Source organism: Anopheles stephensi, unplaced genomic scaffold (assembly GCF_013141755.1).
Source record: "Anopheles stephensi strain Indian unplaced genomic scaffold, UCI_ANSTEP_V1.0 ucontig58, whole genome shotgun sequence".
NCBI lineage: Eukaryota > Metazoa > Arthropoda > Insecta > Diptera > Culicidae > Anopheles > Anopheles stephensi.
The window spans coordinates 1-59,334 of record NW_023405425.1 but is presented as its reverse complement, the minus strand read 5'-3'; the positions used below and the strand labels follow the sequence as shown (position 1 = coordinate 59,334).

General features: G+C 45.9%; 1 protein-coding gene across 9 annotated transcripts; it reads right to left on the bottom strand.

Annotated features, from left to right (window-relative positions):
* Positions 1–1,286: 1,286 nt before the first annotated feature.
* On the bottom strand, positions 1,287–58,967 carry LOC118517164 (FH1/FH2 domain-containing protein 3). Of its 9 annotated transcripts, XR_004908266.1 has the most exons (14): positions 55,478–55,680; positions 38,000–38,720; positions 28,708–28,817; positions 27,664–27,722; positions 11,283–11,691; positions 10,286–11,046; positions 9,475–10,089; positions 8,744–9,315; positions 8,533–8,680; positions 4,697–5,513; positions 4,392–4,631; positions 4,017–4,321; positions 3,286–3,571; positions 1,287–2,289 (listed from the first exon to the last, which is right to left on the bottom strand). XR_004908266.1 is itself a non-coding variant. In XM_036063051.1 (13 exons), the coding sequence occupies exons 2-13, from the start codon at positions 38,174–38,176 to the stop codon at positions 2,216–2,218; spliced, it is 4,287 nt and encodes a 1,428-aa protein (XP_035918944.1). In that variant the 5' UTR covers positions 38,177–38,720; positions 56,200–56,972; the 3' UTR covers positions 1,287–2,215. The 9 variants fall into 9 exon arrangements, 8 of the variants coding, with proteins under 8 accessions (XP_035918944.1, XP_035918942.1, XP_035918945.1 ...); XM_036063051.1 differs by lacking the exons at positions 3,286–3,571; positions 55,478–55,680 and adding an exon at positions 56,200–56,972; XM_036063049.1 differs by lacking the exon at positions 3,286–3,571 and having other exon boundaries at positions 55,471–55,680.
* Between the last annotated feature and the right edge of the window lie 367 nt (positions 58,968–59,334).

Sequence of the window (59,334 nt, the reverse complement as noted above, 5' to 3'; positions counted from 1 at the left end):
GCGTAACAAAAAGGAGTGAATTTTTATAAGCTGTTATTGCTGTTCTTCCCTGGTGTTCACAATAATGTGGTGTTCTATTGTTTTAATGGTTTGTTATAAAATCTTCAACAAATACGTGCAGTTAACTTTCTTGTGTTTGTGAAAAACTGGGTCGCATACTAGCTGTATGGTAATCTCACCATTGGTCAGCGAATTGGACTCGCTAGGTTCCGGTGGACTGGTCATGTCATAAGAATGCCACCAGACGATCCACCCCGAAAAGTCCTTTTAGGTAGTTCACATGTGTAGAAGAAGCATAGCAGACCCCAACTAAGATAGAGTGAAGGAGTTGATGTGGTATGGCTGGGATAATGGTTTGGCCGACAACGGCGCTAGTTTTTTTTTAAATCGTTTGTTGATAGAGGCTTTGGGTCTTTGTCTCTGTGTGTGTCCTCTTTCACCTCTATATTTTTTATTCCCCCAAATTAGTCGGCCTCCAAAGCTTTCCCGTCTTACTTTTTGGTATTAACTCCTTGAGAGGTCTTGCCCTGTCATTTCTAGCTTTCTGTGTCTTTCTGTATGGTGCAGCGGTCTGGGTGGGATTTGAACCCAGTTGAGATACTATCGTACAGTCATCGGACGATTCAGCCACTTAAGTCTTATTAGTACATCCTCTTCGTTAGAACGTTGATTCGTTCGAAAGACAACTGCGCTAGATAGCGGGTTCAAAAGATTTCGGCAGCTGATCAAGACCTTCAAAAAGCGACTGATAGTTAAGTAAGATAGGTTGAGAATAAAATTAGGCTAGATTCTGAGGCCCATTATATTAACCCATTATATTAAATTGATCGGATACAGAGTGTACTCGTCATTTTCAAGCAACGGTTACCATCTTTGGCGATGTCATATGAGGAAACGACTGTGGCCAAGGAGAGTGAACCACATGAACCACGACATGAATGAGCTATTTAGCGATGTAGATATACTGACGATAGTCAAAGTCGGAAAGCTACGACACCTGGGGCATGGGTCGAGGACTCAGTCCCGACAGGAAAGAGATCGTCAAAAACCCGCTCTTCACGAGGCATAAAGGAGCACAGCAAGCTGGGGAAGATCGGATGCAGCCTTGGTTGAAAGGAATCCGGCCTTAGACCGAGCTTATTGGAAACGGATAGGCGATCGAGCCATTTATTAAGGCGTGCCCAACCCTCAGCCGACCAAGAAGGAGAAAACCATGAAGAAATCGAGCATTAAACTTACCATTTCACATTCAATCCAAGCAATTGAACACACTTATTCACAAAATATCAAAACGCATCTTGAATGGTCTATAATTTATTAATATTGCTTACATGTGTAGTTCCACGGTGCAGAAAATGATCTTGCCCGTGAAAGCACACGTTTGCGTATTGTATAAGCGTCCAGTACATTTGCCCGACGTATCGAACCTGTCGTTGTCGTATTCCGAATTGAATAATTGTTATATCTGTTTTTCTAAGTGAATTAAGTAAAAAAAACTCTTTTTTTTCTGTACACTGTACTCTCGCTCCCTATAGCTCTCTCTATCGCTCTCTGCCATCAATGCTAGTTGGTCTGCTGTAGTTTCGACGCATGGGGCTTTTCTCCGATTATTCTTTGATTTTCTTAAGGATTGAGTCTTTTGTTCGTTAAAAGTATCGTTCGTACCTTTGTTTTTCGTATCACATTGGCGATGTAACAGCAGTAGGTGTGTTTTTTTTTTAATTTCTTTTAATACGGTCACTGCTATTAAGGCGGTCTTTAGGAGGCCTAACGTTTCTTTCCCCTATTCTATCTTTGATCGGCCGAAGCTTTTTGTCCCGGCGCCTTGAAGCAATATAGTGCAATGCTGCTCGTTTTCCTATTTAGCCTAGCTAATGTTTGCTTCGGATGCAGATTTTGGTAGTGACATAAAGTGATCCGTTTCACGCGCCGTGGTGAACACGGCGAGCTGCCCGAACTGATCCCATCCCATTGGAATTTTTTCATGCGGAACAGAATGTTGAATGAGGCGTATCGATCGTGGCGTAACATCATTTACTTGGCCGGGCTGGCACTTTTCTCACTGGTATCGCTATCAAAACTTCACTGTCCTTGTCTAGCCACACGGACTATAGCCGCAAAGCACAAATGTCCTTCGCGTTGGTTTCGTCCGTCCGCCGTTTGCCCTTCCATACCAGGACCTCCCCCAGCGAGCGGGTGATGATGCGGCCCGAATTCAATATCCTTTTATTAACGAGGCCACATGTTGCTTTTCCTCCTCCGATAATCCGTTCTTCAACGTGCGTCGTACTGTGTGTGCGAGTGAGCGCCGAAGGAAGTTATGTTTTTTTTTCGCCGTTGTCGTTGTTGGCGATGACGATGATTGGCAGCCGCAGGATTGGAGAGGCGTTTAAGAGATAAAAAAACAAGAGAATTCAAGAAATGTGATAAAAGCGAAAAAAGAAACACGTTTAATGCTTGATAAAGTTTCTCTGTCCATGCTTCAAGCGTAGTTGGGCTGGGGAATGAGTGCGCGTAACTGTGGCACTTTTCTTTGTCATGCAAACGGTGGACAGAAAGGGGTTGGGGAGGAGTAGGGGAAATACGTGGAACGATGGCATTGTCAGTCACTGATGCATGCGCTTATCCATGTGTCCAAGGTAGGGTAAGGATTAGTGATGGGCTGGTCGACCCGAACCTATCGAACCTGGTTCGAGTCGCATTCCTAGTTCCAACAAGTCGACCCGTAGGTGCAACGAGCTCGAGTCGATCCGTGAGTTCGGTGGATCCTTGGGTGCAAATAGTTCGATAGGATTCGTTGCATCAGAAAATCGACTTGAACTCCTCGAACTTACGGGTCGACCTGAACATGTAGCGCTTACTGGTCAAGCTCAATTCCTATAGGGACGAGCTCACACGAGCTTCACACCCCTTCTGAATGGTTGTTGAGGTCCTTTCATGCATTTACAAATGCCATTGATTGTAATGTTTCGAACAGGTTGAAGGTACCTACTAACATGCTGAGTATTAAAAAATATAACAAAAGTCGTACGATATAAAACTATCCTGGATGCAATAATATCATGCTGAAGGAATCGACTACTAAATTAGTTAAAACAAAAACGATTCATCCTAACGGGAAGATAGCAAGTGTTGGAAGGCATAAAACATGATTGACAAACACAATTAATAAAAAAGTGAACCAAAAGAACGAAACATAAAACACACACACACACGCGCAATATCAGAACACACTCTGGAGAAGCGAAAAAAAAACCATGAGCAAAACATTGAGGCAATATTCACCGGTATGTATAATGGCGAACCGATACGAATGGAAAAGTTTTGGAAAGTCGGTCCAAAGTTGGAAGTCGGTGGGCGCACTTAAGGCTAACGCACAACATGGTACACTGCTAGTGGCCATTCGAGACGCTAGGCGGGGAGGTTTGGGGAAAACAACCGGAGAGGGGTCGGTCTAAACCCTAACACGATACACGGGAAGGAAGATGTTTGGCGAGTGGCGCTCGCTAAAGGGGAGGTGACCTTCCCGTTCGTTCCATTGTGAATCCTTCGCGCGTTCTAGATCGTTTGACTGTATCGTCGAATGGGTGGAAAAAAGAAGAAGAAAAAAAGATGGAGGGAAAGAATGGGAAACAATACTGCGTCAAACTGGGTGGACAGTCTTCGACTATTTCGGTTGTTTTTTGTTTGTTGCTGTATGGCACAATAGCAAAACGGTTCAAGCAATGTACAATAAACCCGCTCTAAACGGTGGATTTACTTAATTGTTATTGTGCTTTGTTTCTGCTCGGTACTCGAGCTCAGTAGGAATGCCTTGCCGTGTTTCGTTGTACAAGAGTGTGCGTGTGTGTGTACGAGAGTGCGAGAGACCTCACGCGAACGGATTGCCCCAATGGGTGGTTGTGGTGAGATTAAAACAACCAGGAAAAAAATAAGATAAAACATTCTTCATCCTGGGAAGTAAAGGTTGGACTGGGACGGAATCCATCGTCCGTTTCTGGCCAACGTCAACTTACATGATTTCCGATCTGCCTGGCGTGTTCGCTTCCGCTCCCTTTGCGTCGGACGTGGGGTGGCCGTTTTGGTGGCTGTTTTCACCAACGACTCCAGTATCTCGTCATCTCCGTCGGTGAAGCTTTCGTCCCGGCCACCGATCACCGAGATGGAGTTGTGACCGGGGCTAGGTACGGTTGGGTGTGCCGAGTTCATGAGCGTTACCGGAGATGCAGTCGCATCACCGCGACGCCGGCGCCAGGTTAAGGTACCACTCATCTCTACCTCCTCGCCACCGGGGCCCTTGGTAGGCGTGCCAAGCAGAGTGCTTTGGAATCATCAAGAAGAAAGAACGTTAAAATCGGTGTTTTATTAGAGGGTCCTGTGGCAAAGCTTACCGCAGTTCGTCATCAGCTCGATCTTCCTGGGTTTTGAATTTGGCAACGTCCACTATCAGCTTGCCTCTAGTCTTGTTTCTCTCTCGATGGTTGGCCTTCTTCTCGATCTGCTGCTGGACACGTTCGCGCGTCGTCCGGTACTCGAGCGCAAACTCGGACACGATCCGGCAGAACTCATTGGGACGTGATTCGGCGATGCGCAGCTGGGGCACACCGAGCCAGAGCAGGAACTTCCGATACCTAGCAACGAGAGTGCAAGCGATTAATGCAAGTCCACCTGGACTTCTTCTCCATTCCTTCCTTACCTGTTGAGTACCCGTCGGTGCACAATGTCCAGGATGATAATGCGTTCGGCACAGTCGGCCAGGAAATCGATCAGCTTCTGCTTCAGATGCGGCGCCGTGTCGTGTTTGCCGATTAGCTTCAACCGGTCCCAGGACGCCTTGCACTCCGTCTCCAGGTAGACAATGTTGTGGGCCAGCTCGTTAAAGTCGGCCTTGGAGGCGCGCGTGATCGGCCCAATCTCGGAGTACAGATCCGTCGTGTTGGCCTGCGATTCCATCACCATGTGGCAGAGGTGGTGCAGCAGCGAGTGCTTGTGCACGGTGTCCTTCACCTCCGGCACCTTGGCCAGATAATCGATCTGGAACCCCTTTACCGGCGCGCCGTTCAGAAAGATGCCAATGTTCAGCAGCGTCGAGAGGATGCACTTGAACGTGAGATTAGACTTGAGCAGCTCGATGCCCTGCTTCAGATCGTTCAGCGGTTCCGCTATTTCCTTCTCGATGTTCTCAAAGTCCAGCTTGAACGCCCACAGCTTTAACCGGGCGCCCAGCTCCGAGATGGAGGACAGCGTCAGCAGAAACTGTTCGGCCGTACCGAGCGGCAGCTCGGGGTTCAGCATCTGAGCCTCCTGAATTTTGCATCGCTCCTCGTCCGACGGCAGCATGTTCAGCAGCTTGTCGATGCCTTCGCGTGTCACGACCGTCGAGTCCATCTTCAGAATGGCCGCCTTAATGGCTCTCGGGGGAGGCAGCTTCGTCATGGCGATGTTGATCGCGTTCGAGCGCTTATGGTCCAGGACGATGATTTCCTTGTTCTTGTTCAGCTCCTGTTGCTTCTGCACGGGCGGACAATTTGATAATCACGTTGTTGAACGTTGGAACGTGGCAGGACCGGGCCACAAAAAAGGGGAGGGACGAAAAAGAAGAGCAAGAGAACGGAAAAGAGAAAAAAAACGAAACACAGAGATAACAACAGTTTACTAAATGGTCTCCCCGAAGGTGGTGGTACAAGGACAGTACGGTTTTATTAAATTTCCTCGTCCTGTCCGCTAGAAAGAAGGAGACGGACGCCATAAAAAATACAGCACGGTGAACGAACGCGTCGTGGCAGTACTGCCTTCGAACACGTGGCAACAAAAGATGGCACAAGGGTAAAAGGATAAGTTCCAGCGAAACTAAATAAGATGTAAAATAGGTTCATGCATATTTATGAGTGCAAACAGGGCGGTACGGAACAGGCAACGAGCTAGCCAAGAAGCAGTGGGTTGACGAGTTTGGAGGGTTTTAGTGACGAGATAGTTCACGTGATAAAAACGGGGGCCGACGGATAGTTTAATATTATGATTAAGCTTCTAATAGCTCAATGTTCAATTTTTGTGCAGGTTTTTGTTGAAGCCTTTTCGTTTTGGAGTTAATTTTAATTGATTATATTTTAAAAAAATGAAGAAAAACCACCTTTAATGCTTATTTATTTTCATACCCAAGAGAGTCGTTTCTCAGGAGAGGATCTATTAATACAAACAAAAGTGTACTCCCTGTTGAATATAAATGTTCCAGGTTTGCTGGAATGCTGGAATCAACCTCTTCCATTGTTTGGCACGATGGAGTAACAAGAATGCAAAATCATACATCTAAAATAAAGTTTCCCGAGCTTTTTCCTTGGCTGGTATGGATGGAGCAAACGCTTGGTTGGGGAAATATTGAAAAGTCATCAGAAAAGGGTGTTGAAGACAATGACGAAAGCATCCACAAGGTAAGTTTAAACTGCATCAGGTCTAGACGGATATCCCTCGAAGGAATTTCTTTGTGAAAACGAATGAGCTGGAATAAAAGTTGATCCAGTCTTTGTTTCACAGGAATGTTGAAACGGGACCGAACGCTTCCAGTGAACGTTAAATCTCAATTGAGGGCCCGAGCTTTGTAGGAATTGCAGGAGGAAACTTTCCCGATCTCGTCTCGTTAGTAACTTAATCAATACAGCACCACCCTCAAGAAAATACCCAGGGGGGGAGTATAAGAAGCGAGAGACAGACAAATATGGGGAAAAATTGGTTGGATAAGAGTATCGCATTCATCTTTTAGTCCGTGTGTCGGTGTGTGGTGTAGTTGGCATCGGCAGCTCAGGTTAAGTATATTGGTTACCCAATCAAACGATGATTTCTGGTGCGATAAATCAACCCAGTCTGCTCCAAATTTCCTGTGGGGCCGGCTCCTTAACAAATGATGCCTTTGCCACTAACCTTTGCTCTCCTGCAACGCTTTCATCATGCCATCTATCTGCTTATTTTCATCTATTTTTAACAAATACTATATCCTGCTCCATATTTTTCCTTCATCCTTTTACTCGACCCGGCTCATGAGGAATTGAAGGAAATTTTATGTAACTTTGGGACAGGGGTTTGGGTGAGGTTTTCGTCACGCGACTCCCCCCACCAGTGACGGTGTGAGTTTTGGAATGCACAATGTAAGAGCCAGGAACACTTTTACCAGGAAATGAAGTAAAAAGACCTCGTACCGTTTCGTATCAACGAAGCAAGGGAAAGAAAGATAGAAAGTGCTACATTAAACAGATCGATTTCGTTTAGACGTACAAACACACACACACAGACACAGACACAGAACCGAAGTGAGGCCACCAGGAGCAAATTGGAGCTTCGGATGGGGAAATCAAATGGAATCATTGCAACAACAGAAAGGATGCAGCAAAGAGGATTAGGAACACGAGCCACACCGTACAAAACAACGCTCTGAAAGCAAACAAGGAGTTGCAAAAAAGGGATCCCCAATCGTGCTCCATGCGGGTTACAGGCTAACAATTTTACTAAGGGATAGGAAATGGAAATCCATGCAAAACATACACACACACACTCACACACACAACACACATAGTGAACGCATATTAGGCAGCCCTTGGCGTATGGTTTGTAGCCAACCGAAGCACCCGAAACGGTCAAAAATTAAATGTGGCGGTAAGATGGGATTTAGCTCAATTGATGTCTATGGTCGTAAAGTTAAATAAGGCGGGATTAAGCGTGGATTGAAATGTTCCTTTCCTTATCGGTTTTCCGCTTTTGTGTTATGCGATCCATTTTGAGTGAAACATTTGTACGATTTAATAAAAAGGCAAAAGGATCCCGGATAGCCTTTACATACTAAAAGCTTCGTTTTGCTCTAGTAAAGCTTAACGGATGAGGAGCTTTGAGTTGTACCAGGTGGTAAGTTAATGCATCTAGTGAAGCAGCTGGTAACTAAGCAAACACATCAGCACGCGTGACACAGAAACATCCAAAACGGGGGAAACAGAAAGAACTACGGAACCACTCACCTCCTGGTTAGGTCGTGTACACAGTTTAGTCATGATGGTTGTGATACAAACAGACACACGAGTATGACGGTGAACGAGGAATTTTGATCGAGATTTGGTGTTGATTTGCACGACGAAAAGTAGGTGATATGTGATACACAGTGATGGAATGGTGGTCCCCGAGAAAAATCGGAAAACGAGTGGCACATGTATGCAGTATGATAGCAAGTGGCCGCAAATGGTTTCGTTCACAGTTTTCGTCCGCGCGTGCATGAATTCGAATCGAATGATGTTTGCATAGCAAAGAGTAGTGCGATGTGCGATCGATTGTTTTGTTTTTTTTTTGTGGCCATGAACGAACGACGGATGGATAGAGAGAAAGAGAAGGTAAAGAGAAACAGATGAGTTATGACAACCTGACCCCGGGGTATAACATTAGTACTGTAAGTAGTGACCGATGCTGCTCCATCATCCACGATGGTGATGACATGACACGAAACTCGGACTCGACTCTTCCACAGCAGTGATCCTGCAAGGCACTGATCGTCCCTTACCTTGGTCATCAAATCTTTGGCTCGGGACTCGAACAGATGCTCCAGCTTCTGGGTGTCGACTATCGCTTCCGGCAGCTCATCCCAGATGGTGCGTTGAATCATCGCCGGAATCATGTCGTCGCGCACCTCCTTCCAGAACAGTTTCACCTGCAAAGGAACGCAAGATCAATTAATCTCCAAATCCACCGCTACACGACCTTTTACACGTACAGTCTTTTTGTTTTTCTTAATAGTGGCCGAACCGTCCAAGCTGTTCAGTTGGCCCATGCCGTTTCCGTTGAGCATGTTACCCGGCAGTGGCACAAGGTTAGTTGGTGGCGGACGCATCATGCTCGGTGGAGGTGGCATTCCGTTCATCAGCATACCGCCCGGAGGTGGTGGTGGTGGCACCGCACCACCAAAGCCACGCGGAGCCAGCAAATCCTTATCGTCGTCCGACGTGAGATCCGTAAAGTCGAGATCGCAGAGGCTTAGCTTGCGCGTCATGTTCTTGACAATCTCTTCCCAGTGAAGCTCGTTTTCCGATTTCTTCGGCTCGCCGTTGGCCAACTTCTTGATGTCATTGTCCACGCTGGGCGATCGCGAGATGTCCTTGTTGCTTTTGCTCTTGGCCAAACCTTCCTTGGCCTTGGAAATCAGACCCGACATGTCACCGATACGGTTCTGAGGCTTTTCCTCCTGCGGGCTTAGCGGCAGACAGCTGAGCTTCTGGGTCAGATCCTTCACCGTGTGGTCCTTCTTCAGCTGGAGGATCAGTTTCTTATCTTCGTTGTCCGATTCTGCTAAAATGTAAAGTAAACGTTTTAGATTGAGGGCTGCAGATGAGTAAATCTGTTAAATAAAATGTTTAGTATCGCTCGCATACAATGGAAAGGTTAAACTGTTTCAGTCTGGATAGAAACAGTAATCTGATGGTGGTCAGCCTAGTTACAGAGCCTTACCTTGAACCGGCGGGAGATCTTGACTCTTCGTCTCGGCATGCGTTCCGTTCACGGTGCCATTCGTCCGTTCGTAGCCCGCGTTTGTAGCGGATCGCCGTTGATAGCTCGAGTCTGAGGAATCCTTACCGTTTGTTAGCTGCTTCCCGTACGCCGAGAGACTCATCTGTGTCTTAATGTTGGGACTCTTGTTCTCGGCGTCCGGTTCCGCCAGTATGCTGGCTCCACCGCGCGCACTTCTTACGCTATTGCCATTGAGATCTACCTTGTAGCGATCGGTGGCCGTACCGTTAGTTCCACTGATGCCGTGCTTGTTGAGCAGCAGATTGCGACTGTTGCGATACTCCACACTGTCCAGTGGAGATGCGCCATTGGTCGTGCCGTTCCCATTAGTCTGAACGATACCGTTTGTGTGCTCGGAATGATTAGGGGGTTGTTGCTTGTGCAAAATCACAGACGAGGTTAGGCCGCCGTTCAGCCGCAGCTGAAGTTTGTCTTCTTCGTGGATGGTTGGCGGTGTTAGCAGCAAGGAGTTGGTAGACGTTCCAGTGCCATTGCCGTTAGTAAGTCCACTGGATCTGCGGTAGAATCCTCCGTTCCAGTGTGCCGTAGAGTATCCTAGTTGACATTGACCACATCGAGCACACCACAAACAAACGACACACACACACACGTAAAGGCAAAGTAAGCATGCGCAGAAGGAATACATGAACACAAGTTAGTAACAATGAGCTTCATAATGTTTCACACAGCATGAAGTATTAACAGGATAAGCTTGCTCAAAGGAACAGAATCCCTCAAGAGTCGTACGTACCATTGGTGACATTGTTCGCGTCTTCTGCCGTAGGAATACATCCGTTCTGGAACTGGCCAAGCTCTTGCTGTTCACGTAGAAGGTTCTTCTGTCGCTCGGCACGTTCCCGTCGTCGACGCAATCCCGGCGTTACACCTGTAGTATCGCGAGACGGATCGTGATAACCGGCTCCCGGCAGATGATCACCGCTGTGCGCCGAGCTAGAACTGTCCTCGTCCTGTTGACGCTGCTGTCCGGGCAGCTGCAGCCCACCGTACAGCTGTACCGGTGCTATTGGTGGGGGTAGCGGTGGCGGAGGTGGTGGTGGAGGACCACTGGGTGGTGCCGCATACATGGGGAAGGCGGGCAAAGGAGGTGGTGGCGGTGGGGGAGGTGGGGGCGGAGGAGCAACTGAGGGAGGTGGAGGTGGAGCAGTACCCGTGCTGTGTCGACGCGATTTTCGTCGATCAGTCGTATCGTTGCCGGTGGAACGATACCGAAGCGTCTTGCGGACAGTATTGTCCGGTATGCGTATACCATCACACTCACCGTCCTCGAAACGTAGGACGTTTTCGTACAGCTGCAGCTGATCGAGTAGATCAAGATCCGTGCCCGGGCGGGACATGTACCGCTGGATGATGCCCTCCATGCCTTGCTGCTCCAGGAAGTCACTCTCGTCGTAGAAACTGTCCTGATCGCTTAATCCCGACAGGGTTTTGTTGATAAGGGATGTAGCGTAGATCAACAGTTCGGTGTCAGCATTCTCATAGTCTTTGAGTAACCTGGAAAGGATGAAAGTTGTAAATAGTTAGGCATTGGAATTTTTAAACAAAACTTGCATTATTCCCGTTAGCTGTGCCTGTGTGCGGCAATCATCAAATTTATCGCTGATTATGGCATAAGTAGAACCAATTCAAAAAAGGGTCTTGATTAAGATTGATGTGTTGTGTGTTTTTTTTAGATAAAAATTATGATTCTAATTATTAGAGTTGATCCTCCTAGCAACTTCATTACTTACCGCATGATGTTGTTCCATGGGACCACTGCCCGTGCCGTATCCATGAACCGGATGGCACTAACGAGCAGATAGCAGTTGCCCTCGCAGTACTCCACAAACACCAGCAACAGCTTCAGGGCCGTCTTCACCACCAACCGATAGCGGGAAGCGATCAACGAGTACAGCCACTGGATTGTCGGCGAATGCTTCATCACACCGTTCATACCGTCCACGTACAGCATCACCTGTCCGAGAGCGCGCAGGATGTAGTTCTGGTAGTTCTGGTCCGCCTCGCTACCGATCTGCACCAGACAGTTAAGGCCACCGTGTGCCACGAACCCGTGCACCAGATCCTTGTCCTCCTGGAAGATCTGTTTCAGCGAAAACAGCACCCGTCGCAGTTCGCGGCCTTCGGAGGAAAGAAGCTTTTCTGCAATTGGGAAAGAAATCGCACAAAGAATAGCATTAGATAGTGGTAGCGGTTGGTTTAGGAGCATAAATCCCTGTCCTGTCCAATCGGAAACGAGTGAAAGAAATCAATACATTCTACGGTGGCGTACTGGCGCTATTGTGAGCGCGGTACGTGAATCGGTATATCGGAATTGACCGATCAGTGCCGCTTTGAACGTAAGCCACTAAAGACATCAATCATCCGTACCGGCGGTGTCTATGGCGACAGCCACCCGTTTCAAGCAGAACCGGCCGCAAAACCGGCCCACCGAACCGGCAAGATGAATGCGCGCGGATGGCGCCAGCCACGAGATTAGGAAGAGAAAGGATTGCTTCGGGCAGTTGCAAAATTTGCCAAGCGCTTGTAGTTTGTTTGTCGTGCGACGGTGGAAAATGTGCTACGACAACAAGGGCTCCCAAGTGGTGCTAAGGTGACGATCAGCAGGAGAACGTACCCAGCAAGACGATGACGGTGGCATCTTGCAGCAAAGGTGTCTGACGAACGAAAGTCGAATGGTCCATTCAGTTTCAGCAAACGGCAAAAACGGAAACACGCCACGGATGCTACATGCAGTCAGCAGCAGGAACTCTGGCAAACGCTAGACCGATGCGCTATGCCCGCAGGCCGTTCGTTGTTGAGGAAAGCATAAACACATTTATGCTCTTGATTGAAAGGGCATTTATGATGAGCATGAAGCGAGCAGTGAGTGGAGAAGAAGCCGCGGGTGTGTGTCTTCGCGCATTGTGTTGATGTCGTGTCGTGGGCACGACCGGTGCACGTGGTTGGTTGGCTGACGACCGGGCATTGCGGTGCTTTTATTTTACGCAACATAAACAGCGTACGTGCACCGGAGCTTTGCGTACGCATCAATCGCGTTTTGATGCATTATTAAATTATACACGTTATTAGATAAGAGAAAATTGGACAGCCTGACGCTATCGGGGCAGAATAATGGTGGTTTCAACAACGACGTCATGGCCTCACCGAGCCGGGCGAGTGTTATGCGATAGGTGATAGGTTTAGTGTTCCGCGTAGTGAGAACCGCACCAGCGAGTGATTTATTTCCTGCTCTCAAGCACAAGAAAAGAGGAAGTATTTAAAGCCATCCAGCCATCCAGCTGTACAGTACTTTTCGTCAAAAGCGAAGTAAATGAGCTCATTAAGCGTCAGTTAACGTCAAGAGGCCTCCCGGTCTGCCTAGTCCAGTCGTAACATTTTTGCAGCCCGTTGTTCCATCGATTCCTTCTGCTTCCAATAAAACAATCGTAAACTTTAAATGAGTCGTTCTAAATTGGGCTCCTAGTAATAGGAACATTTGTGTTATGATGTTCTTTTAATTACCGAATCCGTCCGTCGGTTCGCCCAGGCCGTTTTCATCGTCGTTTGTGTGTTTGTTTTTCTTTTTTTTCATACAGCCGAACATATTTTAGGCCTCGTTTCCCACACTGACACTGCCTTGCAATAACTCATGCTGTCTCACCGAGGCGAGCAGTAAGTGAGGATCGGTTTTCGTCGTCCGAAACCGAAAGCTCGAAAACGCTCGATTCGATTTCCCTATCCTGCCAGCGAGAAACAAAACCAGACCAGATTCGTTAGACCTTGATCGTGAACTTAACAGCCGTGCATCAATTTCATCGTTTGGCATCATCAAATCAGGCTACACGCTACAAAAAGCCCAGCGTCAGATTTCGGTTTCGATCGTGAGGGTCAGCCCAGTAAATCAGCTCAACACACTTCAACCGGCTCCCGTAGCACTGCTAATCGACAATGACCTCCTGGAAGAAAGCGGAAAACCATGTATCACCAATCACGACTGTTGGTGGTACATTGGCGTTGGAGTTGACGAAGATGCCAACGGATGCAGTGCTACACGGAGGAGTATCTTGGCCCTTCCTGATGAAGGTTTTGGAGGGAGCGAGAGGGAATTTAACTCCTGCCGGGATGGTGTGACAAGCAACCCTTTCGAGTTGGTTTGTGGATGGAAGTTTTATGCGCGTACACGATGTGGCTGTTGTTGCTGCTGCTGGTGGCCCGGGTGGCTCGGAGTGCTGAAGGTTATAAACTTTTATGGCATCTTCTACAGAAGTTTTGTAAGATGGTTTTGAGCCACGGCGCTGTTGTTCCGAGCTCCCCCATTGCTCTCCCCCATTAACCCTAACATCCTAACAAAATCGTTCGTTCGTTCCGTCGCTTCCATCGCTTTTATGTATGTGTGTTTATGGTTTTGTGGCGATCTGTGGTTTCCATATCATTCATTGAGCTTTTTAGAGAGCTTTTTAGAGGCTGGGGGATGGTTTTGCTTTTCATTTCTTCTGACATTTGCAAGAGCTTCCTGTCAGGGGACGAAGCCTCTTTTGCATCTTTTTCGTGAGATTGGCGGATTCGTGGCCATAGCAATTCCACAGTAACCGATTCGCACATAAAACCTCCTGCCAAAATGACAACGACAAAGTCCTACCTGTCGTCATGTGTCACAAACGTGGAGCTGGTACAAAGTCCTGTCGGAGCGTGATGGACATGTGAGCATCCGGCAATGTGTCGTAACCATGGTTTGATTCTGGCTACCGTCTGACGTTCTGAGGTCATAAAATGGGAGGTTTATCGACTCCCGGTACTCTGCTCTGTGAGTTGAAGAATTCGATAAGTTGATTAAGAGAACATGCGAGCTCTTTTCGATGCTGCAACATGATAGGTGGGGTAGATTGCTCTAAGATTTTCTCTTCATATAAAAAGTTTTCAAATATAACAAAACAATGTAGTAAATATAAACCTGAGCTGCACTTCCGAATTATGCTTCCGTTGGACATAAAGAACTACTCCTCATCCGCACAACAGATACATCTCTTTGCTGAGGATTCTTTTCCTTCTCTCTCCTGCATAAACCTGAGCACGTGTGGACATACTCATAAATAAACAACGGAATCACACGACCGGTGACACACATTTCATCTGTTACCGTCTTAGATTCTGCCATTATTTGCCTGCATGTTTTGCCATTTCTTTTGTGGATTGGTTGTGAAATCTCGCCTCCACTGTGGATGAATCCTGTATGTGCGACGGCTCAACGATTTTTTTTTTCGAATAGATTGGGCAAAGAAATCGTGACAACACTCGCAAAAGAGGATGAATGAATTATCTGAAGAAATTACAACCTTGACCGTTATTCTGTTCGTCTTCCCACTGTGGCCCGTCCGTCGCAATTTCTCGAGACGTGCTGTGTGAATACGATAGTTCTCTGCTTTAGGATGTGATTACGCTAAGCTCCAGGTCGAGTGTCCAGTACTGTAGCGCGTCAAATGAGTTTAAGAAGTGTTTTAATAAATATTCTTCTTTTAGATATCCGTGTTCAGCTCCTACAGCTCTGACCATATCCAGAATTAAATACTTCCATCAGGCGTGTGAAGAATGTGAAATAGTTTCTGAGAGACCTGAGCAGTTAGGATGCATCAAGGTTTTTCTTTTCTCCTGGTCAAACCGTCCTGTTCTGTTTATATTTTCAGCCGATTGCTGATCGATTTTCCACAACCATCCCGTTCCCCCCCCCCCAACAAACGACGCACATCCAATCCCATCCCCGAACATCCGGCCACTGTTCCAAGTGTGATAATCGATTTTTATGTATGGACTTGAATGATCCACCTCCGGCACTTTTGATTAGCTCGAAGCTATATCGTCGGATCGGCTGGGAGGATAAGCAGCAGCCCATTGACCCGATGGCAGCTTCTGTGCGTTGGGGCGAATCGATAGGAATCTTCGAGAGGCCCGACACAGCACAGCACAAGTGTGTAACTTAACATCGTGCACAGATTCCTGCCGGTCTCGTGTGCCGTCGGTGGTGCGAACCTTTCCTTTGGCTGTTAAATAATCGACCGAAATTCCATTCCAGTATCCAGTACACTCACGCACAGCAAATTCCTGCACGTCGGGAGAGTCCTCGCAGCAGTAGCAGCAGCCTATAAAGTTCGCCTGTCCTAAACGGTTGGCAGAATGACTTATGCGATTCGCGCCTCAATCTTGCGGAGAATCTTGAACATGGGCTTTGCATCGTGGCGCTGAACCGTCAATTACGGGTAGAATTTGTTCATCGCCGTTCGCACATGAACTGCACCCGCAAACAACGCCCCAGGGATCGTCGTCGTCGTCGTCGTCCAGGGGTCGTACCATAAACAAGAAGCAAAGCATAAACGAGCTCAGAATATTGAACATTTCGCTTCGCATTTGTAATTTTTGCACATACACAAACGACGACGCGGACCCACTAACTCATGACAATATAGTATGTGGCTTGTACCAGGCGATGTCGCTCCTTTTCCGATAGCTGATGTCGTTTCTTCGATTCAAAATTTTCGGTCCCAGCAAAGAAAAAAAAGGCACAAACTATTCGCTGGAAGCCAGGGATGGGATGCACGAAGGAAATTGGAGGATTTCTTCATTCTCCGGTACATTGACCTTGCATATGTACGAGCTTTGGGGCTGAGAATAAGCGTATTATGTAAATCATAAGAATGGTAAACGAATTCGCACTGGGGACATGGGGACAGAATCGGGATTTCAGCATCATAAATACACTTTCCTTATTGGTGGTGGGCTATAGTGTAGGCTGCGGTGAAGATTTCGGTCTTGGGCTTTGCCATTTGCGCTGGTTCACCATATCCCCAGGAGCTATAGATATTGAAATTTCCAAGCGTTCCTTCATGATTTGTATGCTGTGCGCACACACGCACGCGTGGATACCCAAAGGATAGATAGACGGACCGTCTCCATCTAATTTTTCGAAAGGTACCAAGAGTTTGTCAAACATTGTTTACCAAATATTCAAAGATTCTTATTAAACAAACTGTTTCATTTGCAGTTCGGAAGTTCAACAGATATTCGCAGAACCGGAGTTTGCTGTTAAGAGGATATGTAGAAACGCACAGTTGTTGTATTTGTCTTCCTTTTCCCTTAACCAACACTATCTCTAACCATCACGATCGTCACGTAAAATTCAATCAATGTGGCCCACAAACGGGGTGGCGATAAAATAAATTGAGCTTCAATGGGCTGCGCCTGGCCGGCTAAAAGCCTTTCGAAATTCGCGTCGAGCTGTCTAGCGAACAATAAAGCGGTTTAGCGAAGGGTAAGTCCGTTGTTTTCTTTCTCGAAGGCTCTCGGCATTTGTGGGCCCTGCAGTGTACAATGCGGATCTAGCGTTGAATACACGAAAGGAACAACAGGCCCATCACAGTGGAAAAGAATCATTTTAGGTAATCCCTCCTAATTTGAGTGATAAAATTTCACCTTTCTAGACATGGTTTATGAGAAGGTCGAGGAAGGCCTTCATCGCACGGAAGAAGCAGGCTGCTCCAAAATGGGTGGCAATCTTTCATCCAAATTTTGTGTCCAATGGCGCCCACCGTACCGGGCAACGTCGACCGACAGTGATGCCTATGAAGCGAATCATTATCGACAACGGCCGGAATGAAGGGCACAACTTTCACGCCTACCAGGCTGCTCGAAGCGTTAGGCGTACCTCGGTGTCGCGCGTGAAGGTAAATCGCGGAACTTGGAAATGTCCAAGTTCAGCCAATATTGGAGCGACCTTTTGGGCTGCAGCCGTTTCAACACGATCGTGTTAGATCGAGGTGAATGAACGGTCTTCTGACTGGGAAATGAGAGTAAAAATCACTTTCATTTAGCATTTTATCGAGATGTGATAACGAGCTGCGGTGCGATAGGAGCAGACGAAGTTGATTCCTTCTCGATGGAAGATGAGGAATATTTATCCTGGATGTCCGCTTCGATGATACATTTGAATTTAATTATGATTCATATACATATTGCTTAGTAGAGATCCATATTAACATCCAACTGATGTTGGAAACCCCTTTCTCATTGTACTCGTCCCCTATAAATCAAGAAAACGCTCATCTACCGATCAATCGACGCATGTCATTTTTTTGCTGCAGATTGCCTGTGTTTTATACCACACTGACATCGAGCTAAAGCCCCGATCACCCCCAAACGATCTTTTCCAGTGCACCGAAGCCAGTTTGCTTTCACAGCCCGACCGAGAGGATCAATTTAGAACGAGCGGTGATTTTTAAGTTGGGTGAGTTTGCAAAAATGAAACATAATTTGTAGGCCATCGCTCACCATCGGTTGTCGGGGCAAATTTCCCTCCTGCATACAAACGCTCCTTTCTATTCGAGCCAGATCGATCGAAACATCGGTTACACGGTGCACACGGTTTTCTTTGTTCACGATTTCGCGCTGATCGATTTTAAGGTTGAATAAAGTGAAATACTTTCAATTCGCACGCTAATACGCCGATCCGTCCCACGCCGAAATGCGGTCAAGTTCGGTGTATTGGCAGCTAAATTAAATTATAAGGAGAACGGTGCGTCCTGTCCTGTATCTCGCCATCCACATATTGAACACTGCTGTCTAATGAATACTTTTTTCCTGCTGCTGCATTGCATTGCGTTTAGTCTCAACAGATAGGGGCGTAAATGAAGCTTTGGCGCTAAAATAAATCATCTCGTGTTGTCCTGGGCCCATAAAAAGCAAAATGAGGATCACAAATGTTATCCCCTAATTTACCGGAGCCCAATGAACGACCGGCGATGGCAAGTATTGCGGCTGCCTTGTAACCCGTCGTAAAAAGTGACCATTAATTCGGAAACGGTCGCCTTTTGCACGGGATGCAATTTATCACCATAATCATAATGCTGCTACCGAGCTGGTAAAAGGGTGATGAAGTACGGTTGTAACGGTTAAGCGTTGGCTGTACTGATTCCGTTCTGCCTTTTTTCTCGTTGGTGCAGGAAGTTGGGTGTTAATATTACGAATTAGTATCGAAGACGAGGGGTTTCTTTGCTTTCGCTGCTTTGGCTGGTTATTGCAACGCGATTACCACGTGGCTTTGTATGTGTTTTTTTTTTCGTCTTCCGTATCTGGCGAACAATTCTTTCGGAACAAGTACAATGACGTTTCAATCTGGACTTGGGGACTTTTTTTGTCGATTCGCTCAAGAAACGCTGACGATTTCGTTTGGAAATGATATGTGTAAGTTCGGGCATGGCACCGAACGAGCAGGATTCAAATACGCCACGAGAATATATTTTCCTCCGCGATACTTCCCAAGACGTATGGGGCCTTGTGTGAAATTTATTCGATTTTATTGCATCTTGATTCCTCGCTTTGGTTCTGCCAGTCGGCCTTATATACTTCTTCAGTCGATACGACAGCCGACGGTTCGACAGTACGATTCCTTCGTGCAGAAGAAGATGGAAGAATGCACGATTCTTTTCCGGATGGTTATCTTTTAATAATGGATTCATCGATGGATATTCGATAAGGATTGGTGATGGTATCGAACCGTGGCGGTAATAAAAAGTCCATTATATTCCGCTGAGCGACGCATTGTTTATGATGCATGTGTGTGTGTGTGTATGAGTTACTTTTGAGGGATTTCTTGCGATTCAAAACAGAATTAAAAGGTTATTTGTTTGCAAGAACCCCTCTTAAAACGAGATTAGCCGCGGTAGAATTTCAACCGTTTTGCGAATAGAGCTCGACACCGATCTGTTAAAATAAATCAGCTATTTAGATCTTGCAATGAAATATTTTCGTTATAGTTGAATATTTCATTACGAGGCAGTTGACTGTACGTAAGCTGTCCTCTGCAACAGTTACACGATTTACGATAAAAACTCCATCACACTAATCGGATCAACTGAAAGACATCGACCATGGTGTGCGGCCGCACGATAAAAATGTGGCAAAAATGTAGTAATTAATAAAAGCCTCAAAGATCACCAGCACAAGATAGAGACACAGTCTCAAGTCTTCGATTCGTTGCATGTATCGATCCATAAGCTGAGAGGAGGCTTAAATGCCGCTAACTGTGGCGACTGGACTAGAAATTCCAATCACTGGAGCTCTCGGCTGCCCTCTCGGCTAATCAACGTGCTAACCAATGCTAAAGTGTCGCTTCGTCATACAAACTGCTGAGAGACGGATAAAGCAAACCTTTGGGACAGCGGACTAGGCGCACCATGAGAAAGAGTGTGGTACATTATTGCTTGTCTTGCTCGGGAGCCAGGAAGCGACAAAACGAGCACGCACGCAAGTTCAAGTTCATTCATTTAAAGGCATTTGGCGCAGTTATGCTCGGCGGTCTGTGCAAAGCGAAATCGAAGCCACCCAGAGCCACCTTTCACGACTCGCGCTGCTCTTTCGTCCGATAGCAGCGCCCAGACAAACGTCTCCTCCACCGACCCACCAAAGGGGGTCCGTCCGCCTGAGGGGTTGCAACTGCCAATAACCACTCGTGTTGGTCGTTTTACCCGCTTTTTTCCCCGGCACACTGCACACGAGCTGTCAACCGAAATGGTCAACGAGCTCATCAGCAGCATCACCGTCGTCTTAAGCACGGAGCCCGGGGGTCCGTCTGGTGCTTTCAAAAGAGGCGGTAACGGGGTGCAATGCAATGCAATATAGTCCTCTTCGTGTTTGCGGTCCCCCCCTCCGGGCAAGAGCTTGCAGAGAGTGCAATGAAAAACTGTCATTTGCTGGAGAAGATCGACGGAAGCTTTTCCGTCTCCCATTTTCTCTACAGCAATTCATTGGAGAATGTTTCCGGTGAAGCTTTGAGGCAGCACGCTTGTGGCCCGTTGCAGCAAGAAAAGGTTAGTTTTTGTGCTGATGGATCGAGTTGTCTGTTGTTGTTCTCTATTTGCAATTGCCATTTTTATCTTTAATATGAGGTTTATCAGCATCCAAGATCTTGGTGAAGTTCTGCGTATTATAAAATTATCCTCTGCTGAATACTAAACTTTCTTTTCATGGCCATTATCTTCAAATTTCCAACAAAGCAAACAAAATGATAAATGTTTTGATCGGGCAAGCAAATGATTTAAGTTATCCTACGTGTTTAACGTACGTTTGTCGTGTTCGTATGACCTATCCTTGAAGTCTACAGCGTTACTTGGACTTCTAATACTCGAATCTGGAAAGATTCCAAATTTTCTTTCGGGTAATTTGGAATGGAATAAAAAAAGGACATGTCCCACATAATCTTCGACTCAAACGATAAGTCCTTCATATTTCGGTAGAATTTCTCTAAAATATGTAGTAGAAGGAGTTGAATAATTTAAAGAATATTTCACTCCCTCCTGTGATGACTGCTAGTAATGAACTGTATTGTACCCAACCTTGACTGGGTCAACTAACTACAACTCTGTGTGTGAGTGTGTCAACACTTGCGACATTAGCCGAGTAAAATGATCTTAAACACAAATTACTACCTTCCATCAGTGCAGCGCTTTTTAAAACTGTTTACCATCACCTGACCTTGTTCGAGCCCTTTCTCAACAGCGCATTTGAAAAGGTTTTCAAAGACGGAATGGCCCCAACAGCAGTCTGCGAGTCTGCGGGTAAATATTTGGGTCGTTTCAAAGCACTACACAGCTCCACTCAAATAAAGACGAGACAGAAGTGAGTCAATCATCTCGAGAATGAGTCATTCAAAGACAATAGTGCTGCTCAATTATGTTTGTGCGCGCATTGTTTAACGATGCCTCACCGGTGTGTGATTAACTTTGATTAATTAACCGGTGTGTGATTAACTGCCATTGAGCGAGGCACGTTAGCATTCCGATCAACAACGGTAAGGTGATAAATACTTCTCCAAAAACTGCTTAAGCCGTTTCGACTGTCTCAGCCTTATCCAGCCTAAAGGGAAGCTATCTGATTGTAGGTTGTGCCGCTGTTGCAAACAAATCACACGGCACCGGCCAAGATAATTGCTACCGTTTGGCTTATAAATAATCACGCTTCAGCCCTCTGGACCCTTAATAATCCAGGAATCTCCGGAACCCATGCCCGACCCGAACGACTGCCCAAATGAAGCCATCCATCTGTTACGATTGCACCGTGCCTGGCATATCATATCTAGTCTCCCGGTTCCGGGGGTTCCTTCATGTGCCGATAGAAGAAGGAGAAAAAAATTACCCTCAGCCAAACCCTGAGCGGTCAGAAATTGCCACTTCTCTGGCCCGCAGAACAGAAGACCGGTAGCAGCCGAGCGAACGAGCGACCGACCGCCGGCAGGAGTTTTTATAGCCGATTAGTGAAAGCACGTAACGTCACTTTATTATAAAAACACACACACAGCCTTCCGCCTTCCCGGAGTAGCAGGGAAACCCGTTGAAAGGGTGTTAATTTTTCCCTTTCGCATATTTTGCGCTCGATGATATTTTGCTGATGCCGGGGAAGCTTTTCTACTTAGATAATCCTGGATTGAAAGCTTCTCTGATAGAGTGTACGGTGTGTCGAAAGTATCGAATCGATGAGAATATTTACTACAATTTCATGGCTAATAGGAGATAAACTACCCCGGAGAAAGAAAAAAAACACGGTATTAAGCCTCCTCAAGCTCGAGCAAGGTTTTTTTTCGGTGCAAAATCTTGGCCGTTTTATGGACATTGATTGAATGATTTGCCATTTTTGCATTAAACACTCCTGGGTTTCGAAATCTCGTCAGCTAGTTTTATTTCGGTGTTTATTGTTCAGCTTGCTTGCAGGTTCCAATTCTGCAACGTCACGGGCCGTGGACAGTGGTTAAGATCCTCAGGATACCAGGACTCGAGACGATTCAAGCAGAATGTGATGTACAGAGACACTCGACGTCGGAAGGCTAATGGAGGTTTGGACTTCGAGATTGCGATTCCCGTTATTCCCAGTGGAGCCATTTTTGGCCGATTGATATCCTCGCCAGTTCGTATGCAACATTGTTGTTGTGTAAACTACGTTCCATCACGTACTATCCCACCCTTCGCAGCGGTTGCGGAAATTTGGTGGATTCTGCCCGATCATTGCTTGCCCACCGTATGGCAACAAATCCCAACCGAACTATCATCGCCGTTCGATGCTAATAAAGTACCGTTTAGTACCACCGCTGTCGGCCATAACTAGCATCTACTTGCCGCGCCAAAAGAACCACATCGCAGCAAGAATGGTTGGGGTTGGGGAGCATTACGCTGAAAATTCTCAAATTATCGTCCATTTGACCGTGTGAGGTTGCTTTATTTCTCGCTCGCAAAACTTCCACTGGTGGTCACTGGTTCGGCCCCGATTCGGGAGGTATTATTATCGATTTCGACGCCAGAATACCGAATGAAGCTAATCGGTGACTTTGGCCTTTCGCAAAATTTCTTCCTTCCGAGGGGGTTCTCGGAACGCAGCAGAATTTAACAACTGGAGCTTGCGACTAGAGCTTTCCAGGGCTTCGGAATGAAAACATGCGGGCAAACCTGCTCGTAGTGGGGTACACGGTACTCTGTACAGGGAGCAAGATGGAAGACAGGCGCGTGACGTGAAGGGAATTAGGGTCATGTTTGTGCAAGACAATACGGCGTTGGGCTTCGGTATTTTGGAACGGATTTCGCACATACACACAAACACAAGCACACGCGCATACGGTCGTTGGATGCGTGCGTAGATAAATGGGGATGCTGCCCTCTGACATCATCATTAGCTGTCGCTTTTCACACAGCATACGACATGTTTTGTTTGTTCAAATACTTTTAGGTTTACTGGGTACATATGACCTCTGCAAATTAGTGCCTATTGTCCTCGGTAGCAATTTAAGTGCATTAGGAAAAGAGGATTTAAAGGGACGTATTGTACATGTACAATTTTAGAGATAGAAACTTTTTTTTGAGAATTTCAAAACTATTATTTCAGATTAGGCTTTTGAGTATGTTCTAGTACTTCATTGAAAACAGACAACAACTTCTTCTTATTCTTCTTCTTGGGTGGCACTACAACCTCAAAAGTTCTCGGCCTGCCATTTCTGGTTTTCTGTGACTGGATTTTACTCGTAGCTAGAAATGGGATTTGAACCCCGGACCTGCCGTATGAAGACCGGCGCCGCTGTCGCCTCGGCCACCGGACCATCCAGACAGCAACGGTTGAATTGTTTAAACAACATTAATAAAAATGACTTAGATGGTATTTAGATGCCTTAAACGTACTCTAACATCATCTCTAAACTCTTCAGTTCTATTTTAGTCTATAGTCTACAGTATAGACCATACACTTTAAAATTTGTTTCTTTACATGAATTCCGATATATTAGGAATCAAACTCTCAATAACAAGTCCGGAACAAGCATATGCTGACTGAAATAAAAAGACGACGGGTGACGCGGCTTATGGCTCGGAGTTTCTATAAACTCGCTAACCAACCAACCAACTTGTGCAATAAAATAATGATGCTTAATATGTTACCAACAACACATGCAAATCCACATGCAAATCAACACTCTTCACGCTCAGTCCAAAACGTCGAGTAAGTGCTTCCTTGGCCACGAATGTGCTCATCCAAGTGAAAGGCTGTCTATGATGGTCCATACATACAATGTTTCCAAGCACTGAACGTTGTAAGAAGGATACAGCCACTTCCAGAATCCATCAACTCCCACGACCACCCCAGTGAACGTGGACGAGATGCCTTTTCTATTGCGAAACAATTTTATGTGCAAACACAGCCGACAACAATTGCAATAGAACCGGCTTCAAACTTCGCTCACCACGTCTTCTGGACCGCACACAGCCGATCAGTCAATGAGAATGGTGGTAGTCAATGAAGCACAGTGTCTGCGGCACACTTCATCCGTATTACCATTTTCATAATGATCACTCACCACACGACACAGCACAACAACATCATCTTCCGGCCGAGCATCATCCGCGCCGTGTTAGAGCGTAAGTGGTAGCCGGGATCAGGGCAACAGGAGCATCATCAGCATAATAATGGTACAGAGCAGAGACACGGGGTCAGGCCAACAGGGGCTGTGAGGCACACGCACGGGTAGGGCCGTGTTCGGTTCGTTGAATTCGTATGAATTTATGACCGAATCACAAGCCGATCGATGGTTATGTTTTCTTTCGATAGCGATAATTGCCTAATTAGCATAACAAAACATCGATTCACAGCAGCCAGGAGACGCACGCAAACTATGAGGAGCCCACGGGAGAGACGGCCACCTCTTCCCAGCGGCACCACCATCGTCCGGCCATCGTCGAGGCAAACGGTTATGAGCTATCCAAACTGCTGATGCTTGTTGATCGTCAGATTGCGTTGTGGGCGGTAGCGTAGAATGAATCCGCTGGATTAATGTTGTGGTAAGGTTTCGTTTTTTCCCGCTTCTTGTATCCACATTCTCCTAGCTGATGATCCCTAGTAGAGTATGAAGCTCACTTTCTGTGACGCTTTGCGTACTTTCTGGAAGCATTTCGGATTTCCCGATGCGTACCCAAAGCTCATCAAACGGTAATTAATGATAGGGCACGATTAGTACTAACTGTTATTTTCTTGCCCATTTTCAGCAATAAACTTCCACGCTATCGGAAGGGCTTTAGCGGGTCGGCTTAAACCCACAAACTGGTGCCTGATTTGCAAATTCTTACTATCTTTACCGTCCTTTTCAAGCTTGACGAGAATGGGCGCTCATCGCTGTAAATCGTATCAAGAAATATTGTAAACGGCAGCCTTTCTTTTACCAATTTGTAGGCCGCCCCGCAATCCAATTTACGATCACCAAGACGAGTGTGGCCAACGTTGTTAAGCTAAACGTGTTTAGCCCTAAAACGGTAGATAATCAATTTGCAAAAAGGCATCGGCACAAAACCGCACTAAACGAAACCGACCTGCACCTAGTAGTGATTTAGAGGTGCACTGGTTAGCTGGAGCATGGCCGGAGCAAAAACCGCCAAAGTGAAATGGGAAATTTATCAGCTTCTGCTCGCCAAACCACTTCATCGCACCCGGCACGACACTACAACCCGCACAGCAAATCGAGCCGACCGAAGCCTGCTGGGACGAATTGTGGCTGGCACCGCCACAAAAACCCCGACCTGCGTCTATATCCTTCACCGGCCGAAATGGTGATACTCGATCGTTACATTACGCTGCAGCCAGCCAATACTAGGCGCCACCCTTGACTAGGACTGCTATTTGCAAGTGCAGCGTTCCAATGCAGAGGGATGCACGGTGTGCGCACATTGCAACCAATTTCATGCCATCCGGAACGATATGAGATGCTGTGTGTGTGTGTGAGTGTGTTGCGTGGCTTTTTTGTGCCGCTCTTTGCCAAACTTTGGTGGAGAATTTGTGAAGCGTTTGGAGTAATGGCATGGAATAAATTTTATTTCCATCCCGTTGGGAAAAGGTGGCATCTGAAGGCTCGAAACGAGTGGCGCGAACTGTTTGGGATTCGCATCGAAAAATATCTGTCTGTAAGTCTAATGGGAAATTCGTTTTTCGCCAGGCTGCGGTTGATGGACCTGTTGCTTATTGAGTCTGCAGGAGAGATAATGTCAAATGCAACCCATCCTGACGTACGATTACACCTGGGAACAAAGTACGGTGCTTGGGAACTATTGCGAAATAAAATTAATTTTAGTTAGAAAATAACCAGATCAATGTTGAGTGATGTCTATTATGCGTACTTCGTAAGAATTCGCTAGGGAAAATTACGATTAAGAAGATTTCATTTATTACCTTCCCAGCCAATGTGTTGTGACGGACCGAGTGCTTCCTTCCTTTCGCCACAACTCCGGGCCCCATCCTTTGTTGTATCCAATTTGAAATTTATTTACTTTTCATTGTCCTTTCGGTTATGATACGAGACCACGTTCCTGGTCCTGGGACATGGTTCAGCAAAGGACATGGACAAAAAATGCCATCGTTTTATGGAGCACGTTATGCTTTAACGGTTGGTAACGGTCCAATTCCTACAATGGATCTACACTTTCGATTTTCCACCAGCACCAGCCAGAGCACCGGATAAAGTCTGAGGAGCTGCTCTAGACAATAAAAGCAACTAAAACGAAAACGAAAAAAAAACGGAAAAACACATCACGCGCAAAGAAAGCCATCTACTCGGGAAGGGTTCTGGCAGGTTAGTTACCGGAATCCATCCGGGACACCCAGGTGTGCTGTAACGAATCTAAACTCGAACGTAAACCGAAGTTAATTGAGTGAAACATCAAAGAAGGCACAACACAAGTTATGCAGACGATTGGACCACTGCTCCCCGAGCTGCCGAGCGTTACCTTGGGGCTTGGAGTTCTTCGATTTCTTTGTTCTTTTTTTGTTTGGCCTATCCCCGGGTGCACTGCAGCAATGCTGGCAGGAGAAGCGACCAAACTTTTTTCACAACTAATCCGGATCCGGAATTTCGTCGCACGGGAATGGAATGTACCTTGTCTTCCAAGGATGGCGTCCGACAAGCGTGTAAAGACGGTCAGGGACAGGCAATCCTTAAATCGGAGACCCGACACACGATAAGACATCCATCCTTTGTGTAACAACAGACAGAGTGGAGCGTGTATTCTTTAATCTAATGATTTACTGCAAATTATTTGCCTTTGTTATGCAGCACAAGCTCGGTCTGAAGATGAAATATTTTCAAGCTTGATGCTGTCCTCGTGTTAAAAAATATTAAAGATTCCGCTTCCTGTAAGTAAGTACGAGCTTTTCTGACGTTTTACCTCAGCTACGTGTACCGCTCAGTGAAATAAAATTAACTTGTTTGACCAGGCCGTAAAGATCTAAACATCCCAATATACCATAAACATTTATGACCTGAAGCTCCTCCGGTACCTTCTCACAAGCGGAGCACGATTTCGAAGATCCTATTTTCCCATCGGTCCTCTCCCCCTCTCAGCGTCACGATGTCCGTAGACGACAAAGAAAGTGGAATATGATTCCTGTACGTTTAAAGTGCCTGCACGCTCTCACGGATGGGACCTATGACCGTTTTACCGGGTGGTTCAGGCCAGCATGTTTTGTCATTTCACCCCGGAAAGAACGAGACCGGGGTGGCTTTTGGCTTGAGGCGCACACGAAACTGAACGTGCGCCCTGCGAGTCAGGTCTGCAATAATTCTTGGGGACTTACCGATAATGGAGTGAACTCGGACACTGAGCTGCGTACGGACGACCAGCGAGTTTTTGCGGCTGCGAACGAAGGAAGGTAAGGAAAATAATATTAGAAAAGAAGAAACACCATAAATAGTGCTGTTTATTAGCTAAAGCACACGGGGGCTACATGAAAACTTTTCCATGCGACAGTGGCGGGTTTTGGAAAAGTTCTGACTGAAAGTTTAATCAAGGTTTGCAAAATTATGTAGCAAGATTTTTCCGGCCGAAACAAAGCCCTTTTGGAGATCTTCTGCTTTGCAGAGTGAAGTCCTTGTGTACCAAATGGAACAGTTGCGATCGTTATCCAATTAGTTGGTAAAGCTTTTTTACACACATTACAGTCGTGAAAAGCGTAGCGAAGGAGAATAAAACTCTGGTTTCAATCTGATTTGCAAAACCAACGTTCGCCGGTGCTATTTTCAACTCTTCGCCTAATTTTTAAGAAGATAGTGTACACACAAACTACACCGCGCTTGGCAAGAAAGTTTGCTAGCCAGTGACATTTTATTGCCACTTGCGCTTGTCATTAGAGAGGGTGTCTGCATAAACCGACCAACGACGGAACAAAGTGTTCAAATGACAGAAAAAATGGGAATATTTTACTCGCTTTGGCTTCCTTAAGAATTTCCTCGTTGGCCCATTGGACGCATTTCCGGATGAAAGCGAACTCCAAAGATCCAACTTTGGTGACAACACAAAACGAAGTCGTTACAAACTATGGAAGGGTGCCGGGACCTTGCACTTGCGCCGACCAAACTCTTCAACTGTGCTTGAAAGAAAACTTGGTCCCGGCGAAAGTGGACGCCGGGAGTTTGCCGTGGAAAGCAAGGGGTTCCGCACGAAGAAAGCGCGCCGTCCAATTTGTGCGTTCATTCTTTCGCGGGAAATTAATGTGTTGCAATTAGAAGACCGGGCAATCCCGGGGAAGTGGCTGCAAGAGCAATTTAAATTCATCCCCAACCGGTGTGGAATGGTGTGGAACTGGTTGTGAAAATTAATACTAGATGCATTTTTGACTTACTTCGAGTTGAGACCCTCGATGTCTTCCGATTGTTCGGCCAGCGATGACTCCAGATCGAGGTACGCTCCATAGTCTCCGTCCTTGTACACTTGGAGCGCGGCATCGTCGAGCTGTGTGGGGAGAAGAGAGAAGGGAAGCGTGGGTCAGTTATTGAAATGTGACACTGGGATTCAAAGCAAAAACATCATTGCTGATATCAGTTCGCTAACAGGAACCTCTCTCAAACAAAACTAGTCGAATCACGTTTCGAATGGAGCGGTATTATCGGCATCGCGGTAGAAAAGTCATACTTTCGCAAAGCATTTTTTTTGTCGTCAAGTCGCGACAATCCTAGCTATCAAAGTGATGATGTCGGTTCGAAAGTGTATATCAAATGTAGCGAAATGTGAATGTATTTGATTGAAAATTACATCACAGCTTACTTACTTACTTATCAGGCGCTACAACCGCTTTGCGGTCTTGGCCTGCTGCAGTGCCTTACATCACAGCTACCAACACCATAAAATGCACCTCCGAAAACCATTTCAAGTTCAGCCATTTCTTCTTATTCTTCTTTCTGATCTTTATGGTTGTTAGCATGACGAGCGCAATGTTTGTGACAAGTTCATGCATAAAAATTAAATTCTGCACACCATTTTGTGCAGTATGATACTATCCCCCATCTGATCTTCAATGATACGTCTTCTAGTAAGCATACTTATTAGCAGCATCCTGTTGTTTGTTGTGATCTGAGTCCTAAGAATGTGGATTAAACAGCAAATAATGCAACAGTTGCCTTCATAATAGAGATTCTCAAATTGACTGATCGATTGACGTTGTGTGGATATGCATGCCATAGATGCCCGAATATTCATCTGCTGCTCGAATAAACTTAGAGCGATGATGGAAAAGGTTTGTCTGAGTGAGAGCAAATTTGAACATATTCCATCTTTTTTCAATAAAAGTTTACAAATATACAAATAATCAATTAAACATTGTTCATGAGCTTATAAACCGTTAGGAACATATCGCAGAAATCCTTCCAAGGAAGTGTCAGAGCCCGTAAAGCGATACTGTAATTCAAGCTTTCTTCGCTGTCTAACAGATTTCGAATTTGAAAACCTTAATATACCGATTTATCCATTTCGAGAGCTTTTGTCAAACACTGGAGCAAGGTAATTAGGACTTTCATGGTAATTAGGTCTCCTGCGGGAGTGTTTTTCTTAAGCTCTTTAAATATAAGTGATGCAATAAATTCATCTGTTTCATAAACATACTTCAACTCCACTCGAAGAAGTTAAATAGTGACTTTATTTATTAAATACAATTCCAACACGATCGTAAGCAATGGCGACTTAGCAATTAATACAAGCCCGTCAAACGTTTTAAGTTCTTCATCTGTCCAGGGTCGGTCCAACAAAGCAAAACCTCTTCATGCATCTGACCGCTTATAGCGATGCCACCGTTGTACGCTATCTCTCTTTCTCTCTCTCACACTCTCGACGGTTCCAATTTCGCTCCCAATAATAATCCCTTGCGCTGAAGGAACCTGACCACACAACAAACAATGCTGCACAAAAGGCGAATGAAAATGAAAATTTATTATTTAATTTTATGGTAGGTGCTCATATTCCGGCAACACCTTGAAAGTGGTTGCCTCCGAGAGCTTTTTTTGTGTGGCTCATCACGGTTGAAAAATGAATATTAGCTCTATCTTGTCTGTGTCTGTAAACATTCGCGTGGACGAGCGAAAACAACAAAGTGCATCCCAAAAATTGGAAACTGTAATAACCGGAGCACGGAGCTCCGAAACACACACCGAGCACAGCACACAATAACGAACGGTAACAGCCACAAACTCACACACACGAAAAACACCGAATGGCGTTAGTGGCCATTTTTATACGCATTCCCTTGGCCCATCTCCCCTTCCCAACCGTTTTATTTTTGTTCCATCGTCCAAATTGGTGAAACATTGAAGGTTATAAATCGTCCCACTGCAACTGGATCAGTTCCGAATGGTGCACACTGCGAGTGCACCGGTCAGCGATACGGGAAAAGCGATGCGCCTGCAACGGTTCGGTGCGTTTGTTGCCTTTTTTTGTGTGGGTCTTGCCATCAGCAGCACCTCCAGCAATCCCATCGGCTGACCCCTTCGCTCCCTTCGCACCAATGTCCCAGTGGCTAGACCGCAGCGGTGAAATGCAATACAAGACGGATCTGTGTATGTGAGGCGAGAGCGTGTGCTTTGTGCGCAGGATGCAAGTGATAAAACAATTTATCACATTCTGACAGCAAGGAAAACACACTTCTTTAGCCATTTATAATTAATGTGATGCATAATCCGACCGAAATTTTAGCAGCTCGTTTGAGGGGAAAAAAATCTCCCCATTTAAGCGAGTTTTTATCGTTCGTTCGCTTTACTTTGTCAGCTTCGTCGGTTGCAGCCGCTTTGTTTTCACATCTAATGAACTGTGATGAAAAAAAAAACGGTGCTCAAAAGAAAAAGTTTCAGTTTTATGTCACTTTTCCGCAAATTTCCATCGATAGCGCGCCGAAACAAAAAAAAAAAGGGACAAATACTTGAACGCATGTTGAGTTGTTTTACATATGTTTGGCGTGCATTTTGGCCACACGATAAAAACGGCGCTTCTGCATGTAATTTCGTGTAGAGCAAGCTATCAATTCTTCTTCTTCTTCTTCCCTGGCACTACAACCTCGAGAGGTCTCGGCCTGCCATTTCTGGCTTTCTGTGACTTAATTTTACCCGTAGTAAAGAAGTCAGCCTTACGTACGGGGAGGCGGTCTGGATGGGATTTGAACCCCGGCCCTGCCGTGTGAAGACCGGCGCCGCTGTCGCCTCGGCCACCGGACCGCCCCAAGCTATCAATTAGGGCCAGATTAACTAGTGCCGCTTCACTCAAAGTCGATTCGAATACGTTGGGATTTTATTCTATACCATCGCGCGGTTCGTGATGCATTACTCTAACTTTACGAATCAGCTTACACAACGCTTCCTGTTTGACGTGGGATAAAAACAGAAGATACACGCCGTTTGTGCTACCCGTCACGGAAAGATTTCGGTGTTTCTAGGTCCCACATATTAGCGCGGTGCGTTGTTGTGAACGAGTTACGTATCTTTTGCGATACGCTCTTACGCTCCGACGAGTCTTTGCTTGCCCGGGACGGTGTGCAGTTCATGCGATCGCAAACGAAACAGACAAACTCACACACATTCACTGAAATCGAAACTAGACGATAGCCATTTGTACCCCAAGCAATAGCTGCATGAGCTTTCGATTTCATCCGAAGGTGCCATTAATTATATGTAACCGTCACAGCCTTTGCCGCATCATTCGTACTCCGACCCCAGGCAGCATCGGCGCATTCTACGTGGAGCCTCGTGGCTGGTAGCCACTGCTAAACACACTCACACACACACACAGCAATCCTCACACGACGCATAACTGAGTCATTATTATGATTTGCTGCAGAGCTCCAGTTCCTAGCCCACCCATACGGGCGACCGAGTGGCTCAAAGCTCTGGGCTAGAAGTGCCGCCCCGGGGGAGCAGGACCCATTTCCAACGCTTCTCGGCTCTCAATCGGCGCCCCCTTGTTTCGATGCGCGTAATGATGTGATGCTGTAATAGATGAGGCGAATGAGCGATCGTTTGTTCGGTTCGGTTTCGCGAAAGCTGAGCATCTTCAGCACGGCAGCCCACGATGTCTCGCGATGCAACGCGATATGCCCCATCTGTGTGGGGCAAAAGCATGGAAGTGTATACACGAATGTCGTGATTCGGCGGTCGGCGCGTTCATTTCACTAAGATGGCCTCCGGAAGAATGGGAAAATCATAGTCAGACAAACGAAACGAAACGAGTGATCCAATCAATAGAGCCGGAAGATTTAAGCACCAAGCACAAGGCGCGTTGTAACAGAGGGAGGCAGGTTTGGAATAGATCGAAGTGTTAGTTGTGTGGAATTAGTTGTATATTTCGATAGTCAAATCGATTAATGGGAAGTGTTGAAAGTTTTAACCTAGTTCAATGGGTAGTGGCAGTAGCAGCTACCAAGTATTCCTTGGTTTTGTGCTAGAGTCGATTGTGTTCCCCGCAGGCGCTTCATTCAGGATTAGATAAGTTGATCTGCTTCTTTTTAAAATGCCTTAAAAAAGAAGTAAAGTTGCCGACGATCAGTTCCCTTTTCTTACTCTAGACCTAATTTAAGTACAAACTTCAGTTATTGTTTATGATATGACTACTGTTATTGATTTTAACTACAAAACAATAATTTTCCATGACAGTTTTAACAAATAATAGGATGACAGTTTTATTCAATTTGATCCTGGATCAGCTTTGGTATCGAAAATCTTGCAGTTCCTATTTTAAGGAAACGATGATAATTTTCCGGACTTTAGCAAAGTTTTAGACAGTAAATTACCATTCGCAATTCACTTCTTCAGCTTCTTCCTTGGCACTACAACCTCGAGAGGTCTCGGCCTGCCATTTCTGGCATTCAGTGACTTGATTTTAGCCGTAGCTGGATAGTTAGTCCTGCGTACAGGGAGGCAGTCTGGATGGGATTTGAAACCCGGTCCTGCCGTGTGAAGATCAGCGCCTCTGTCGCCTCGGCCACCGGACCACCTCATTACTTGGGCCCTCGATTCACTACATCCAAATAAATTCGAACGCCTTACACGCTCTCCAACTTATATATCGAATGGATCAAAGACTTGAGTGACTCAATGACTCTCTGTCTCCATATGCAGAGTTAGCGATCTGGAATTCATACATCGATTTTATTCATACATTCACTTTATAAAACGACTGGAATCGATCCATCTGAGCTTAAAATAAGATGGTATTCACGGGCCCAACTTTTGGTAACTTGACAAAAAACATGTGCTGTTATTCGGGATCGAAACCAGGAGACTTAAAACTCAAAGGATTGTTATCGTCCAGTACTGTTAATGGCAAAACTTGTCAAAGGCAAACGCAGAATCACCAAGGTTGTTGTCTAGAATTCCTTTATGACTTTTTTTTCCTTTGAGCTAGGCACCAGCAACTGATTACGAGTGAGCGTTGCAGATCTCTAGGCAATGAGAACATTCCAATCATGACTTAACGTTTATATGGGCTCGTCCAGAAGTTGGACATAAATTTTTGATGCGTTTATTCTATTTTTATGATGCTGAGTGCTTCTTAAAGCAACCTTGCGACAATAAAGCAAGGTTTTATTACATTTTATTCAAAAATCATCCTTAAAGCTGTTTCATTTTAAAATCGACTGCAATGCAAAATAGGGAAAAAACAATTTTGAATTTGATAAAAAATGCATATTCCTTAGCGTCAGCAACAACTTATAAACTTACTTATAGATTGGAGAGCTTGCAGAATATATTCAAAACAAATTTGAAATGCGTTTGACACTACCAGCTGCATACTAAAACAAGCTGCAACCGCCAAGCATTGAAAGTAGTACGTTGGTACATGGTTAAGTGTCGTTCGCAACGTCTAACGTGTAGCATCCGGTTTGAAAGCGATAGTACTACGCGGGTTTCGCTTTTGTTGACGAAAAAAAAAAACAAAACGAAAAAACACGTCAAGCATGAAGACGTGACGGCCGTGTGTGCCGAGGATGTCTTGCGTACAGCAGCAGCAGCAAACAGCTTAATTGAATTCGTACTTACTTTCGATCGATCACCTCAATGCACGGTTCGCGGTTTGCCTGATGGATTGCGCCGTTTTCTTCTTTTATGTAACCGACGGCATCCACTCCGCCTTCGCCGTTTGGTCATTTGCATACACTAAATGCTACGTACGCGTGACGAAAGGCAAATCGACAACGACGACCGGTACCGCATTTCCGTTTTGCACGAGCCGGTTTTTCCTCCTGACGATTTTCTCCAACCGATTGGCCGTCCACAGTCATCTGTCTGTCCGGAAGGCCAAAAATAAATCTTACGCGTGAAACGATCACCCCCGTGAAGCGCTCCCTACCAGCAGAGCTTAATACGCTTTACCAAACGCGCCAATGTGCTCCCTCGAACGTGGCACATTTGTGCATTGGATTTGGCACCGGGCGAATGAATGAATCGAATGCATCAATCTGATTCGTTTTCGGGTGGATTCGCTTCGCCTGGTCCGTACTGAGGGTCAGTGCAAAATCGGGCATTTTGCCTTCCAGCAGCGACCCGCTCGGTGATCGATGGAAACGTGCAGGAAATGTAGGCCAACGCAACAAGATTTCCCCTTTCGATAGGTTGCATCGGCTAGAGAAGGGTTAACGATGAGGCAACCGAATGAGGCGCCAGAATACAGTTCGCCCGGCATGTTGTTGCTGGAAGGGCTGCAGCATTTGAATTTGAATTGGAAATAAAAAAGGGAATCTGTGCGATTTGTATGCGCCATCGTGATCGAGACAATAGTGAGAATGGTTGCACCGCAAAGAGTACGCAAGCTATCAACATCGTTTTAGTGTCGTTTTAAGCAGTTTAATAGCTTGCTGATCATTGATGAAGTTGCGTTAATTTCATCGGTTCAGTCGCTGTTTTGATCTTACTTGATATCTTCAACTTCAATCCACTAACCCTTGAGTGAGAATATCACTTCCTGCCGTTTATTTGGCTATTGTTTAGAGCAACCGTAACATCAGATATTATGTTGAGAAGATCCTCGAATGCATGCTTCAGCTCGTTTCACTTTCCATTTTGCCTCGATCGATTAAACTATGAAAAATGTGCACCTTTCTCACCATCATTCATCTTGCCATTAAACAAAAAACTCGAACAGAAAACATCCTGCCCAATACAACAACCATCACAAAAGACGATAATTTATCAAAAACATCCAGCGCGACCATTAACACCCCGTTGGCGGACGGGTATCTTGCGTGTAATAAAATTGTTCCCTCGGAAGTAACAGCTTGTCGCGGAAGCTTGGTACACTTTTCCCGTTCGAGTCACATTGTACCCTCCATCTCTCTCTCTCTCTCTCTCTCAAGCCCTTTCTCCTGCAAGAGCACCCGCTTGTAAATGATCGTTCCATAAAAAGTAAACACAATCCATTAGTGACAATATTCGCGACAAATTCACCAATCTCCAGCTAAAAGCAACATTAGCAGCAGCAACCACTACCGAACGGCCATTGCATGTGTATCACCTTTCCACGTCTGGCTTCATCTCCCCCAGTCCCACCCCGTGAGGGTGGGTTGCGATTTTGGGCAAGACATAATAAACCTCAGCAACACAAAACCGCAACCAACCGAACAAACGCCAACCGGCCGAGCAATTTATTGTTATTGTTTTCGCAAATTAACGCCCGACACGCCACCGAAAACGGATGGAAACTTTGCAATTTTCTTCTTCGCCGTGTGCCGTGACTTCAAACCCCAAACGGAACCCTGTGCAATGGCGAAAAATTGTCCAACAGCCGGAGCCGGAAGTTGAAACGCAACGTGCTGCCTACCTCACACGGTGCGCACGGGGTCAAGCAATTCGAATGCAGGCTCGGTTGTGGCTGCAGTAGCCGCGGTTCCAGCTCTCTCACTTCAACCACACAAAACGTGACCCAATACGAAAGATGGTCTAGAAGCAAGCAAGCAAGCAAGAAGGCAAAAAAGAAGCCGAACATTGTACGTGAACCGGATCACTGAAACTGATGCTTAACTCGACAAGCGAATTGTCTTGCAATCGGGAGCGTCTTCGCGTCAAGCGCCGCGCAAAACTTGGCGGCCAATTTCAACCCGGTGCGTACGACCGGGGTACGACGGGTGCGCCAATCATTGAATTTTATGGTGAACGTGCGGAAAAATGGGTCGTATTGCCGTGCCGCGCCACAAAACCGTCCGGCGCTATGAATGGTGCGCGGTTGACCAGCCGATGTGTGTTTGATATTATCTAACTGTACGAATTCAATTTGCGGAAGAGCCAATGGCCGAGTAATGGACGCTCGGATAATAGAGCAAATTGAGAAGGAAGAAAAAACGATCTTCCAAGGTTCCACGACGCTTCTTGCTTCCGTAGTACCCCCTTAATTTTTCTAATATTCTGATACTTTTCAAAAGAGTCTATTGAGGAAGTGTGAATTGAAACAATACAAAGTTTTTGCGATGAGTGCGCTAGCTGAACAATTTCTGAACGCTGCTTAATCAACACTGTTCAAGATTGAGTCTTTTCACGAAGTTTTTTTCAGGGAAAAAAAGCTTTGTAAACATTCGTGATGTAGCAATGACTGAACTGAAGGAGAAGGGCTAGTATATACTCTTTTCAGATTGGTGCTTGGGAGCGATAACCGAGGCTCTGAGATAGAAACTTCGTGCATTAATTTTTATCATGCAATCCATCCTGTACATCCTGGAATACACTAACAACGTAGACATCTCTGGTTGGAGACTCTCCTATGAAGCCGAAGTTACCTAAAGCTTTTAGCAAACGGCAAAAAAACTTCGGAATGGAGATTAACGACAACCAAAGTTATCGTCCCACCAAAATCATTAGTAGTCCTTCTAACAAACACTTATTTACTCGGTTGTAATGTAAAGAAAGGAGATTCCATCTTTGAAGACTCTTTTGAGGTCTAAAATGAGCATAAAGTAAATCACGGAAGATTCCACTTCCAGATCATTGATAGTCCCAATACTCACGTATGCCTCTGAGATGTGGACTTTGTCCAAAAATGATAAATTCCTTCTAGTCGGGTTCTAGAGGAAAATGGTCAGTAGGATTTTCGGAACTTATGAAGCCACTTGTAAAGCGATCACAACCATCGTGCAGCAAACTAGACTCTCCAGGCCTCGGTGGTCATGTCCTGGGAATTTAGAAGAGAGGCGGAAGATCCAGTTCGAAGTAAACCTTATGAACGAAGGAGACGTAATAACCAAAAATAGAGAGCATGCGTCCGCCAGAAGGTCCGGGATATTGGATTGGCAGACGATGACGTTAAACCGTGAGCGATATCTAAAATATGTCGGATTAGGAATGTCTGGAAAAATACTATACCAACTTGAACAGAATTGAGAAAATTCCTGGAAAATCCTTTTACAAATGTTTCACTACACCTTGAACAAAATCCATCAATGACTCAAAGTTCGTCAATTTATCTAAACCGCCACGAATCACGTACTAGAGCATTATATTTATCTTCACAACATATTTTTACATTCCACGCTACACACAACAATATAAGGACTGTTAAGGACTGAAAAATTAAATTAACTCACTACTACATTAACCACCCATTCTTTATTCAGTAGAAACGGCCTAGCCGTGTTGCTACCCATCACCAAGTTATCGAAGCTACTTCTTGCTTACCCTTTGCGGAGCGCCAAGATGCCGCAGCAGAGCGCCAAGCTGTGTAGCCAAGGGCACACCACTGGCGAACGAAAAAACTGGAGCCCGCGACGGAATCGGATACATTGACAGACTGTTGAACGGGTCACTGTCTACGAGGTATTGCACTCGAACCGTGATTAGTTCGTCCGGCTCCATTCTGTCGTTGATGGTTTGACGTGCTCACTGTGCTCACAATTTTTGCTGCTTTTTTGCTATTTTTTCTGCTCGTTTCGATCACTATCTTTACGCAGCTATTCGCCACGCAATGTGTTCTTGCAGCAATCCAACCGGCGGTGAATAGATTTCTGCAAATTTTCGCGTTTTCGCGTACTCAAGGCCAACAAAAAAGGACATCAGCAGGTAGACGATCGGTTGCGGTCACGCTGCATTGCCTGCAAACGCACCAGCCGTGAACAGTTGCGGACACTGGGAAAAATCACACATACACCAAACGCACACAAACACACCCGAATGAAAATTGCACACGTTAACAGTGGGGCAGCTGCGTCATCCTGGTGGGCGCTATCCACGAGCATACAGAACTACTACGGCGGGCCGCGATGCACCATTATGCAGTGCCGTTATCTGGTGCATTTTTTTCAGAAATCACACACAAACACCATACACACGCACACACACTCGGAGGACGGTCGCCGGAAGTGATTTGCAAAATCTGATACGATACGGAACACTGCACAACCTGCAAGAATAGAGCAGTTGGATGTTTAGTCGAAAGCGTCGGAAAATCAATCCAACAAAAGCTCCTGAAAGAGCTCTCGGGCTCCGGTACTCCCCGTTCAGGTTCGGCGAGCTTTCGCTGAAGTTTGTTCCTCTCGTTGGGCAGCTCCGCAGCTCAGCAGATTGTGAAAAAAGGAAAGTAAAAATCAACTACACAAACCGCGGAATGGAGTTTTTTTCTTTCCTAAACGCGCCACAAATGCAGTTGTCATGCGGTTGCAGGAATGCGTCGTTTTGATAAAATGCACCGGAATCGTACAGGCATGCGAACTCGCGAGGATCGCAATGAAAATAGGGGGAGAAAGGCAAAATAAATCAGCTCAAAACTCTGGATCGAAAGAATTGACGTGCATTTCCCTTCACTTCCGGTGGCGGATGCGAATTCTTCTTCTTCCTTTCCATCAGCAAACAACCCTCAACCACTAGCTGGGAAAATGCCCGACCCGACTCGCAATGCATCATGCGGCGATGCGTTTGCTGAACCGCATTTCCACCTAGCCAGCCCCTCTGCTTGCTGAGTGCCCTCCATCGGGCCTCCGTTTGATACTGTGCCAGCCGGAGGCGATAATTGATCAGGTTTCAAGTTTTTGAGATGACGCCACAGTCTCCACCGTGCCTCATGGTTGCTCGCGCACTGCACAGCGCACTCCTGCTGTCGCTGGCGCTGTCGTCGTTGTGCTGCTTCCTGTTTTGATATCAAGCACGTAGCAATAAATAATTTCCATTGCAAACAAACGCATGGAAAGTCATGTAAATGGCATTTTCACCACGCCGCACGGTTGGTCCTGCTCTACCCCACAGCGCGCCGTCGCACTTCGCGCGTAGTTTGTGGGTTTTCTCTTCACAATTGTTGTTGCACACCTCTCTTTCGTGACGCTGTTTACCATTCTCTTCCTCATTCGTCGGTCGTGTGAGTGTGTGTGTGTTTTTACAAGATCTGAATGCAACATGCAGTCGCGAGGCACTAGGCAAATAGTTACGCACTTCATGTCACACTCCTGTAAGCAGTAGCAATAACGATCAACAAATTAATTGCACTATTGCGAGAAGCAAGGCTCTCCAGTTTCAAATTCTCCCCGTACGCAACCTTTGGCCAGAGGATGCAAGCGACAGTGTTGCAAAAATCGGATATCGTTTTGCTTAGTATGGATAGTTTTAATAGTATATTGTAGGTTTAAATCAATCACATTATTGGTCTATTGAACTTGAACTATAGAATGTTGTGCTTGAGCTTCGTTGTAAGGTTTCAAACTTTCTGTGTTCTATCCTTTGGTGTTTCTTTAAGCAATTTAATATAATATTTTCATGCTCTATGTTTGAAAATGCTCTTTGAAATATTTCGATAACATTAGAGCTTAAATCAACCATATGTGTGACAAGCTTCTTATATAGCGTAAGATATTCAAATGGAAAAAGAATAAAGCAGATATGTCATCAGACCATATCAGACGATAAATAGATCGTAAAGACTTCTGTTTCCAAAGATGAAGATCACGTTTAACTAAACTACCTAATAAATTACTTCAGGTGTTCTTCAAGGCTTCAATAGTTCAGTGTTGTTCTTCCTTTCTAGGCCTGCCATTTCTGGCTTCTTGTGATTTGTTCTTGGTTAGAAAAACGGTTTTCGTTGGGATTTTAATCATGGTCCTGCCTCGACCGCCTGTGTTGGTAAATTAATCAAATTATTTGCCACTTATTTTCTTCGACCAATTTATGTAAATGGATCGATGCTCACTCAATTGTTCCACGGTGAAGACACAGGACTATGCTCTCGAATCCTAGGTATTTGCATGAAATTATAAGTATGATCGGATGATCGAGCATCTCACTGTATTTATTCTTTTGGCTTAACGATCTCCAACGAGCCAAGTCATTGGACATATGATGGATTTTTAGACTTATTAATGATGAACACATCGTTCAGAACATTTGGAGAGTCGTTGATCAACCTACTGAGAAAAATATATCTGAGGCTTAAGATTAACAACACATAACTTAAGGAGACATTTTTGTACCATAAATAAGTTTCACCATTATAAGTGTTTTGTGGTAACAATATTGCAATCATACAAACATCATACAACTTCAGCTGAATCTCGCCTACGCCTTACCCAAGACACCCGCCGGTTGCCACAAATGGTAGCAGTATATTTCATTATTCAACCTCAGCTTCATTTTCCCCACGTCTGCTTCCACCATCGCATACGGTTTCAAAATTTGAACAATTTTGTGCAATTCACCAGCGACCTGTGCGTGATGATATGGATGCGAGAGAAAATTTCGCACCACCGCCACCGCCGTGCGCCGTAGAAAATGTAACAAATCCAACACCATTCATCTATTCAAATATTGAGCTATAATGATTGCTAATTTCCTTACGCTCAAAAGCCGTGGAACGTGTGCTTTCAATAGAGCCAGGTGTGCGAGTGTGTGTGTGTTGTTAGATGCATGGCGCGGGTTACGAAAAGCAAAAGGAAGAGCACAATTGTGCAGAGAAAAAGACATAAAAAAACGGAGCGCTAACATAGAAGGAAGTAATCCAAATTCGTACCATCCGGTTGCTGTATGGCTGCTGCATGGGTCTGCCCTGTTTGAAGTTTGCATGCGAGCGTACGGAGGATGCGAAATGGCACAATCGAACCAGGCTTTCAGCGGCATTACTTGGGGTGGGCTGAGATCGGGAGCATATTTTTATCTACCTCTGCCAGGGGTTTCTTTTCATCCGGGTTTTGGTGTGGTTCAGCCGCAGGTGCCGGCAGGTAATGATTACAAAATAGCTCTATTGCTGCCGAAATCAGTACACTATCGGGTGAAACTGTGCTGTGCCAATGTTCAATATTCAATTTCGGAATGGCGAAGATCAAAGAAAAGCGAACAGGGTGGCTTTAAGACATGATCTGGTTCGATGTAATTCAAACAAACCCGGCAAAGACTGCTTCTCTTGAGAGCATTATCACACTGCTATTTGCTTTTCTGGGTATGTCTTTTCGAATTCTAACCACATGACCATCATTGGTCTACCTGTACAAATACTCTGATTTAGTAGTCCACTCTTTAAAATAATCAAGCACAGCTCAAACCTTTCCCTGCGCTGCTTTAAAGAGCTTCCTGTCCACTTTGGAAGGTCATTTCAGGCGACGGCGACACGCAAAAAGGTGAAAAGTTAAATCGATCCACTTTATCCGATCTTGCACTTTCGGAAGAATTCCACCAGGATGCTTTCACTTTCCGGCAAACAGCAGCAGCAGCAGCATCTTCCCATTTACCCACAAAAAAGAAGAGCTATTCCCGAGCTTCATTCAAACTCTGGCTGCGGAAATGCACCCTGTGAACAGCGAACGAAGAAGATGTGCATTGAAAGCTCGCTGCGAGTTCACAGAGGCTGTGGCTTCTATCCGGTTCCGGACGTGAGCAGTCGATTGCGGCTGGAGCTATATTTCCTGAGCAAATATTTACCCAGCGCCCTCTCCTCACGCCATGCACCACTTTGCCAATTGCTCACACACACACACACGCGTGTGTGTTTCTGTCCCTCTGCAAATGCACTGTTCACCATTGTCTGTGGGAAAGTATGCAATTGCTACCGGTTATGAGGTCTCTCGCTCGCTCGCTGACACCGATCAAAGTTCAACGCATGACTGTTGTCTTGAGCGATCCTAAGCGATAATTGAGCTTTGGATGAAATTACCGAAAATCTTCTCCAAAACGAATGCCTTGTTTACCGCTGCTTGTATCACATGCGAATGAGTTTACCTAATTATATTCTACTGTTTGTCCAACGTGTTTGAGAAGGCTCCCGGAGCAGCTCCGAAAACAAAACCGACGTCATTCGATTGCAAAACACATCGTTGAACAGTCGCTACGTCGTTTTTTGCTTCATTAAAGCAATTTTGATAACAATTTGTAATAATTTTCATACATTATAAAATAACCCCCGACGTGGCCCAGTGCTGGTGTTATAATTGTGCAGCCTAATTTAAATCTCTTACGACGGTGTTACGTCCATAACTGTTTTCCATACGAGCAATATGTATGTAGAGCAGATCAGTCAGTTGTTTGCTATTGGACAAACGGTGGAAAACTGAAGACGTTTGCTTTGCTTTGATGTGTTTTCTAATGTTGAACGCGTGAACGCATTGTGTAAGTGACTCATGTTGTTCGATTTTCTTTTCCTCAGGTCTTCACTTCGCTATTAGCTGCTCATGACATCGCGCAAGATTACGGACGAAGGCAGGGCTACAGGATAAGTCGATTTGCTTCCACAAATGACCGACATAATCTCGTAAAGAAGTTTCATCCCTTTGGATTAACGAGGGATTAGGAATGGGAGTCTTGCACAACCGCCGTGGCCGTTGAGCGAGCCACTCGGAACTAGGAACTAACGCGAACGTGATAGAATTTCTGTTTCTTCTACTGAAAACGAAACTACTTACGTTAATAGCAGCGGGTACTATTAAATCACTTTCTATCGTATCTCTGAGGCATGTTACTACAAGAATGAAGTTCTCTTTAGATAGAACCACTTTCACAATTTAATCCATTGCTTGCCCAAACTATTCCAAATCGATAGCTGCCCCAAACATTCCTTTGGCTGGATCCACATTTTTGACACGCTACAATCACCATTCGCTATCAGCACATCATGAGCTCCGCAGCTAGAGTTCCGCACTCCTCCGCCCAGTGTTTCCCATTTCTTCCCTCTGTTTTATCATTCCCCAGCAGACCGGACCGGAGCAGACCCAGTCGAGCGAAGCGAAGAATCGATTACATCCTATAAACGTCAGCAAATTGTCGATAATACCAGTGCGGAAAGGCACCCATACACGTGTGCAACTTGATATGTGTGTCGTCAACGGCATGCCTGCACTTTAGCTCTCTACACGCGACATTTCCTTACCCGGATGGCCGCTCGCACTCCCAGGGAAACCAGTAAACAAGATCCCGGGTGTTTCGGGAAGGGGTTCCCATGCCATGCTCAAGCGGAAGCAGATAGCTCCACGCGTGGTGTTTGGGGTTTATATGCGAGTAACTGTACGTTATCACCACGCTTCTCCGGTGTTGGTATTATATTGAGAGAGAACGAAAGAAAAAATATGCACTCTAATTACACAACACCATTTCTGGATCTGCCGTTGCTTGTGGTTTGTTTACGCCCAGAACCTTTCCCAAGAATATGCCACACACCGACGCACGGTACATAATCGCATCATTCGTAGTGCCGTAGATCGTTTATTGCTCTGGGATTCCAGAAATGGCCATAAACTTGTTGTACCAGACCAGACCGTTTGTATCCTGCTCCAGCTCGCACGATTGATTGGCTGAGCTTGGTGTTATAATTTAATGATACGAGTGTCTGTAATGAATATGTGACGGAGAACAGCTGACTGTATGTCACCATTTTGTGGCTTTGTTTGTAGCTTCGTTTTTGCTACGTAAATATTGCTAAATGCACAACATTCCCCGCACAAAAACAGCTCAAATGCTATGCAAATCCTACACGAGTACGAGAAGTTGGTGATCAGTGGTAGGTTCCCTGTCTACACACGAACCATCCCACTGTCCGTTCTTCAACAGGAACTAGTGGTAATGCAATAATACCCAATTACTATGCAAATGGGAACCTTACTTCGTTTGGGCCAGCAAGTACCAGGCGAAACATTGTTCTTCCTACGTCAGCTCGTCATCGATTTGCATCCAAGTACTGTTCGTGGGACATGGGCGTCACATGTTTAAAAGCCGTACATTCCCAATGGGTATTATTCCGGGCCGAGGTACCACTAAACCCCACCTTTTTTCTGATTCCAGAAATTTGATTGATAAATTCTTGCATCAGCGCAGGGTCGGTTTTTATTTTCACCAAAAAAAAGGAAACCATAAATTAGATTATTCCTCGTTAAGAATGGCAAACGAGGTGAAGACGAACCGCTTCAATGGAATCAATTTCAAAACCACCCTCCTCACAATAACGAATCCTATCGAATCGGTAAAGAGTGACGATGCGCTACAGAATCAGATCAGACGGTAAGGAAATTGATACCTGCTTCCTCGCGTTGCCGTAATGCCCTCGCCGCGCTTGGTGACTTGGAATTTGCGCCGTCGTCGTAGGCTGATGTGCTGAACCGAAAACCGCAGCAGCTCTTTGCTGCTTGGTTGGCAGTGTTAGTTGTTTAAGTTGCATAGAAAGTAAGCGCGGATCTAGGCTGTGAGGTGGCGCCAGCGAAGGTCACGGCACGCACGGCACGTTCGGTATCGGTTCGATGCTCTTTAGATGTAAAAGAGTTAGAGATTCTACTCCAACTGTTGTTCTGCATAGTTTGAGCTTACGTGAACTCATTTAACTCAAATGGGGATTGTGATTAAATTGAACTAAAATCTTCAAGCTACCGTAAACACCCACGAAATCCACGAATGCCGAAGATCAATTTCGTACATCCAAACAAACTGGCTGCTCTATTGAGTTTCACTCCGCTTCCAGTCCGTCCATCACACTGGCGGATGATGGTGTTGCGGCTAAAAATATGCATAATCTGGGCTGAAAACTTTTCCAACACTTTGCTCTCGATTTCCCAGCTGCACATCTCGAACAACCCGAGGTACCCCGTGGAGCCTCTGCACCTCACCATCAGCCAACGCCGTGAACCGGAGCACCGGAGAAGTCAGGGAGGATTTTCAGTTCAATTTCAACACTTGCTCTTTTCCACCTTGCCACTTTGCCTGCTCCCGGGGCAAGACCATCCTCCCCCCCCCCCTTTCCCCGCCCTGCCCTGCCTGTTTACCGATCAATTATCGCTTTCTGGTCACGTTTTGGAACGAAGCCAGACGCCGCAACATTTTGACGCAATACATGTTTGCCTGTTACCCCCGTTGCACATACACGATGTAGAGTTGTATGCATGCATGCATGAGCCGAGTAGTGGTGGCGGTGGTTTACCTGTGTTGTACTTCCTTTCCTTGCCCTTCAGCAACGGACAGGGGACAGAATTGAGACATAATGATTTTCACCAACCACCAGTGTGTGTGTGTGTGTGTGTGTTCGCCGACCAATGTTATAATGGCTGACGGTCGCGTCGTTCTGCATGATTATAAATTTGGAAACTCCCTGTTGGTGATGCTTAACATGGGCCGAAGGATGCAACGCTACCACTAATTTAATATTAAATGCAAATGTTTTAAAAACACTCTGCACGATTTATTGGCGAAAAAACCAACAGCATGCCAATGAGTGTTTTGGACCTGTGACAAGGCTACTAGCCATAGAACATGATGGTAGTCACTTGCTGGTATGTGAGATTTAAACTAGCAGCAATCTCGTTTTTGATTAGCCTAGCATGAATAACTCGATCAAAATTTATAAGGGCCGCTCATGCTCGATGCTCTTGTGTTGATATGGCTCTTCTTTGGGGAAAGGTCCTCTTGTCAGTGGTTGTAGATCTTGTTGCTATAGCTGTCATTTGTGATAAGAGTCGTCGTGATAAGGGTCAACATTTTTGAATGAGAGAGGAGCATCATGTTACAAAAGTTATAAAACAAAGGAGCATATGAAAACTTTTCTATCAAAAATTGAATGGCCTTCGAGGGTAAAGCCTCACCGTGGAAAGCCACTATGCCACCGTGAGCTCAATTTTTAGCGGTGAAATCGAAAATGATTCACCACCATCGCTGCCGATAGCAAGCGCAATAGCTTCGGCGGCCTTCAAACGGCTGAACTAAAAATCTCAATTCACCGTGGATCAATGTGCTCGAGCGAAGCCCTGATACGCTGATACCGAGAAAAAACGGGATGGAATCACAAATTGATCCTCGTCGTCCATTGCCACCTCCTGCCCCGGTCTTGTACTCTTGCCCAATGGGTTGCAGCAAGAGTGCACCACAGCCGCCCAGACCGACGCTCTACGCTTAGTCGGTTCAACATTCTTGAGATTCTCTTGCTTAACCTCTTAACACCTTACCGGCGAAGCGAGATTCTTGGGCGAAGCGCATCGAAAGCGTTCCTCGAGGGAGCTGGCGCGTCTTTTTTCCCATCGCCACGGGACGAGTGACGCATACATATCGCCCGGTGACTGAATCACTCATTAGCTATCGCCTAGATTGTTCTACACTTTCCACCTGCCGTGACGAGGTAAGAATCGGACCGTACCCGCTGCCTTCCTCGAATGACGGACGACCACGCAAAGAGACCGAAGCTTGTTCTTGCACCGAGCGATACAACAGCGGCTTGCAGCGTAAAAGGCAACAGAACAAGGAAGGTAAAGAAGGAATCAAACACGGTAACACCCGGGCATCGGTAGAATTCCGACCTTTCCTGTACACCTATTGCAGCGCACAGTTTTGTTCCGTCTTTCGTTCCGCATCATCCTGCGCGATCGTTCTCTGGATCGGATCCGTTATGGTCGTGTTGGCGCTATGGGAAATGGAAAGAATTCTTTTCTACGACAAATGGCGCACCGATGCTCACCGGGGTGAGGGAAGTAAGGGACACGAAGGAAGGAAGCATGGAAGAAAGGAAGTGCCTCGGGACTTAATCTACTAAGCAAATAAAGCTCCTCTCTGCTGCCTTAGCCTAGGATCTATGGTGGGAAAAAATTACCAGCGCTTTCCGGCGAGCGATCGTTCGGGGTCAGAGAAGACGAGCTCTAATTAAATTTCATCATTAGCTCCACTGTTTTTAATGTCTCTACTCCATGTACGTGGAAACATTCCATGAAGTCTGTAAAATTCAGGATGTAATCAAAATGTTGTTGTGATAATCGAAACATTTAAAATACAATTTTCAAGCTCAGCTTCTATGACTTACGTAAAAAAATTGGGAAAACTTCATTCAAGCGCTAATGATCGTGTACAACAAAGCACATAGACAGCTATTGGTTTCCACCCTTTCAATAGCTTAATAAACAGTACACCACCACCGTCATCGCGGGTAATAATGTTTAAAAATCAATTAAGGATGCCATAGCCGGCATCGGTCGTCCTTCTTCTCGCACCCGGCACTGGTGACGCATCACCAGCACTTCATACAATCGGTGCAAAAATGGCACAAAACAATGGCGTGCTCCTACATTCACCTCCGGGATACCGTGCCGGGCCGTGAGCAACAATTCGTTTTGATACGATCTTTGAATAGCCATTAATGAAACCGAGCGCAAAATAGAGAGAATAACAAACCACCAAAAACAAAACACACACACGCTCTCTGGCACTTACTCCAAGCACCCTCAATTTGGGAAAAACAAAGCCAAGCGCATCCGTGCCATTTGCGTCCGGCCATGGCACAACCATGGCACACCATCGCGATGCGGGAGAAAGTTTCCAGCACGTCCCCCAGTCCAAACCCGGTTGGTTCGTTAATTACTTGCTGGCAATAACAATTATCCGCGAACCCGTAAAAAAACGACAACTCACTGCCGGAGACCTCCCGTCGCCGGCTAGAACCGCACTGGCTAGCGTTGAAAAAGGAAGCAGAACGAGCTGCAGAGGAAAAGGATGAAACGGGGCCTTAAAAAAGAGATGGTGAAAACTATCTCCCAAGGGGCGATAGTATTCTACAGGGAGTCATACGACACCGAGGCTTGAATATTGGGAGTTGAAATTCTTGAACGCCATTCGTTTCGCGAGAACAGTCGATTCACGAATATTCTAATGAAGTTCGCGGACAACGCAAACAAGTGATTCGTTCCGCAACAGTTCCAGAGTTTCTATCCCAAACAACTCTGACAGGTCCCAATTTCACACCATTGTGTTTCGCTTGTGTAATCTGTGACCCAACAGAACGCAACGACGCAGGCAAGAAGTCCCCCGCGAACCGGAACGAGAACGTGTGTTCGGATGTTTCCCAAGGTTCCCCGTGGGATGTTTCTTCAAACGCAGCGCGGGCGACGATGCGGCAACGACAAATAAAAGAGTCCTGTACGCCCTTCACGCTTCCCTTAGCTTTGACTGGGCTGAGGGCAAACCCTAGGGTCTCTCTGTGTGGCGGGTAAGTAGTGAGCAGTAGTGTAATCAGGTGCGACAACACAGCAAGTGATGGGCCGGAATTTACAACATGTAATTGAATTTAAATCGTTGTTACCATTCGCGGCCGAGAATCGCTTGTCCAACATATTAAATGGGGTCCTCTTATCGGTACACTCAGGCACTCGGGTAGACCACTTTGGGCGTGGGGAATTTAGAGCGAGAATAGATCAGGTTAAAGTGAGCCATAAAGAATGAGGAAAATAGCATTACTTCCCAAAACTACCTCCAAACAGTAGTTAAGCGATGCACTTCAGAATAGTTGGACGGTTTATTACTTAATTTGAGCATACCTATGATACTTGCATAATTTATGGCATCCCTATATGATTAAGAATATGTACAGTTCTCGCCCTATTTTTCTCATACAATCTAAGAGGGATAAGAGTCGTGCATTGTTTCGGAATGAAGGAATTTACGAGCCCCTTCGTGCATGTATCTCTTTCCGATCCACACTATTCATTCTAACAGCTCGCCACCGTACCTGAAGCCTTCTTGGAAGCATAAAACCAATATTTTACTGTCCTTACCGTACCACCGCGCCAAGCACCCCGCGCAACCCGGTGTGCACTCGCCTGTGACAACCCTTACCCTTGGCGCAAGTTAAGCCGCTGGCCGCCATCGGGCTGACCTCTTCAAGATTGGCCCCAGCAACCAAGATCAAGAAGATAGCGTAGCGTTAGTCTTCAGCATTTAAAGCGAAGCTCTATCAGTTCCATTTTTCGTCAGCGCTGCGATGCCATCAGTCAGATCGTGCCCGGGAGGGCCTCCTGTTTGTCCTCCTCTGGGCTGGACACGGTGCATTCCTTCCAATTCTAAGGCGAAAGATTCTCTTAACGCGGGCGAAAAGGCCACGTACAGGCATAAAATTATGCAAACGAATTCATAGCCCCCCCGGCCCAACACATGGCCCGGCAGCCCCATCAACGTCATCAAAATGATGTGCCAGAAGCTCTAAAATTACGAATCTCGAGGAACAGATAAACGAATTAAAATTGCTTACAATTTTACGATACACCGGCCGATGGTGAACACCGGCAAAGCCTATGGGAACTGTCTTTTGTTAGCGCCTAACGTCCACCATCGAATCGGATGGCTGACCTGGTAGCCAGCGAGCGAAAAAGTGTTAGCAGTTGGAAAAGTTTTTCATCGTAAACGTTTCTGATGCAGTCTCTCACGGTGTTGCCACGGAAAATTGGCTCCTCCCAGGATGTAGTCGAGGAGTTTGCAATAGCTCACTTCCGCTCGTGATACGTGAACAGGTAGCGCGAAAAGGAAAGCGGATGTATCGTCCGACCCATTCTCGGACAGGGTTCTGGCGTTCCGAGGGGCCGTTCGCTCAAACGGAAGCCACTTTCGATCTAATGCATCCGCTCAGGTTCAAATGCGGCCAAGCTGCGCCCGAAGGTCAAGTGGTTTCAGTGGGTTCGAGCAATACGCGCTTTCCTGGACACACCGATCGGCTGCTGCGTTAGTTGATTGCTTTAATAGAGCATTATCTGAACGTGCCCATTACTCTACCGGTGGGCGAGGATAATTTTGACGAGCAATTTAGAGAGAGTTCCTTTTTTGTTCTTGTGTTCTCTCAGTTCCATTCGCGTTACAGGTCTGCTACAGTTCTGGAGGGTGGTACCATTTTGCCGTACACACTTGCTTGTCGATATTAATGCTCTAATCAACTTTAATTATTTTTCCGGCAGTACATCCTTTTCTTCCTGTGAAGTGTTGGGATGTGAAGTGTTGTTTGTATTGCTGTGGAACTGCTTCCGGTTTGAGCCTTGTAATTAGGCAACCGACTTGATTTCCTGGCTGTTTGCTGGCTTTCCTCGCGATCGTTTAACACTTGTCCGTGAGTATTAAAAACTAAGAACTTAAAATTACCCTTGGTACTCTTCACAATGGTTGGGATCAATTAATCTATTCTTTCGCTTATCTCATAATTTGTTCCTTGTTTTACTCCGATTCAACACGAGATCCTTTTTCCCACATTTTTTGTTTTATTCTTATAGCACACACGCACTTCATCACGGCGGACCATCAAAAGACGCTGCACCTTGCAGCCTGCACTCAGCTCATGATTATGAATATTATTTCTGCAACAAAACAACGAATGGTGATGGCTCTCATTTAAAAGCCCTCATTGCTGCCAATGTGCCCTATTGTGATTGACGAAACCGTAATAAAGTTCGTGTTTAATTTCGTGGCAATTACGTTCGGGAGGGAAGCTGATGTGAAATAAAGAGAGAAAAGAAACAAGCCACAAAAAAGCTTAACATCATTGCACTTTAATCATTTTTCTGTTGTTGTATTCACTCCGCCGCGAGCTTCTCCCTTTATGGGGCCTATGGGCTCAAATTTTGTTGTGTTTTCGTGCTAATGACATACGCGCGAAAAATACACCGAACGCACCGAATCGCTGCCGTTACAAGGGAGCAAGGGTAGAAAAGCAAGAGATGGCAAACTCTTCGTTTCGTTACCGACACCGTTTCGGTCCCACCAATCGGTCCCGTTCTCCAATTTTCCCGATATCAGCTTTCGTCGATCATGTTGCAGACCCAACCACATGGGAGGGAGGGTAGGAAAGGTAACCCTCCCCTCCCCCCCATTCACCCCCTTTCCGCTTCCAAAGACTCAATGTTCGCTTTTCTGGTCGATTGCATTCGGCCGATTCAAGCATTCGTTGTTTCCATTCCAACACCTGATCATTCATTATGGGTTCGGTTCGTTTGGTCGATTTCGCTGTCCATTTGCCTTTGCGTCTCTTCTACCATTTACGACACGAATCGCTCAATTTTCGGGCACTGGCGAATTGTGTTTTCTCACCATCCACCTTTCCCAGCGACCCGACCGATCTCGATCCACTTTGCAGCTCGATGTATTCGCTTATGAATATTTCATCCTTGCATCTTCAACTGGCTGCCAACGGTCGTTTTACCAAATGCTTTCCCGTAGTGCCAAAGGACACAAGGATCCATTTTCGGGGCTTTTAAGGCACATGCACCTCAGCACCAGCGGTAAACATCATCGTCCATCAAATACTCATACCACGGCACTGTTTGGTAGACACTGGTCGACCGCCAGCTGGACACCCCGGGACAACTGTCTCCCGATGTCGGCGATGGAAAAAGTTTCATCCAACACACTATTCGATTCGAGTTCTTCCACTCGATTGCCCCGAAAAGGTTCCATTACCAGACCGGGTGGTGAGATGACTTCAGAGCTGCAGAACTCCATTCGCGCGACCCCCAAGAATCGATCCCCAACTGTTACACATTGTTTGCACAGAGCATAGACAAACAAAAGCAGCAAAACACCAAGGGGGTGGGAGGGGGCGAGACCTCAGGAGAGGGAGAAAAAAAACTTCATCCTAAATCCAGAACAGGTTTATGCTGCCAATCTTGTCGTTGTCTTTGTCCCCTCTTTAACTCGTCCACTTTCCACGGCCCAGCAGCAGTAGCCCTTTGGATGCCTCCAGATGCTCCTGAGCGTACCGGCAATCCTAAACCAGTTCACGTTCGACGTTTATTTTATTCTTCGCCCGATGCTTTCTGGCCGCTCCCAGGCTCTTCCTCTGCTCTTTTCCGCAAGAAGAAGCACACACACACACACGCCAAACAAAAAACACGACGACCGCAAAAAAAAACGCGCCAGCAGCAGCAGCAAACAGTCGCCAGTCGCCGGGCGAGAATCAAGCTTTGGATGGTACTCGGGACAACTGCAGGCCATGGCTTATGTATCGCTCTTTATGTGCTGTTTTATTTGGGTCCGTTTCTGCATTTGTGCAAACCTGTTTTCCAGCTCATACCTGTTACACACGCGACACCGTTGAATCGGAACCCCGAGCGCGAACCGTCTCAATCAGTAAATAAATTGGACAGTGAAAACTCTTATCAATGAATGGTGGCAGACCGTGTAACAGGAGGGCTTTTTCATGGTACTCCTCCCGAAAATGTGGGTTTTAAACTCAAAAAGTCGGGTAAAATTAGCTCCACATACACGCACACAGATAGAGCGAGAGAACGTTCGATCGTCCGTGGTTAAGCTTGGCTTGGTAAACAAACCAGGCTCAAGTTCAAGATCTGCGGGAACCACGCTTCAACCACGTCCCAGGATTGCGATTAGTTCATGTCATTGAAGGCGTACCAAATCTCGATTCGTGGAGCCCGGTCCTCGGTCCGTTTGCGAATGTACGGCAAAACGGCACCGATCGATAAATAAGCCATCGTTTCCGGCTGACGGGTTTGAGGTTTGCACCAGCGTTGGCATACCCATGAGCAGATATCTCAGCGACGGCAGAACAGGGGCAACGGCGAGAAATTATGATCTGATTTGGATGGGTTTTAGTCTTTGTTTTGGTTTTGCTTCGTCGCGATCGTTAACGGATTAGCTGGGTCTCGGATCGGGAATGCCTCCGAACCGATTGGAGCAGCTGGGTTCGCTAGTAGACGCGCGCGCGGTTACAAGAATATGAGCCATTTTGCTTGTTGCCCGTAGAGGTCAAAGGCACCATTTCTCATCGATCCTGATCCGTAACGAGCAAATCCAAGAAAGTACAAACCAACAAAACAAAGCGCAGCAAAAAGCAGCACGACCGTTGGGAAATGTTGGGAAGTGGTAAATTGGTAACGAACCAACCTTACGGCAGCACAAATGAGCTGCTAGCAAAAACCGATCGTAACGGCAGCAACTGCTCGAGCTAGAGAAGGAAACGGCACCAAACCAATCTCACTAACCATTTCGCAAGCCTGTTTTCCTCCACCAACAGATAGTCCCGTTTGTTGGAGAAGACAGTACAGTTGAACGTCTTGGCGCATGCTCGCTGAGAAGTTCTAGCTCGTTGAGCGTTACTGTTGCATATTGTTTAGTGCAGGTACGCGTAAACACAGCCAAAAAGAATTCTGAATAATGCGAATGGATAGAGGACCAGTTGCGTTTAAACGTGATTGATACAAGGACACGTGCTCAGGTTCTATTTGGGTTTGGTTTGGGGCAGTTAATCGGCGTAATTATAAATAATTTAATTCGTTCATCGCTCAGTAGAATATATGGATAAGTAATTCAACAGGATGCCTACCGAATCCTTTCCTCCGAGATGTCATGTCAGGGCATAACCGCTATAAATACTACGGTTTTGGGATTAGCTAAAAACATTATACAAAATATTGGTGCATCAGCAACAGCAAGACTAGAGTATATCTGTACTGTTCTAGCTATATGAATTCCACCTCATCTTAAAATTGGTCAAAAAACTACATCGGAGTCCCACTCGCAAGGTACGTCGTTCCATTAATCTTGAACAGAGTCCAGAAATGACCTCAGCATTGCCAGTTAATCGCGCTCGAGAGTTAAAAATTACATTAATTTAAACAAATAATTGTGTAAGGCTGTCTGAAAAGTTGGCATTACTGGTGTTCTATTCTTGATTGTTTAACCAGTATCTTCAAAAAGATCTTCAAAATCCTTCTAACTCAACCAACTCACAGATTTAAAAGCATGGCAGTGTCTTATATTGAAAAGACTTCATAAGCAAGACCTAGAATCAAAGATGCCAAAATTTAACTCAAGTGTCTTTCATTCTCATCTATATTTGATGAGTAATGCGAAAACAATTTACCCGATCCTCAGACAGATAGCTTCATGTAATATCGATCGTTCCACACACGATAACGCTTATCACATTTCAAGCTGATAGTTGCTTCGAATCCTATCGGTGGACTGCTTTCTGAACCACCATCGACATCAACGCAACACAGCAATGACAGCAAACAATCTCACCCCAAAAAGGGTGAAAGGTGTGATAGGGGAAAGGAAACTAATAATTTGCGACTAACTGCACCTCAATTTAATGAAGTGCAACAGCTCGCAAACAACCCAGCCAGCTGTCCTGTATCGGTCATGACACTTTGGAAGCTCGGCACTCCATACTCAGCTGTTCGCATGTAGGTGCGCACGACCGGTGCGTTTATCGTGCCCATGCCACACGTTCTCGTGCGCTCGGTGTGCCTAGAATGCTGTAGTACTTTCTATTTTCCTACTGTCTACTGCCTGCCTGCCTTCCTACCTATCGGTTTGTCCGTTCTTTTGTGTGTGTGTGTTTGTTTGTGTGTGTGTGGCTAAACCTTTGCATATAATTAAATTTTCCATACGCGGTTCTTCGAGCCACACCAATCGATAGTGCGCTTTCCATGGCACGCCGTCCTTCGTGGACATGAATTCTTAAATACCTCGCCACACTCGCCATACGATTGCGAACAGTGGGTTGGCACGATTTAATTTGTTATGCAATTTGTAGGTAGAGCTTGTTGGACACACATATGCTTATATAGTTGAATTGGCTGTGTTAAACGTGAGGAGCGGTGCATCTTGAGCAGCTCAACCGTACTTAATTTCTGTTCTGTTCACGGTGCCCACGCAAAGCCTTGCCTCCAAGGTGACCTTCACCGTGTTTTCCATCACATCCGTCACGGAAGTTAGCTGTGCTGGAGTTCTTATTCTTTCCCTTTTTGTCTATCTCCCCAAAAGCCCAAAACATGCCTTGTCCACTCCCCGATGGTGCTTCAATCCATTTCAGCCGTTGATTTTTACTTTTACTTTTTCCTGCTGCCAAAAACGCTCACGATGTGAAGCGACGACCCAGACGGGAACAAACCTCAGCGAAACTCAACAGACGATTGCGCCTCACCAGGAGCATTTGTTTGACTTACTTCGTACCTTCGTTTACGACGTTGAATCTGATAATGAAAAATTTGACTCACACCATAAAAATTCACTTTTTGCACTTGCTTTCGACCAAAGTAGGGGGAAAACCGGGATCCACCTTTTTTTTTAAACGATCCACCGATTTCTATGCCTTTCCTAAACGCACTTTAATAGTCAAATTAACCGGCTTGTTTTACGCTCCATGCATATCGTGGGGTTCAATTTCCCGAAACCTTTGCCAACGAACCTTTGCTTCTAGTTTTCACAGTTGAAATTAGAGCGACCGAGCCGACTGAGCCGACCAATCGATCTTTTCCACTACGAAGCTTCACCAACAGCGAAGTATGTACTACACGTTGTCATAAATTCTGCCACCCCTAAATTGCACCATTAACCACTCCACAGCCCGTACAAAGGGCTCGACCACCGGTCGGTGGGTGGGTAGACCGTGAAATATGGTTCTATTTTCGTGCGCACTCAACACACTTTTGCTCTCCGTAGCAACTATATTCTTGGACGGATCGACCGAGTTCCAGCATCCGCGCACATCGATCACCAGCACGATCACTCGCTCTGTTCGTCCACAAGCACGGTCTGGAGCGCAGTTCAGTACGGCTGCCAAAAACACTGTCCTTCTGCGCACTGGAAGGTGACACCACTCCCGATCACCGTTCACTCGGCCGCGGCGGTATGATAACAATCGAATCCGTCTGATCTCGAGCCGTGAATCTAACCGGCGTGCGGAATGCGTCTCCTCTCGCGTGACGCTCGCGATCGACCCCAAAGCTTCCGCGGCAACGATCTTTCAGCGACTGACTAAGCGATTCGGTTGAAAGGCCAAAAAGCTCGCGGTTCGCTCTCCACGCAACCCAAGACGTTCAGGGCTCTCTCGCTCGGCACGGTTCAGGTTCGCTCGCTCGCTTGCACGCCGAGCCACCAACACCAACACCGCACATACGATGGCTTGCCTTGAAACGGGTTTTTCTTTCCGCTCCCGATCGCCGCCGCCGTCGTCGCCTCGTCCGGCTGGCAGCGACCGGTCACCGGCTTCTTAGTGCGGAGCGGGCCGGTCCACACCTGTGTAGGTCATCCCGTTTCGGTGTAGTTGTCCGATTTCAGTACGAGCGTGCGTGCACCATTTCTTTTCCACCCTTAGGGACCCGGGTGGAGCAAGCATTCTACCACACTGCCATGCACCACCGTAGGGGGTTGTGTAGAATTCGAAAAAGCAACCGACAGCCGGGTCTGTCACCGTTTTGCACTGCAATACACGCACACAGCGATGGCGCAGCATATGCTATGTGCCGGTCGAGTTTGTTCGCCACGATGGCTTCACGACGGTTGCACGTACAGGATTGCATTACCAAGGGCAGTAGGGTGGTTTGAGTTGCAGTATTCGGGGCGGACTTTCGGTGTTTGATTTTTAAATTTATAAACCTATTACAAACCTCTTCTACTGCAGTTTTGAAGGTGCCCAAAGTTTGAAAACAGTCGTACAACTATTTTAGCTTCTTGTTGAAACATTAATAAATTTGCACCAAATATAACCTAAATCGATTGAACCCTTCACTGCTATCAGACGCTTCAAAGCTCGCTAGAACGCTCAACCGAGTAGATATCGCCGAAGTGAGACCTCGAAGTCTCACTCGGTTTTAGCCAACCTAATTCCAGCTGACAGCAAGAACAACTACCAAACATGCAGTCGTGCAGTAGTATGGGTTCACCCGACACAAGTAGTCGTTGTGTGCCTTTTTCTACCCATTTGCCAAGTGGTACCCAATGGTGGTGGTGGTGGTGTATAGGCAAACAATGTTGCCTTTCGAAGGCCAACAAAGAAAATGATCATTCGCGGGGCGTGCAATTTCCTGGCCCCAGCATCTCCGAGCAATCCTACCGGTATTGCTTGCACGGGCGTGGGAGAGGTACGAGCTCAAATATTGACCGTTTCTCGTTAGTTCGTGGTTTGCTTCACTCAACGGGCTCCCCTCCCGGGAGGAGTCGTCCATCGTCCAGGACGCGTCATGCAGGAAGCCTGACGTATCGTACGCAATGTTTGTGTTTGCGAACGAACGCGCGGCCACGTTGCTGTCTTTTTTTCCCTCCACATGTTTGACCACGGCGCTGCTATCACAACGGAAAAGATGGATGATTTCAGCTCATTGCTGATGAAATAATGCCTATTTTAAACGATAAAAATTGTTTAGACTGTACCCCGCGGGAGAAGGAGATTCGTTTCGGCAGGGGCGGTTTGCGTTTGTGTGACGCGTAATGTGGGTGCATATTGCGTGCGTATGGAAAATGCGCATTTAGATAGTCGGGTTGAAAATAAATTCGCAGACATGTGGTTCCTCCGTGGTGAGGTGGTTAGCTCATCTTAGCTGCTCCATTTTGAGTAAAAGAGATCAATTTATATTAACTATCCTAGATGCTCTGTGTATCTCCAGGCTCAATGATCTCTTCGCGATATAATTTATAATGGGGAACGCGTGCAAGCAATTATCCATTAAAATATCATTTGATACAATTGGTCATACCAGTACATCAGACTGTAATGCGAACAGCGGTTGGACGTTGTTCTAATCGGTTAAGCTATTTCTGTTAGAACCAATCCAACCAACCATCCAACCATAAATCTTTCGATGCATGGAAATACTTCAAGCATATATTCTTAATCCTCATCCTCAAATAAATGTTTTATTATTCGCCGGTCACGTGATCCTATCTTCGGTATGATCATCGGTTGATGTGCCAAGACGAACGGCTCGCCTGCATGGATCATAATCTCTGCAACCCGGCCACGGGGTGATTTGCATGTCTCACCTCACGGGTGTGCGCATGTGGGGTCAAGCTGCCGGTGGGTCGATGACCCAAGCTGCATACTCAAACTACCACGTTCAAAAATATTCACTTCCGGATAATTATGAAACCAAGTACCCGTAAACTTTAACTTAAAATATCACAGCTGTCTATAAATGTATTTAAAATATGAAAACTTGTTGCATGCAATAGATTCATGCTTCCTAAAATAGCACCTGAATGGTTGGTGAAATGGCCACAAATTGCCGTCACCACCTCCAATCCACTTCGTTCGGTTCCGTGGAACATCTGTATGCTACCAAGATGTGTTCAAACTGTTGCCAAACTGGCTGTAGCTAGCAAGTGAAACATAAAATTTGCTTCTATTTTCCAATGGTAGGTGGGATATGGTCCATTTATGAAAGTCGGAAAGATTCCACAGGTGGTTAATGTGTACCAGTGGGTGCAGCATGTGTACCGGTTCTTCTGATTCATGCGAATCGTATGCTCAAGATGATCGAGCACAGTAAGAATAGAATAGTATGGCAAGAAATTAAGGGCAAAATTATTTCCCACAGTATGTTACATGTAATAAAACTAGAAAATCGTTTAAAAGATAAAAAGCTAGTAATGCTGTGTAAAAAGCAATAAATCAGAATAAAGTAGATTGATTGTGTTTAAATATACTCACCGTACTCGCTTTGCGTTGCCTGAGAAAGAGAGAAAGTGAAAATGTGGTGAGATACGTTACGAGTGAGAACGAACGTGCATTTAGCCGAGGCACAAACCACAACGATGTGGTGAATACGGTGTATCGATCTTATTGAACGGTGTACTAAACTGTACTAAAATCACAAATACGATTTGATAAATTTTAACTACTTCTATTGCCATAACTACGGTAGAAAATTCTGGTTGATGTTCATAGTAATAGCTTATTCTATAAATAGAAGGGAGTTCTATCAATTAGGTTATAGAAGCAGAACCGACATTTAAAGCGATTTTAAAAGTTTTTCTGTTCGTTTGAGTGTTAAGCTGTTATCCTATATAAATATCAATAATGAGGCTATTCT

Excerpts from the sequence above, each read along its gene's own strand:
- LOC118517164 (XM_036063051.1), bottom strand. The coding sequence starts at position 38,176 with ATGGAGCCGGACGAACTAATCACGGTTCGAGTGCAATACCTCGTAGAC. Across the intron at positions 9,316-9,474 it reads AGATCTCCCGCCGGTTCAAG|CAGAATCGGACAACGAAGAT; the intron begins GTAAGGCTCTGT and ends TTTACATTTTAG. Across the intron at positions 8,681-8,743 it reads TTAAGAAAAACAAAAAGACT|GTGAAACTGTTCTGGAAGGA; the intron begins GTACGTGTAAAA and ends GTTCCTTTGCAG.